Here is a 60,610-nt window from a genome sequence, read left to right on the forward strand (position 1 = left end):
CCGCAGCATCATGGACCTCTTCCTTCACATCGACCTGCAGCTGTCAGTCAGGTCACGATCTAGTGAAGCAGTGTGCACTGACGGTAAAGCCGGAGTACAGCGGCATGATGGCGCTGAGGTACGCGCGATATTCAGCGTTGCTCTTGGCAGCCCGGTTCATAGAGGCCGGTAGCACACGGTGCTTGCAATCGGGCGACCGATAGGCCATGATGTCGTCGATGTCCCAGGCATTGTAGGCTTCTATGACCGCCCAAGCTGTATCTTGCTGAGCCGCCAGACTGCAAGTGTTAGGAGTGTAGCAAGAATGTGCCAACGTCTTGGCGAGTACCAATTTCACGTTGTGGAGGGTGTGCTTGTGATATGGACGTACTTCGGCAGGGGGATGGTGCTGGCATTGGTGAGACATTGACTCAAGTTCAAGCCGACCCAGACATCGCTCGACCTCGATTTGGTGCTTGCAAGCGGCTGAGAAGCGGCACAGAGGGATAGAGTAGTAGCAACAAGGTTAACGAGCTTCATGATGGCTGGCGTGCGCGACTGAACGAACGATACAAAAGTGCACCCAGATTCTGTAGCAGACGGCCTGTTATATGAGCCGCATGAGCCGCACCAGTGACGGGGCGTATGATTGCCGCGACTCATCGCGTCGCTATGCCTTCTAGTTTGCTACTTCGCGTTCACCATCTTGCCGTGTCTCCGTCATCTTTCCGTCGCACGAGGAAGTCGGGCCACTATCTCACCCACGGCATGGTTGTGAAGACGCTGACGGTGCTACCATTCCTTGCCAGATGATGATTGTCCTAGTCGAGACCGGGTTGAGGGTAGACTGCTTAGGCGCGATGCCGTCCCTGACGATGGAGGTCTGCATCGCTGGTTGCGTTGACTGTAAGCAGGGTCAGCAGCCCCACCTACGACAGCCTCACGTACAGAATGCGCGGGTTCCAATGTATCATTCTGAGAGCTTTCTACTTCAAGCACTTCGATACTTGTGTTCTGACGGCTATCAGATAGGCTGTGCCATCGCTGGCAGCGCCGATGGTAGCGTTGGTGAGGCGATCGAATGGTGCCGGTACCACCCGTACGAAGAGGGTATCGATCCAGAGCTTGAAGGTGTTATGACTACTCTTGTGGACCAAGAGCGGCCGCTCGAGAGCAGTGTAAGAAGACTACACGCAAAGAAATGGAAGGATTATCTTCAAGCCGCCGAGGACGACCTTCCAAAGTCTATCTACGACATGCTCCCACCATGTGAGATCCCTTGGGTCACCAAAGTGACCACTGCAAATAGGCCTGACGGAGAGACTGATGGCGAAGAGATTGATGGCGGAGAGACTTATGACGGAGAGACTTATGACGGAGAGACTTATGACGGAGAGACTTATCACGAAGAGATTGATGGCGAAGACATTGATGAAGGATGAGGTAGGACACCCTCATGAATGCGGAGTAACTAATAGGCCCTCCGCACCGACGGGAGGCAGCTCTTCGTTTTCTCACGCAGAAGTGCAGATGCTTCCCCCCAGCCCTGCGTCTTTCTATATCCCTGTTGATAATAATCTTGGTTTTTGCAACGAGGGAGGTAAAGATTGTCATACCCCTACCTTCTTGCATTGCTTTGACCAGACGGTGCAAGACTCACCCGTAGCACAAACGCATATCGTTTCATATAGCGGTGTCGGCATCGGTCCGACAACCGCCGCAGGAAGTTTTCCGTGCTATGACCTTTCAGCGAGCAAATCTCGTTCTCTAGAGCTGGACATGGCTGGACAAGTTCGACAAGCCCAGCAAGTAGAGGACGTGAGGGAGTTGGAGGCGGAGTGCGACAGGCTGGATACCGATTGCGGCAAGCTGGAAGTAGAACTGCACAAGATGCGGACAACACTTGTCCAAGCGCAAGTTAGGTTCATGGAAGAGACAGTCAAGCGCGAGGATTTCTCGGTCCATCCGCGTTGCCCTGTCCTTGCACAGACACAGACTCATTCCACATTATCACCAATGCAGGTGCTCGATGCTGCTGTGTCTTACTTGCCTAGTCACTACGTTACAGCGGCAGCTGTAGTACGTAGTATTCCCAGAAAAAGGCGGCATCCTGAATCCGATGATGATGATGATGATGATGATAATGATGCTGCGCATGCGCCGAAAAGAAGGCGCTGCGGTTAGGACATATGATTGTAACAGGAACGAATTGGATGCCAACTTGCTCCACACTGACAACTGCATCCAGCTCGAGAAAGAAACAAGGCGTGCATCGCCTCAAGTGAGTCCGCGACAATGCAGCGTGTTCTTCGATGTTGCAGTATCAGCGTGAAAATGATTGAGCGAGAATAGCAGGGGCTCCAACTGGACGTGGGTGGTAGCAGATGAGCACTTGTATCCTGACACAGGTGATCTATCTTGATCCCGCTATAAAGAATGGACAAGTATAGCAGAAGATCACGATGGTCTCGTGTAGATGTCGCGTGATCCGTCTCTCCTCTGCGCCTCCGATATGCTTTTATCCCTGCACAAGCCCATAGTTATGGTTGACGTGACGTGTCGTACGTGGACTGTGTGATGCGCGCTATGGCATACCCAAGCGGCAGACAATGCGAGAGCGGCGTACAGCCATTATACAGATAGCCTAGCAGAAGCGTGGTCCCGAGTCTCTGCCAGAAGGCGTTCGACGGCACGTAATATGCATGCTGAGGTGTCAGCGGTACAACGACAAACTGCTTACGCTAGTTGCGAGTACTGCAACTTTCTGACGGCCGCTTCGATGCCATAACCCGCTGCAGGCTGCCCTTTCGTGTCGGCACTCACAATCGAGAGAGGATACTGCCCCGCGTTCATGAGGAGTCGAAGAGGATGCGAATGGCCTGTGTGGCTCAAGCCAACCCTCAAACTGCCAAGTCGAATACTGTTCTGGTTTCTTTGTCTCGTAGCGTTCGTGAGTTTTGCGACGTCTTCCATGCTGTATTGGATGTCCGCTGGCTCCGCTGTTCGATTCGTGTCGGCTCTTTGCGCTGTATTCGCGACAACAGCCGTGCAAAAGTTTGTCGTGCTGGAGTTCGTAGTAATCCTTCTCAAACGCAAGCGCGAAACCTCCGCTGTCGTCCTAGAGACGGTTCTTAGGTGAGTGGTTGCCCTTTGGCGCTTTGAAGTCGATGTTCATGCAGCCAGCAACTGGACGGAGAGTGCCCTGGCCGTGGTAGCAGCTTGGACTGGTCAGAACGTCCTAGGTCCGACTTTCCTGGTGGGTGCAACCACCATCAATCAGCTTGTCCTCCTCGGAGCATGTTTCATACATGGCGGCCATCACAGCGGAGCGACCAGCTACCCAAAGCTCATGGCATCGATACACGCACGGGCGCTGCCTGCAGGCTTGGCCTTGTTGGCATACGCTGCCGTTTCTAATGCAGGATCAGAAGGTAAAGAGTGCATCTCATCGGCCAGTCGTAGACGCTTACCCTGCTTCACAGTATCTAGCGAGAAAAGGCCGCGCGTCTACTGCATCACCGCCATATTGCTCTTGCTGTATTTCGCAGGCCACGTTTTCTTCGTGTGCCGGCTGCACTCCAACATCTCGTTGGCGGTGAGCGGTTTGCTATCGCCCAGCGATCCCAACATGAGCGTCAACTGCCGAAACAGCGACCTGTTGCCTAACAGCTTCTCCGGAAGGATCGGCGTCTCCCAGATTTGGCACCTTCGAGATGAGAAAGAGGCGTGGCTTCGTGGATGGCTGAGCCTAGATTCAGACTCTGAGAAAGGACAGCCCTCGGACAGCGCCATTGCGGTACTGACACTCTTGCTTTCTTGTATTGCAACCCTTTTCTTGGGCGCTCAGTTTGTCAACACGCTGGCGGCTGAGGACACGGGCAGTTGGCAATCTCCGCTGCATGCGGGTTACATCCTCCTTCCGCTCTCCACGAGTGCAGCTGGGCTGATCGCAGTTCAGCTCCACGGCTGTGGTTGCACGTCCGCCGTATTCCACGGCCAAGCATTGTTCGCATCCGTCCTGTCGACGTTCCACCTGCTTTGTTTCACCCTACCCGTCTTCGTTCTGACCAGGTGGGCCACTGCTCCTGGACCCAGCCTCGAGTTTTTTGATGTACACCAGCTGGGGCTTCTTGCTATCGCCTCGCTCCTTCCTCTGTACCCAATGCAGAGAGGCAGTGATGACTGGTATGTTTGTAGCCACCTACGTAAGCGCAAGCTAACCTTCGTCCCAGGCACATGGGCGTGGCCTTGCTATTCCTCTACGTACTTTATGTGAGTTGCTTCTGGTGATTGCGATGATCTGTGCGCTGCTGGGGCTTCGTCGCGTCAGTACAGCTGGAGCGATAGGGTGGACGTCGTATGGGAAGTAGCATGCGTGCTCATGAGCCTTGGGAGTTCAGAGGTAGGCGAGTTTGCAAAGTGGTTTTTGCAAGCGCTGGGAAGTTTCATGCTTGGATGCAATGACTCAATACTGCGCTTTGACGCAATAGAATGCGCGCATGCCAATGATTCATTACTGCCTACCTCTTGACTGATTTTGCAGCTGCCGGCACGCACAGACTTCTTGCTGCTTGTACCAGCTTCTGCACCGCCCTTACGTCCGTCCCTGTGAGGCGAAATCGCCGTGACCCGAAAACAGCTCATGGGGCACAGCACGGTACTGGGATACATTTGCACTTCTGCTCTCGCTTGCCATTATCGGATCACCTGGTTTTACGCTGCACAGCGATAGCCGTTACGTGAACACAAGTGACTGCCCCGGCACGCTCAAGATGTCAGGCAGTGTGGAACCAATTCTCGACCTGCGTATCCACTTACAGGTATAGCGTAACAGTCTCACTGATGCTTTGCGACAGTCACATCAAGAAGACGGATTACACACGATCAGCAATCAGACAAGTAGTTTCTACACAGACATGCGGCCTAGCTACAGACTATGAACGATGGAAAACAGCGCAAGTACGGCATACGCCTAATCTGGTTACGAAGGTGAGAAGCTGCGATAAGCGCCTGGGGAACACTACGGCTCAGAGCTGACCACGACAGGACCTGCCAGTGTAGCAGCTTTCAGATCAGCGATGCTGATGAGTTTTGGCTGCGTTGCTAGCACTGCAAAGGCCGTGCCCGATAGGCTAGGTGGTACCATCGTGCTTCCGGAATTCTCGTCGAACAGGGTCAGGGCAGTGAAGACGGGCTGGGCGACCTGATTCACCCAAGCCACGAACACCTGGCTGCCCAACTGCGCAACGGCATACTTAGCAGCAGCGTCCCATTCCACGCTGACATTGGTGCCCGGACGCACATGGCCAGAAGTCTTCTTGTTTATCGAGAGCTTCGGCAATATGGGAAGCGGCAGCTCTACGCTGCAAGAGCCTGGCTGGGCATACTCCAGCGCGAAGTTGTAGGCCCACGCCGGAGTCGCAGGCGTGTCGAAAGACTGTCCGCTCGCGTTGCGGTGCGAATGTTCGCCGAGAAGCGCAATATGCTTGGCGTCGACGCTGGCGATGCTGGACAACAAGATGGCGACCGGCCCGTCCGCTGCCTCCGCCATCGACATGAAGACGCCGAGGTTGATGGAGTTCAAAGTGACCATGAGAAAGCTGAGCTCGGTCACGTTGCTGGGCAGATCGTATTGACAGGAAGGCACGTCTGGATTTCCCGACCGGCGGAGCAGGCTCCGTAGGGTCCGCAACTGCGTCTGCTCTTGCTGTTCAGAACGCACACGTCAGCAGAGGTTCTCTTGCACAGCGAACGAGCAGCACTACTTACCACAGCGATCTCCGCCACCAGGCTGGCCAGACCCTCTGTATCGCCCCTCGCGCTCGGCGAACGCGGTTCCACTACCCTACTCTCGTTAAACACCCAGACACCCAGGTTTTTCAGCACGAGCGCCAACTGAAGGGCATCGACGGACGACGGAGACAGACTGACCGTGCTGTTCTCCTGGCTCGCGTCCGGTCCAAGCAACGCCCCTGTGGGTCTGTACAGTCCCGCAGAGGCAGAGGCCTGCCCGCCCGTCATAGATGTGGGCTTACTACCGAGATCTGTCTGTGCGAGTGTGGTACCACCTGGCGAGAACCCAGCGACGCTGCTCATCCCAGGGGCATTGCTAGTAGCGGTTGTGGCGATAGGAGCGCCAGATCCCCCAATACCAGTAGAAAGGCCGGTGGGTGGAGTGGAAGAGGCAGCATCGTTGACGAGTTGACCACTGTCACTTATGTCACCCGCACCGGGACCCGCGGTGGGTTGGCCGTTGTCACTTATATCACTCACACTGGGGCTTTCGGCGGGCTGACCATCGTCACTTATATCACTCGCACTGGGGTTTATGGTGGGTTGACCAGAGCTGACGAATGGGCCGGCACTGCCGTCTGCAGCCGAAGTAGGAACTGCGGTCACGGCGGAGCTGCTGGTCTCTAGCACGGAACCCATGGCCTGTGTCCCATCACTCGCAGCGGAGGCAAGAGAGCTGGGTACGGCTGCGCCTGGGGTAAGAGCAGGACTAAGGGACCCGGCGGCACTCTCTGCGCGAGTTTCTGTGGCATCGGGAAGAGGCGGTGCGTCCGTGAGCCTCGACACAGCTGTTGAGTTTGCAGGCCCACCAGGACTACCTGTCGACAGTCCTGTAGGACTTGCCCCGCTCACGTTCAAGGTCAAGGGGGCGGTAGTGAGCGTGATGCCGCTGTACATCATCGTGACCGACGGCTGTAGGCTATTCGTAGAAAAGGGAGCTCCTGATTTGGGAAAGCAATACTGCTCAACGACGGACGCCGCAGACGCATTTCCAGACTGGGCTTCGCTACGACTCCACAGAGCGCTGGAAGCGAGCAGAAGAAGCGGTATCATCATGATGGGGGATGAGCTTGCGTGCTCGGCCAGGGGCGGCGACAGTCTCATATAGCTGGCCCTGTGCTCATGACCATCTATACGCGTCAGCTGTTCGCTGCTGGACTGATGACACCTGCGCCTACGTCCCGCTCACTCTCTGCAATGCCGCTTACCGGTGATGCAGGCCACTCTCAGCCGAATAGCAGAATGTACTCACACAGCCTACGATGCGGTCTTGCGGCTGCGTAGCGGCGCCGCAGCAAACGAGAGGGAGCACGACTATCGAACGCTTCGCACGGCGTGTCGCTCACTAGACGCACTCGTACCTCCCACTCGGCAACCACCCGGATCGCGGCACGACGGACTTGGTATGCTGCTCGCGTGTGCTTCTCACGTGCTGTGTGCAGTGTATCCTCGCGAAGCAGACACACATTGGCAGCAGTATGTGGCCTGACAAGGCGACGGGTTCTAGCAGCTGAGAACCTCTACACGCAGGTTCATACGAACCTTCGAGAGGCTACAAGGATGGGCGCTCCGGTGATCGCCGTAACACTATGGATAGTAGGGGCGACTTTGAATTGTTCGATTCCAGCGCCGCTTGCATGCGTGTAGCATTCTGTGTTCGTCCTTCGACACTCGCTCGCACGAATCATGAGTGATGCATGAGCGCGACAACTACCCTGCGTCGCAGGCATTCCTGTTGTGCGGGTCGCAGGCTTTTCCACCTTCAGAAAGTAGCACTCGGCATTCATCGCGCCTGTCAGCGAAGGTTTGGCTATAACTCGGTTCGTTCAAGCCGAAGAGCACGTGCATCATGCTAGCAGCGCAGGCAGGCTTAAGCACAATCGTGCGGGGTGGTGTTCTCGTGTTCACAATTTTCGACCCGCAGCAATCGCGACTGATGGGTGCACAAATGCAAACCCAACGAAGGCTCGCACGTGACGTCACGAGGGTCTTTGCAGGCGTTCGTCAACCTCATTGTTCACGCCTGGAACGACTGACTGGCCTGAGCGACGGACCAATGCATGGAGCTCACACAATGCGCGCTGTTCGCACATCTCCAAAAGATCTGCCCATCCTTCACAAGCTGGCGATCCAATTACCCGCGGCAATGTGGCTGTGATCCTGATGTGCATGCCAGCGAGGCGTAAGCGTAATTAAAGCGGAAGAACCTGGCGTGGATCCGAACTTGGCGCAGACATTGCAACGATGCGGCGCAGCATCCTGATGACGCTGATGGCGATCAGGAGGATGAAGGTAATGATCGCTCACAGGGGTTATCTTGGCGTGCTGGCGCGTCTGTTCTCCCGTCGGTCACTGGCGTTTGTTCCAAGACAAGCAAGTGAGCCGCGCGCTACGACAGCCACTCGTATGCCGTGCGAGGGAAATGAGATATGGGTCGTGCACCACATCTTCCCCGGAACTGCCGAGGCGACGTGCCCCAGACCTCGAGGCAGAGTTGCCAAGAATATCTGCAAACAATTGTTCCGCGCCCTCGCAGTTTACTGTAGTAGACAACAGCGTGCACAGTCTGTATGCAACCCCGCCAAATCGGTTCCTATTCCCGAGTGCTGCACCAACGTCCATCCAGATCTGATTCATGTCCCGCCTCTCGGATCAGACGCCGTCATACGTGCGCTGCGATCGGCTCTTCATACTCGTCACTCGATGGTGCGAGACTGCTGCGCCGCAAAGGTGCAGAATATGACGCGACGGCGGCTCCAAGTGCTGCAATGAAGGCATCGCCCTGGCCTGTGCCCGCCTCTCACCGAGGCCTGAAAAGCAGGACCGACAGGCTCGCTGCAATTGCTGACGGGGGAGAGACATTGGGAGGGACATACTCGTTCAACGCTGACGCGCCCATCACTGGACTACTGTTCGTCGTGGCCGACGTCGAAGTGGCGTAAGCAGGGCGTTCGGCTGAGATGTGCGGATCGCCCGCCTTTGCGCGCGGCAAACGCCCGTGGGAGATGCGACATCCTTGGAAGAGATCATTCATGTGGCCGTTGATGCATGCGCGCGTGTGTAGGGTTGTGGGTCCACACTGTAAGAGCATCCACCCTGCAAGCGTAAGACATGTCACCTCGCCTCGTATCCGTCTGAACGCAAGAGAGAAATTTCACGCAGCCTACGCATGCAGGCATCATTTACAGCAGTCACGTCCGAAGTGGTAGCAATACAGTCCCGGAGGCTGGCGATGATTGTGGTCCGGCAAGCATCCGCGGAGCTTTGGCCCTGCTGCTCCCCAACGTACGCGCGAGCCTCGTCTCTCCTGCATCCCGTAGCGGGCGAACTGCTGCGCGGGTTAGAGAGGCTGATACTCCTGCACTGGAGTGTTCCCCAAGTCGTCAAAGGACCCTAGGTGTATGCTCTCGCAGTCTGCCGATGCGAAGCCATTATCGAAGCCACCTTTGCGTCAGCTCCTGGGTGCCTCGTGAACATGATGCTCACGCTTCGTCTATGGCCGGAAAGGCCAGGCATCCTCGTAGAGCATCTGGCGCTGCGCTCTCTTCCATGCGTAACCATCGACGGTCTTTGATTCTGATGACTGTCATGCACGTTACACGCTTGCCCTCTCTAGACCATTCCCCATGTCGCTTGGAAATCCGCTATCGAGTGTACAGACGTACCCACATCGTGCCCCAACATTCCCCGTTGTAGAAGAAGGTGCCTGATATGGTGCGACGGCACGGTCGACGCGACAAGGGTGGCAGCACAAATATCCAGCTCTTATGCTGTTCGGTCATCGCCTTCGTTGTTGTCAGATACCACCATGGATTCTTACCATCATGACTCCTTTCCCCCTCTGGATCCATCGTACTATCACGAGCCCGGATTTCTCAATAGCGGTACCACCAACCTCGATCAACAGAGGTCCCCTATCGGTAATCGTAATGTCATAGCACCACCGTCAGGGTCAGCAGCGAGTCCCTAGTCTATGTGGCATGTGTGAAGTCAAAGATAGTAGCTGACCTGTATACAGCGATTTGCCGGGGAATGACCCGCAAAACTCGAACGCAGACGAACCAATGCAACGAGTGGTAGAACTGTTGAAGCAAACAGTGCCGATGCACATCTCCGAAGAAAAGCTGTTGCGAGAGGTGAAGAAAGCACAGGAGGAGTTGGAGAGGAAACAGGAAGATCTGAAGAGAGGACAGGAAGAGCTGAAGAGAGGACAGGAAGAGCTGAAGAGAGGACAGGAAGCGTCGATGAGGGTACAGGGTCAGATGAGCGAGACGATGAGTGACATCCTGGCCATTGGAAAAAAGACAGCTCATCGCAGCGACTACGCATCGTTTCGCGGCTCGAGATCTCGCTTGGAATATGCACCTCACAGTGAGCCTGCACTGCCAGATCAGCGACGAACGATTCATCTGCGGTACGTCCACGTCTTTTGGGTATGTCAGCGGACCGCTTATCTTCAACCACCAGGCCCGACGAGCTGTTGGAGATAACGAACCAAGTGCGATCCCAATTAGCAAACCCATCACAGAGCTATTATCCGTAGCGGTCATAGGGTACTGCACGGCACTACGCCGTGTGGTGTGGTGTTTTCGCTGCGGGTTCCCGTGATGGAGGCAGCGCTCCAGAATAACGAAAATCCGGGCGAACAGAGTGCGCTTGGAGCTAGCAGTCGGGAATTCACTTCGTCGGCGTATCAGGGCGAAGAGGCAGATTTTTCACGCAGGGCAAAGAGGATGGTGCGCTCGTTAGATTGCTACTGAACCAGTATCTACACATGCATCTTCAGATTCATTACAGTGTCCATATCGCCTGTCTCCTCGCTCTATCCAGCTGCGCACTCAGGAACTTGATTTCCGTCAAAGGTGTACACTGGGCACGGTGTCTATGTATCTGTTCAGTGAGAGACCGAATCGTATCCGCCGTAATGTCGTGTGCTCTAGCCGAAGCTGCAGTCAGTTCATGCGGATGGTACTGGATGCTCGGGACAATGCGGGCATCTCGCTGCACAGGAGTCGCTTCGGTCTTGTGTACGCGGCCAACGAGATCTCTGAATTTGAGGTCGATGCGCGTAATCGGATCCTGCAAAGACTTCTGAACGTAGGGGTCTTTGACGCTGACCAGGAGTCCGTCAATGGCTTGTTCAATGCAAGCCATGCGTTCCAGCGGGGTGGGCGGTGCGTTAGGACGATCTGGCACCCTTCTTTCGTCTTGGACACTCTCCACTCCGCTCGAGGCTTCTTGCGCGCTTGCATCCGGAGGCCCGACTGCAGTCGGTGCTTCTTCGTCCATCTCGTTTCTCATCGTGATGTCTGACGGAGAAGCCTGTGAAGCCCGTTTCTGTTGCTTCAGTTTGCTGTCTGGAAGTCAGAAGGCGCTTGAGCTACGGTTGGCGGGCTAGCGCTAACTACTTACTCTCTATATTTTCTCTGTGCTTCTTTGTTGGACCTCCTACGCGCTTGCTTAGCATCCGCCGGGTCGTCGTACTTTCTGTTCGCCATGAGTAGACTGCAATACACTCAGCGTAATGCGACGTTACCGCGTATGATAACCACCATCTATCTACACAGCAGACCAAGTAACAGAGTAACATCCGTAGCCATCCTGAGCCGTACGCATAAGCAGTTTGTATCGTCATCACACTACCAGCCGGGTCGTGGAAATGTTCAAGGGTAGTGGGTCTCGAGCATTAGCATAGCGGGCCATCACATGGTCAGCATTTTGATGGACGAGAAGATGCTGAGCCGTAAGCATAAGCAGTTTGCATTACTGCTACAATTCCACCCCAGCTGCGATGTGTGGACCTCCAAGTAGAGTGGGTCTCAACGTCCCGAACATTTGGGAGACGCTAGCGAGGTAAGTACAGACAATCCCAGTAGTTCCTGCAGGCCCCGTTAGTCACAGGAAAGTACCAGAGACAGTGCCTGCCGCACGCAGATGCTCTCACTGCCGGTCAGGTAATATGCTGAAGTTCTGCGAGGCAAGCGTCTTCCGTGCCCACCGCCGCTTAGCCCGTGCAACCACGATAGACTCGTTTACTATGCATTAATGATTGTTAGAATAAGCTTTCGATTTTTTGTTTTGATGGGCCTTCAGCAGACACCTGTCCAATCTTCCCCCCGTAATGGCTCTGGGAGTTGTAGTCACTAACGCAACTTTCCACTGGATAGAGAGCCTTTTGTGACTGTCTCTCGCCTAGTTGGCTGCATAGTTCTAAGTCGTGGATACATTGCTGGTAGCACAGGCTTTGTGGAGGGGTGGTCGTCGAGATTGCCTGGAATCTCACGGGTCTATAGCGCGGACAGACAAGTATCTAGAGATGGTGCCAAAGCCGTATCCCACGGCATAGCGGCCACACACACAAAATGTGCCCTAGTGCGGCACATCTCGAGCACGTTCAGACATACGGATCGCAAAGGAGCACAACGTCGAGCGGATGTCAAGCAGCGCACCACATTCTACCCATCACCGTCCTCTCGGGTCCGCGAACCGCTGCGACGAGTGTGTGTTCGCCCTCTGTGTGGACGTATGATTCGCACTGTCTGAAAGAGACACACGCAGCCACTGGTGTGAACACGCGCGATGCAGAGGCATAGCATGGTGTTTCGCCAGAACGGACCTGTCGTGGGTATGGGGGGCATGCATGATCAACAGACTCTGCAGCAGGAAACTGCAATGCTAAAACACTGGGCTCACTCTCCATTACTTCGGTGTCCATTCCTATAACGCGTCAGCAGAACCGTGGGACGACAACTGGACGGTCCGCTACTCGCAAAGCTGTCAGCTCTGTAGAAGCACGCTGACCAAATGGACCCATGCAGTAGAGATCCATCCTGGGAATGTTTGTGACTGCACGATAAGCCTGTTATAAGACTTGTCTTCGGTGTGTGCCGCTCTCTGCACACCAGCTTTTCTTCTACTGCGTGGCACGTCCCAGCAATCCACGCTCCTCAAGTTCCTTGCTCATCCCACTGCAGGGCCCAAGCACGCAGTGCAACACGCAGCATGTCGAACCGACTACGATCCAAATCCCGATTCAAATCTCCTCCGCCTACTCCGCGGACGGTAGCAGATAGGCTGCTTCGCTCGCTCAAAGAGCTTGGATGGCCCGTAGTGTGGGCTTTGGAAGACATGCTTCACGACATGTCTACTCTCCACCGGATTCTCTTCTGCTATCTGGGGGTAGTGACCATGGTTGTTGAATGGCTGCGACTGGACCGTGCAGACACCCTTCTCTCTATCTCGCTGGGAGTGGTCAAGCTGGCCGTTGTAGTCGACTGCATCTTGGTCGTCACGCATCACCTGACGCGTCTGTCGGCATCGAACCGGATGCTGGCGATTGCGGTGTACCAAATACCTTTCGTTACCGGGCCGCTCTCGGAGTTTGAGCTTACCAGGCTGATACTCACAGACAATGCGACGTCGGCGGCGAACACCTTCCTGGTTGGATGTGTGTATGTGAAGCCTCTGGTAGCAGGCGCACTTTGCCTTGTCCTCCATGGCCTGCACACTGGAGGGTCCGGGGTGCAGCGACAAGCTACCGATTTGTTGGATGTATCCAAAGTCTTTCTACGGAGTGGGCCCTTGATGGTACTGTCCACATACAGACTGGGGCTTGAGTCGCTGCCGATGCTCACAGCTGCTGCGGGAGACAGCCCGTGGCTGTCCCGGGGGGTCCCTGTCCTCCTCCTCCTATCCATCGGCTTCACCTGCTACTTCTGGTACTGGCATACTGACAAGTATCGTACCATCGCAAGCAAGAAGTACAACACTTGCAACGACAGTGAATGGGTGGTGCTGCTAGTCTGCTTGGTGGCGCTCAAGGTAGGAGCCGCTCGTCTGGTGCACAGCGTCTGGAACCAGATGCAGGCCACTGCATGGACAGCGGGCCAAGACAGTACGTGGGAGGCTAGCGGCGCTGTGGTCCAGTTTGCTGTTCTTCCGCTTGCGGTAACGGCCGTGGACCACCTCGCAGACATCAGCGCTGCCTATCGAGGGGACATTGCTTGGCCGTGGGCGAGTCTCTGTCAGTCCACACTGCAGACGTTTTTTTTCATCAGGCCGCTGTTCACACTCGCGGGCCATAATCTGGACCCTCGGAGTGGTCGCGTCGGCATCGCACTGTGCTTTCTCGGCATTGCCTTGTGGCTGTCGCTGCCGGCTCTCTCACGTAGGTTCTCTCTACACGACACGCGCAATAGGGTAGCTGACACTCACAGGATTGCTCAAAGGCTCTGTCTTGCTTCTCGCCTACTCGGCAGTGTTGGCCGTCTGTGTAGTCCAGCCAGACTTTTTTGAGGCATATGTGTTGTAGTATGGGTTGGCGTGGGCACGAAGAGCCATCAGAGCGCGAAAAGAGCACTGGCGGAAGATAGTATGGGATCTAGGACGAAGCAGTAGGCTGCGCCTAACGCACACCTAGTCTTGCTCACTCCTTTCTGTCATTTCAGCTTTCACAATGGAAAAGCACAGCATGTCGCTAGTGCACGTTCTGCTATGATGCCCTAGTCTGTACCTGCACGTAGCTCCATGCTCACACGCCCGTTGCTGGCGTTCCCGAAGCATCGCCAGCTTCGTCGCACCGAGGGCAGGCGCTTTGTAGCTATCAATCCAACTCGCACATCCTCACCTCTCTGTGCCTCACGTACCCTCGTGTTTTCGTGTACTCGCCGTCTCCGTGCAGTCCCAAACAGGTCCTCCTTTCAGGAGAGCATAACCATCCTCGAACGGGCTTGTGCACTCTGCCATTGTCGGCGAGTTCCACGAGCGGCTCGCCGACGTGTTTGAAGACGGTTGCACGGCGAGGCCGCCATGGCTGCGCGTCGGCGCTCGGTAGTCACTTCCACCTGCGGGCGCTGTCTCGTCCTGGCCCTGTTGTTCGAGCGATGCGAGACGAGAGTCATGGCACGTCGTGCGCCGCTCCGTAGGAGCAGATTCTGGACCACGAGACTGCGCTTGCTCTCTGCGTTTTCCGTCACGTTCATCCACGGCAGCGTCAGCATTGCGACATTGCCACGGGTTTCGGTACCTACGGCGCTTGCGTGGGAGATGCGCTTCTGTTTCCTGCGGCGTTCCAACCGCTCCATCGTGGTCTCTGCAGATTGCTCGAGCGCCGCCCGGTCCGTCATGGTAGGCTACTGAGTTCGCAAGACGGTCAAAGGCGAGTGCGCTTACTCGACGCATTGCACCCTCTTTAGCTCCATGTCTGTCTTTCTACCATGGCTCTTGAGCGCGATCGTGCTGACGATCTGCTTTGCATCACAGTCAGCACGTGGAATTCCAGCGTACCGGTCTTCCAGCCCTAAGCTCATGGCATTCCTCAGCACTGGTATTCCAGCGCAGAGAATACCAGGTCGCTGGTATGCCATGGGCTATGCTTATGAGCATGACACTGTCAGTCCGTAAGACGCCATGACAGGTCTTGTCGGCGAATCGGCCACCCGAGCACGGTGCTTACAGCGTGAGCAGTCTGCATTCTGCCCAGTTTCAGCCTCTATGGAGGATACGCATTACGCTCTACGGAAGCTCTATCTGAGTGAAGGGGGTGCGTAGGCTGAAGTCGCCGCGCTATACTCGACTGCCCACAAACGCCGCCAGGATGGCAGCCAAGAACGTCGCCAGACTACGCTTACGTCCTTCGCTGGTCCGCGAGGGCTGGCTGGCGCTCCCGCCCACGACGAGCGCGGGCGATGCATCGGCTACGTAGGGTGTACTCCCTTGCCTACGCGGACGGCTGCCCTTGCGTTGGACGAGCTTGTGAGAGCGCCTCGCACCGTTTCCGGTCCGCCCACCTTGCCTGGAAGCTTCCCGCAGCCTAGTTTTGTGCCAGACGGGGTAGCGTCTGTCACTTCGGCAGCGATGGCGACGATAGACAGTCTCTTTAGGGTCCTTGCGCGCGCGAAGCACTGCGCCCAACGCAGCGCAGTGCGTCTCGACAACCTGATGTGTCGCCAGTGAGCCTGAGCAACCCGCAGTAACATCTAGCCATGCACGCACCTGTTTGCGAGACACCGCAGGCCGCGATGTCGATCGGGAGAACTGCTTCATAACTGCAATGGCACGCTACAGTAGGGTAAGAGTGAGAGCGCATCTCGCGTCGTCTAGAAGAGGCCTTTGCTTACCAGAACGTGCCGAACAAGAGCTCGTCGTCCCACCATGGCCGCGAGGTGCAAGGCGTTGTGACGGCGCCGCAGGTGATGGCTGTGGGAAGGACTAGGCTAGCGCGGACGACGGCGTGCAGGCCGAGATGGGAAGTGAGCTGGAGACAGAGGGAAACGATGGGCAATGTACCTTTGCACCGCTCGTCAGGACGTGCCCCTCTCCTTACGCTCACGCTCACGATCACGCGGCTATGCGACGTGTCATCGAATGCAAGAGCAAAGGGAGCTGCACCTGTCACTCATGGTCAGCAGCATCCTCGATACCGCTGCAGACATCAGGCCGAGTTCGACGACGCATAAGCTCGTTGCGTGTCGAGCGAGCGCGGCATGTACGGTGGAGCGGTCACCGAACACCAACTTTTCCAAGTCACCGAAAGGTCGATATCCATCAATTTTTCATCGAAATTCGACTCCAATGTCTTCTTGGATCCTTTTCCCAACGTCCTCTCTCCGCTGCCGGCGTTGTGGCAGGCGCGCTGCCTTCTTTTGCCTTTCAGCTCACAGGGAGCTGAAATCTTTTCAAAATGGTCCGTGCGCTACTTGGATTTTCACGTTCGGTCGAAGGCCACAACCACCACCACCACCACCACCACCAAGACAATGAGACAGTCTTGACATTCCTTGTTCTTGCCATACAAGGGTATTGCCAGGCTGGATGCAAGGCTCTCCATGCGAAGAGCTACGGCACGATCCGACAGAGCACCGGCTCTCCACATCCGTCGCTCTTTCCTGCTCCTTCTCTTATGGCAGCGAACTGCCTTCGAACACAAGGGATCCATCTTAGTGTGTACATATACTGCTCAGTCTCTCCAGCTGAAAGGGGAGCTGTAGCTTGAAATGGTAGCAATACCCGCGCAGGTAAGAAATGCTTTCTAAAGTAGTGTGTGAGCACTGTAATTCTATAGCTTAGTACGTCCTATATGCCCTTCGGGGGGCGAGATGGTGGACTTGCTCCCCATCAAACAGACGTAGAATGAATACCAACCAACCAACCAATCAACCCACCAACTACGGTGGAGCGGTGCGTGTGGGTCGAGTACTACCATCCTAGACGACTGTGAGCGATGTACGAACGGCGAATCGACTGCCGGATGGATATCCACCTGTAGTAGTGCCTTTACACGAGTTGCTTCCCACCGTGCTCTTGACCATTGCCGTCGCGCTTGGTCTGTCTCTTGTTATCGCGCCGCTTCGATGGCGACACAGGGCAGTATTCGAGCGCTCGTCCAAGCCATTGTGTTGCTGTTCCTCCTGACGCTGTTCACTCTCGCAGCTCATCTTCTCCAGCACTGGGGTGGCATCTCTCGGGAAAGGCCCCTCTCCCCTCTCTCTTTTAACACGCTGCAGTGCTCGTCTCTCTTGTTCTATCCTCTAGCTCGCAGCGCGTAACGGAGCCTGGCGATGTGTCTGCGGCCATCCCAACGGACCCAATCCCGACGACGCCTCGGGGCGGTTCCAACACCACGCTCCTCATCGAGACAGCTCTGCACCCGATCATGAGCCCGGGGGATCGCGCATACCCGCGTCTCATGTGCCCGCAACCGAACCTCGACCGCTATGCTTACCTGAAGCGTTCGTACTCGGCCTCGTCCTACGTCCTGAGCAGTACAACCCAAACAACACCGTGATGTTCTCCAACGACGGTGCTCTGTGCATGGAGGATCTTCTAGAGCTCATCCATCAGCGTACGCTACAGGGCGCCGATCAGACATGCGCCATGGACTGGACGTATGTCGGTGACCATCCGACGTTCTACGATGTGTGGATCGCGCGCGGCATGACGGGCGACTCGTTTCTCGAGATTCCTGCGAGCGGAAGCTGGGACCGTGCGTGGGATCTGTTTTAGAACGACCGGAATGCCAAAGCGCGGTGGGCCAGCTGAAAACCGTTTCAGGTGTTCGCGCGGGGTACAGCGACGACACGACGATGAGAATCAAGGCCCTCAAAGGTCATACCTCGTTGCATGCTGCGCGCGAAAGCGATGATACTCTGATTGACTGGGATACCCTACCGCCACAGAAGGTGAAGGGCATGCCGAGCTATCAGCAGCAGTCCTTTGTCGCTTGGCATGAGGGCATGGCGTACTGATACATGCGGCTGCGGGGGGTGGGGTGGTATACAGGATCTAGCGTATCGCTCATGGCATCAAACGTCCAAAAGACACGCGAATCACGATGGCGGTAAAGCTTTACAGGATGTAATTCGTGCGTAAAGCTACGTCCTAGAACCTTTTTCCTGCTCCACAGCCCTTGAACGCGCTCGAAACATTTCTCATACCACCCGTGTAGGGTATAAGTGCTGCTGCTTATTCAATACCTTTACATATTACTTTGCGGATTCGCTCGGATCGGGGCCGAAGCACAATCTCAAACGGAACAGGGCTCCGTCCACTCGCACCATCGTACTCGTTCAGATCGACAGGATGACCTGGCACTTCTGCCAGGTCGAACGCCCACAGCATCTTCGTTACGGCAAGCCAAATTTCGCGCTGTGCAACGAGTATACCGGGACAGATACGCCGACCGACGCCAAAGGTCCAGTGGTCGCGCAGGCGCGGATCAGCCAGTCTTGCAGATTTGGCAGAAGAAAGACTATCGTCGAGGTAACGGTCAGGCTGTCCCCAGTGGTTAGTGGTACGGTGAGATTCTTACAGGCACAGAAATGGCTTACGTTAAACTTGAGGGGATCAGGATATCGCACTGGATCGTGGTGCATGGTCCACGTATCCAACACCAAGACCGACCCCGCCGGAATGAACTTGTTGTCACATACGAGGTCTTTGCTGGCCGCATGTGGTGTGCCCAGCCAGAACGGATTGTGGCACCGCTCCACCTCTTTGATGATAGCTCGGCAATAGGGTAGATTGGCCTCGTCTTCCAGGGTAGGAAGACGGTTGCGGCCAACGACGCGGTCGAGTTCTTCGTGAACCTTGCGCTGGACGTGTTTGTGGGAGGGAATCAGCGCGCTAAACCACTGTATGATGGACGCCGTCGTCTCGACACCGCCCACCATGAACGCCGAGGCTAGCATGGCCATGTCAAGATCATCCAACTGCTCCCTGTCTCTCGTGGCGACCATGGTCTTGACGAAGCAATCCTCGACCTGCACACCGGTCTCCATGCGACGCTCGATGCGCTTGACTTGGCGACCATAGGTGTCCACCAGGGCAGCGTGCAGTTGCTTCCCGCGACGCTGCATTTCCCACGGCAGGCTTCTCTGTAGCCATCCGGGCACGAAGTCAACCAGATTAGACATGGGGCCGGTCGTGTTCATGAACTCGCGCGAGAGGGCCAGAACTCGTGAATCCGCGACACGAATCCTGGGAGAGCCGAATGTGATTGCGACCATGCAGTTCAGAGAGCAGCGTCCGATGTAGACCTGGGGATTCAGGCGCTTGCCATCCGCACAGTCCCTAAGGAGCGCTCTGATCATCTTCGTCGTTTCCAAATCGAGCACGCCAGTTTGCTGGCCGGCGTCTTTCGGGTCCAGCGAGGCCGTCGCTATCCGGCGGTGTCTGCGCCTGCAAATGGAACTCAGTACCTGTCGTTGTCGTAGACTTTCCTGGGAAGGGGAAGGGGGAGGGGGAGGGGTGGAGAATCACACGAGACGTACCACATGTCCCCGTATCGGGTGGAGGTGATACCCCTGCCCTTGAGGATCGTCCGACTCTTGACGAACATTTCTTTGCGATCGGAGCAGATGGCTCCGTTGCTGAGGAAGAGGGATTTCGCAATGCCCGGATCTGACACCACGACGAAGCGCTGGTTACCGATCGTGAAGGAGTAAAGCGGTCCGTATTCCTGGGCCCATCTGTGGAGGGTCTGTTCGGGATATGTTCTCAGCAAGCTGAAACAACCTACGGCTTTGGTCAGTGATTTCGACGCTGCCAGCTGGACGACAACAAGCGCATGCCTAGTATAGGGTAGCCCCGAGGGCCCTTCGGCAGGCCAATGGCGCCGCGGCGCGAACGACGCCGCCATGCGACAATGCCGAACATGAAGCCAGCCGCGACCACTAGATATACAACCCACATTCCTGAATACCGTCTGTACGTGCAAGGCGATGCACACGAGAGCGCAGCAACCGAACGATGCAACGGTGCACGGAGTAGGCTGCTTAAGATATGTCGCACGGTGGAGTGCAGGTACTATAGACAGAACAATGAGGAGAGAGCATGTGTTGTACTGATTGTAGTATCCTAGCTCAGCTCGTATGAAGGTCATCGCACGGCGTTGTTAGCAATAAGGTTCATGTTCGCGACACCACTTGGCCTGCGACAACATACAACGACGCTAGGGGCATTTCTCTGCGCAAAACACTATGTCTCTTAGTCTTGGCTTCCTGTCATCTGGATCAGTGGATGTCGAGGAGGGAGCTAGGGCTCAGCACTCTGGCTGTACGAGAGGGCCATCGCCATGGCGAAGCAGAGATGACCTGCCGGAGTCACGACGATCATAGACGCCGATCTACCCTGTGCATGCAGCTTCGCGATGGGCTTACGCTCGCGTACGCGTTGCGGGACGGCAGCCTTCCCTGATCCGCCCTTGTAGCCCCTGTAAGCTGCTTACGGGGCAGACGGGGGTTACGATAAGCGAGTATCGACCTTGGATATACTGACGCTGCAAACGAGCCGCATGGACGCTTGAACTGCTGACATCGGCTCTGCGTGGGAACCGAGAGCGACGTTCCAAGCTGATCACTGTCGTCGGCTGTTGCTGGGCACCATGCCCAACTTGCCGCATCGGACTTGCGCGTGCGTCTGAGAACTGTGCCGCAGATTTCAGTAGAGCAAGCACTCATGATGGGGATAACCTATTTGAGGATGCGACGACCTGCTGCCTGTCGGGCGATAACGACTTGTGACCGAGCGGGATGAGTTCGATACCGGTGAACTTCGACAATGTTCGCTATTCTCCAGTTGATCGCAGGCCCTACTTTTGGGATCCTGCCTACCCGCAGTGGATCCAATTCCTAGAGAATGGCGCGTGGGCATCAAGACACGTGTCAAGGGTAAAGGAGTACGTTTTTTTACAACGCGTTTCGCTCCGCGCACATTGGCCTAACGCTAGACAGGGAGACCAAGGACGAGAACATAAAGAAGATCGCGAAAAAAGCGGAAAGGTTGCTACCCCCAAACCTAAGCGCGACCGAGACACCTGGGCCCGCTCAGCGTCCAACTTTGCCATCCTTCCAATCCTACCATGCGAAGATTTCGTCAGAGCCCCCGTGTCACGGGCCTGCGGGCAAGCGCAGGACGCCGCAGAGACGACTGCTTCCCGCATCCAACTCAGGCTCATCGGTGTCCGCACGAAAGCATCCCTACTCTCAGGTTCCCAGGGGACAAACGCAGCCTAGCCAGGGCACGACAGGCGGTCCCTATCCGAGACTTGATTATTACTGCATGTAGAACGGCAACTTGTAATCGTACCGCTGGCTCAATGCAGCGGCCATCGGCACCAAGGAGGATGTCTACAACAGGTCTATGGTTGTGCTGCGCCAGTGTTCGCACTGCAGAAGCAATACATTTGTCTCAACAGGGTCGATGGTGAGAAGCGGGACGAGTATACCTGGGTTCGAGGTGGAATCAGTGATGGTAGTGAGAAGCGTATCAGTTCATGTCGTCGTTCTGTAGTACCGTGCTCCGGTTGCAGGCAACTTGCTACAGTGTAAATCATCCCGGAGGTATGTGGTGGAGGCAAACAATGGTGTCAATGTCGATATCGCCTTCCTCCGAACGTGCATGCGTCAGTGGACGGGGCGGTCTTTTTGTCTGGTATGTGGTACTTGCTGCTATTCCTATACGAGAGGATGGTCACATGGGTGTCTTTTGAGCTCGTACGTTTGGCGTGGCTCGTGTCGCTACGGATCATTGCAAGATTGAAGGATGGGAATGCTCTTGTGGCATAGTACGCTGATAGGTGCGTGATGTACGCCTTGAGCGAAGCGCTACTGACGTTGTTCCCAGCTCTAACCACCCAACTCCCCCTCGGAATGGCGAGGTAGAGCTGACTGCCTGGCTGCTAGTATCTATTCATCCTACATAATGATCGTCTTTTCCCTCGCAAGCAGCGATGCGTGGAACGCGGTAGGCATGCTTTGCATTCGTATGTCTTTGCAACACAATCGAGAAGCGGAATACGTACTCGAGGTGAGTGGCGGGTCACGAGTATCTCCATAATGGCAGAACCGGCAGGTTCTCTTTGTGAATTACATAATGAGTGCTTATTACGTACAGAACAGGCCAGCCCGCGATAGCGTCACAGGAAGAGATTTCTACCGTGCGCGCCGGCCAGCAGCCTCCTACTTGGCATACATCCCACGTTTCTATCATGGTGATAAGGACAGCTCAAACTTCTCGTTCGTCGGAAGATCTCGTGAGCTGAAACCCGACATTGCGTGAAGGGACTCTTCCGGCAAGGTCCATGTTTGTGCAGCTGTGCTTCAACAACTGAGGTCGCGCCGCTCCAAGACAAAGGCGACTTCTTTCGACTAGTCCTTATCTTGTTTTAGATGGAAGTACGGGATCAGGATGCGTACGACCATGTCTCTCGGCCGGTCACTCGAAAGCGATCCGTTGTTACTGAATAGGGTCAGTAAGGTACAGGGTGTTGCTAATTGGCGTCACTTACACGGCCGCGGTGATATTCTCACCAAAGTACGACGCCGATTTCCTGAGGAAATTCATGCTACCAGGCATGTTCATATTCTGTTCGCAATTAGATGGGTGGCGCCCGAAGCCCTGGGGACAACACGTACCAGACTGGCGTTGGCGGATGGCACGCCAGCACGCGCAGCGAACCAGTCGGACACAACATAGCCCTAAAAACCGAGTTCGTTTTCCAGCAGACCATCAAGCGCCTTGCCGTCCTGGCAGCCGTAGCTTCCGTTGATGCGTTGGTAGGAGCACATGACTGAGGCAGTGCCTGCTCGCACGGCATTGGCAAACGGCTAATGGTATGTCTCGTGCATAGCCTGGAGGACATGGTCAGTTGTCGTGGCCCGCAAGCAGTTTGGTAGGGCTTGCCTTGTCGTCTATGTTGGATCTGATCGCCTCGATGGTCATTCGATTGGCGCTAAAGGTGGGATTCCGCTGAATCTCCTCCTTGTTGATGATGTAGTGCTTCGTCGCTGCCTGAGCGCCCGCGCTCTGGATCGCCTAGATGGTCACTGCGACGAGTTCGCCTAAGAGGTAGGCTTCCAGACTGAAACCCTCCCAGTTACGTCCGCCAAAGGAAGATCGCCCAAGCGGGCCGGCGATTGGGCCCAGTACGACGTGGGCGCCTTTGGCACAAAACTCTGTGCCCATATAGAACGCATGCTGATGGGCGAGCAAAAGGTCCCAGGATGCTTCTACGGACAGCTGAGCCGGGAAAACAGACACAAAGGGGGCGTTGCGGATCGCCTGCGGTCCATCTTGCAGGCAGAGGCCAGTGAGATTGAGACGGCTGATAGGTGCTACATCGCCCAGGCAGGCGCCCGTGGTACCTGTAGACGAGTTCAGTTGCTTGTCAATCTGCAACAGAGTGCTCCCTACCTATTATCATGCCAGCCTTCTCCGCAAGTGTCAGGTGGTCGACGAAATCTCCAGCTGCCTCCAGCGCTTCTTCCCACCTCCGACTCCGGTAGTGTAGGCTGGACGGTAAGTCAGATAAAGAAGGAACCATTCCCAGGGTTGCTTTCGGGAAGGGTAAATGGGCGGGCTAGTTCCACATGGAGTATGCGTAAGGTCAAACTGCGCAGCGACTGCCGCGATGTGGCCGAGCCATACGACAAAGTATAGCATGGTGGAGGTACTGTGGCGAATACAGCAGGTCCAATGTTGTAATACCCAGCGATATCGCCTTTATACCGCCCGTGTCCGCCATTTGTACCTGCCCAGATGCGAGATCTTCCGTGACGTGCGAAGAAGGCACCATCCAACAGGCAAGATCGGATCCAGGCGACATACCTCTACGTAGCTAAGTCTGCACAGCAGCGCCAGGTTGCGGAAACCACTGTCAGCCACGTGTCGCGCGCTGCTTACGATACACGGAATGGACAGCTAAAGCAGATATGCGTGTGGCATTCCCACGCATCTCCGTGACGCGTGGGCGATTCCACCACTCGTCCTGTCTGCTTGCCGTAATCGTTATAGCGTCGTAAACACCATCGCTGTAACCGTCAGCGTCATACTCATCTTCGATGTAGACATTCCCCACCGCGTTGACCGAATGCTGCATCACAGTTGCCAGAAAGACGCTTGAGCTGCCGTCGCCTAACGGCGATCTGCTTACGTCCCCAACATCAGCAGCTTACTTACTCTACCGAGAAAGACACTTTTCGGATCAGCGAGCCTAGTCTCTTCGTCGCTGTCGCTACGGTACACAGCGTTCGAGCGTCGCCTGCGGCTCAGACGACGCACAGCCACGGCATTTTGTGTCGTCGTGACGAGGCTTGGATGCCTGTTCGTCGACATTGGGTTAACGTCAGAACCGCTGTCTCCTCCATTTTCGCCTCGCTGTCAGCCTTGGACCTGAAGCGCTAGGCATTGCTACCCTTTATAAACGAAAGCTAGTTCGCAGTCACAATAATACAGTTTCCAGCTCTGCGCAATTCCATCACTCAGTCTTTTCACACAACCACAACGACAGAACGGCTACGGACCCTTGAACTCCCATAAGAAAGATGGATCCTACCTCGAGCCCACCCACTGTGGCTGAACAAGGTCCCGGCATAACGAGTATTGACAAGGTGGTTGAAGACGTAAACCACCAACTTCCACCTCGGCCGTCACCAGAACCAACACCACACAAAGATTTTGTGGAATGCAATCCCCCGAAACCACCTACATACCGCAAGTTCACCGTCTTTACCGCTGGCAGTATAGAGATGGGCGATGCAGTCAACTGGCAGCCGCTGATGGCAACCCTGCTGAATCACTTGCCGATCACTGTGTGCAATCCCCGGAAAGGCAAATGGGATCAAAGCATTACGCAACAGGCCAAGAACGAATTGTTCAGACAACAGGTCGTATGGGAGTTGAAAGCACTGGAACAAGCAGACGTCATCTGTTTCTTTTTCGACACTAGGACCAAAAGCCCCGTATCTCTCCTCGAGCTGGGCCGCTGGATGGATTCCGATAAGGTTGTTGTTTGCTGCGGTCAAGACTACTGGAAGTCAGGGAACGTCCATATCACGTGTGAGGAGTACGGTGTCCAATGTGTCGAGACATTCGAGGAGTTGGTACCCGAGGTCGAGAAGATGCTCAAGAAGAAGGGCATGGCACTCGACGATAAGGGCGACTTGATCGGGGAGAACGTACACGTGCCGAAGGAGAAGCCAAAGAAGAAAACGCAGCTTGAGGAGAAGATCGCCGAGTTGCAGAAGCAAGTTGATGAATTGCTAGCAGAAAAGAAAAACGGCACAGCCGAGGACGTAATCAAGATACGACCTGAGTGAGCTCTGTTGCTTGTGGAGGGATGGTGGATCGCGGCACGTGTGTCTAGTACCGAGAGTTACCTGTATAGACGGTGGATAGCAAATCCTAACATTTATCACGACAACTTGTGTACCTTCCAATCGTATATTCTGATGCCTAGCCGTTCAGTAGGCGAGTCCGGACAACGTGAACGGCTGTGTACGTCTCCACGTGGATCGTCACAGTTTGTGCCGCTGGGCGCGGGTGCGATTGAGCAAGAGTCAGTGAGACAGAGTGCATGTTTTGTGGACTGTATCGCTCTAGCTCTATTGACTTCTAGGCCAGGTCATGGCACAGCTCGTGACAGCGTTCCTATTATGACAGGGCGACTATTGCGAAGGGTTCTAAGCCACCGATCCAGAGGCGACCGTATCGCTGATTCATCCCTGGCTGCATCTTGCTATTCTGTGGTTGTTATGAGCACCATTGTGAACGAGAAGAACAGCGGCAATCTGGCATGGCCATGTCTTACGTCCGTCTTCTTGTGTGTGCCTTGCAATCTCACTTCAGTGCAGCGATCCTCCATGGCGTGCCTACCGGAGATAGCAATGCACATGCGCAAGAGACGCAGCACATGTTCAGAGGCCCACCCAGTGTGTCGTGCCGTGTAAACAATGCACGTTCGATCATTCAAACGTCTGTTCGCTGCTGGTGATGGAGATTAGAAGGCGTTGGTCTTCGTGGCTCGATTGCACTTTTCTTGCGCGTGGTGACCGGCTGGTGCCAGGTGGTGGTGTAGTGCAACACAGACCTCGTTTTCGGTGGGAGAAGGTTGCAGCGCCTGGAATTGTTCTACCGCGAGTACTTTCTTCTGCATCTCCACTTCAGCATAGCTTGGTGTGAGGCAGGTCGTGCAGTGCGATAATCCCTGTGCTGGGCATGTCCACCAATCGATGCAGATGCAACACCCGCAGACCCAACCTTGCTCTGTCTGGGAGGGAGGAGGTGGATAGAAAGTTGTGATGTAAATCTCCCGGCTGAACAATTCGTACAGGTCGGCATCGATATGTACGTCCCAACCAAGCGCTGCCAAGAATTGGGCTTCCATCAGGTTCACCTCCACGTTCGAGAAGCCGGCGAAGCCGCATTCAGGAATGACACTGAGATCCGCCCAGCAAGCGTTGTTCACGCTGTCATCGTTGTGGACCTTATGTGCGAGCATCAAGGCCGCTAGGAAAACTCGATGAGGGGTAGACGGGCGACCGAGGTGAGCAGGATGCAGGCGACCCCGGAACCATGATAGATATATGAGGCTCATCATGAGTTCCGGGATGGTGGTGTAAGACCGTATGGTGACGTACAGGACGAAGTCGGCGATGGAAGGAAGACAGGCCTCGTCCACACCTGGCCTATAGACGGATAGGCGCGGTAAAACCTTGGCCACTTTCTCAGCGACATGATCGATGAGACTGGATAGTTGACCAAGCTGAGTGAGGTATTGAGGCATGCTGAGCTGGTGATAGAGAGGGCATGCATGCGCAGACTGCCGCGAGGAGGTAGGGTTATAAATTCATGCACCGTGCAGACTTCACACGGCTAGAAAGGGGATCCCGCTGCAATTGTGACACTGTAGTGCATTCTGCAAGTCACCGCCTCGTTCGTTGGTACAGCAGCTGTGTGAATCGACGGCAGACACTCCTAAGCAACGGCCTGTTCGCACCGGTACAAATCACTAGATTCGTGATCGCTCCGCCAAACGACTATAGCCATGTCTCAAACAGATCTTCCGCTGCCATCTGTAAGTCGACCTGGCTACTTGCTTATTAGCTCACTCCTCGTACTCTTGTTATCGCTCGCTGCGTGCCGTGTGACGTCTTGTGTCTGCCTCGTTCTTACACATCTCCGCCGTCGGGTGAGTCTTTTCAACACACCACCAGTTGGCGTCAGCACCAGGTTTTGTCGAGCACCGACGACATCTGCACACCAGTCAGGGCCTAGCACTTCTGGAGTCTAACGCCTGTACTGGGCGAGATGGCGGCTTACAGGTCCCTGTGGCGTGTGCCGATCCTGGGACATCAGCCTTGACGAACGGAAAGTGAATTCTAGGTGCCTTCTCATCGCTGTCTCTTCGGAAACAGCCGTTATGAGAGCTCATGAAACATGCTCACGAGTTCGCACAGACACGCACAGAGTTATGGACCGCCTGGGTCTATGAGGGCTTACATCGTATCTTAGCCAATCCTGCGTCAGCGATGAAATGATGTAGTTACCTCTTTCGCAAAGAGCCAACTTGCTAAGGCCCAGTGATCATGATCGATTGCTACATTGAGCGCGGTGTCATTCTGATGATCTCTAATATCGATGTCTGCCTTTTTGTTATGCAGCATCTTCACTATGTCGAAGCGGCCTTCGGCAGAAGCTGCGTGTATCAGAGTAAGATGATTTTTGTCTTCGTTTACAAGATTGACGTTTGCTCTACTAATTAAGCAGTCTTTCTAGTTCAATTCTGGAGTCTCTAGCGCATATCATGCAAAGTAGGATGTTCATCAGTTTTCTAGACTCCAAACCTTCCCTTTTTTCTTTATCGCTGTTGGCTTTGACCTTCTGTATGAGCACGGCAGATTTTATTAGGGACGAGAGGTCTCTTCCGATGTCTTTGGCTGCACGTTAGGGGTCAGCCGATGACGATGTTGTCAGCGTACGCGTAATGATCCATGCGAGATCGACAGTGTTATTGTTATGCCGCGCGATTACAGCCATCAGCGATTGTGGTCTCACCTTTGCAGGCAGCACCATGAAGATCCGGTCATCGTTGCAGTCAAGTGCCGGCCAACCAAATCGATCAGACGTCCAACGCTAAGTTACATATAGATGGTGGAGCTGGGAAGAATCAGCTTGCAACTGTGCGCAAGAGTGAAACAGCAATCGTTCGTCACTGTATCTTGTTGCACTGCGACAACCTTTCGCGAGTGAATGATACAACTAATATATGTTGTCCTAAGCACACTGTAGCAAAGCGACGTTCAGTCGAAACCGGGCCATACACTCCGAATTCTTCTATGCCGTAAATCACAGTTATATCTGTTTCTATCTCCGCTCGGCCAACCTCAGTGGTTTTCAAACACTCCAAACTCAGTCTCTTAGATCAACCGCATATCAGCTCATACTCTACCATGCGTCTTTACAGCCCTTTCACCCTCGCCGTCCTAGGTGTTACTATGGTCCAAGCTAAGTGTTATACAATGTCGGGCGATATGTATGGTCAGTCCGTGGACGGGGCTAATGAAGTAGTGGCAGAGTTCTGTGACCACAGCTTAGCTGGCTATTTCGTCGAAGGTCAGGCTAAGTACCGTTGCTTTCAACTGAACCAAGAGCTTGAAGCCGAATTTTGGGTCATATGGAAAGGTCGTGGAGGTATAACATTGAACAGCAAGGACTGCAAGATGCGCCTCAAGAACGAAATCGTAGGATGCACTCTTGGTGGTGAGAGTGTTGTAGCTGACTGGTACTTTCGGTAAGCATTTTTGAGTCTTGTTACACTTGGGAAAAGAATCAGGCTAACTGACTTTCACGTGAAAGCTTTGATCCGAACTGGGGGAAGTGTTAGTGTTGGGGGGAAAGTGAGGTACACGATGTCATCACAGTGGTGCGAGGCTAGGGGCTGCGCTTCCGGTCGAGAGGGGAATGGTGGTGAGCGACACGGTGTTGAGTTGTGAGAATAACGAAGCTTCCATTCGCAATACATACTTGCCATCTTGAACCACAAAGCAGGCTCCGTGTGCGCGTAACCGCGATGCTGAACTGTGGTTGCCGTCCACTCCAACAACTCCATCCCATGGTACTGCTACGACGCAGAATGAATAGCGAGCCGATCATACTTTCCAAAACACATACTACACGTACGCAAAGGTACACTCATCCATGAGGAATACCGCAAAAACAAGGAAATAGTGGTGTCAGTCCGATCAGTGATAGAATCCAAAGAATAAATTTCGCTCCCCATCTTTTCTCTGTTCCATAATTATGCTTCTCATCGCTAGTTCTTGCAAATTTCTTGCTTCGTCTTTGCTTGATGTCAGAACAATACTTCTCGCAGTCGCAGCGCATGGGGCAACGAAGCCCTCTAATCTCGAGGTTGTCAAGTCTGTTACCATACCGTTTCCGTGCATTCCATCCATAGACAATATCCGACAGTTGAAGTGTATGCGTGCTAGTTGTGGCGACATCATGAGGTTGAGTTACAGTTTGTGGAAGGAAGACGCTATTTGGTAGGTGCGCTGTATGACGAGTTCGTACACCTGGTTGCACAGGCGGGGTAGGTCAGAAGGTAGATTGGAACAATCATAGATTTGTATTGAGTCTCTCTGGAAACTGGTGCGTTGACAACGCTCACTGTACTCGGATCCGAACTGACATAAACTAAGAAAAGTCTCATATTTGCAAATTACGCTTAGGATACGCTTTATGGCAGAATCCTTATTATCTTATATTAACTACTTGAACAGCATTAAGTTGCACTTTTACACCCCGTTCCTGTTAACATTGGTACAGTAGTACTTACTATTGTGCTTTCTAGAAATGACGGATCGGATCCAGGGTTTCCCATCTCTTCCCACGACACGGTACTGTACCTTCACTTACAGTGTAACCTTTACATCATGAGGCGGACTTATTTAGTGAAGAGTCACCACCTTCTTATACTTTGCTACGTAGTAGATCTCTCTCTACATACGTGGCATGAGAGAGACCTTGCCAGTGTCGTTCAGTCGCTCAGGCTGTGCACCAAGCTCAACATATCCCATCCTACCTCCAAGCGACTGCCTGAGATTCCACTGGGAACAAGCGATTCTTGCTGAGGGCGATACGCTCCGATGAGAACCAGCCGGTGGGATCACAGAGATCGAGAAAGTGGGCCCAAGGTGGTTGGTGCTAGCCGTCTAGTGTGATATCAGACTTTTTAAATAATCTGTTTGATGCAGAGTCATCGTGCGAATCCAAAGCAAGGGGCGTTGAGCGTTCGACTACATCACGCTGGTGGCATCATCATTCTTCTTAAGGTGCGCGATATCTATTCCTTATGCCAGGAGCAACCTCTGCATCGGAAGACAAGCGAGGGATTTCGGCTTCGAGAGAATCTATCTAGCGCTAGAAGTCTTGACGTGAAGCAAGAAAGTTATACCAGCCTTGTGGCTGCCGTGGAGCGTAAGGTTATGCATCGTTGCCGCCCTGGTCGGTACTCCCGATCGAGGCCGACATCGCTTTCGGATAGCTTGAAACAGCCTCATACGTCTGGCAAAAACATACTTCGCAACTTACTTCTGTCTTTTGGTAAGTTCTGCTTTTTTTCCAATAGGCTTGTCTTGAGGTTGTGCTAAGTCCTGTCAACGAACGAAGAATCGACCGCTGTATATACAAGTCAAACCAACTTTTAATTAAAACGAGGACTTCGCATAGAGCTCATTGCTTATCACACGTTCAATCAAAACGTGCCGTGAGCCTGTTTGCACGCTTGACAAAGCTGCGCGGCCAGTGGACGCCAACCTGGCATGCACCGCGCGCAGCCAGCAGCTTGTCAGCCATATCGCGTACAGCTACGTATGTAGACGCAAATCCACGTTGGTCTAGGTTAAGTATATAGCTGATGATTACCTGCTCTCCTCTCTGGGTGAGTTTCTTCGAGTTGGGCTGGCAATCGCGTCGGGCAGGTACGCCAGCGCGTCGGCGACGGATCGATCGTTCAGACACGCTATGGATAGCAGCAGCATTGCGATTACTCTGTATTTGATGAGATACGATAGAGGAAATAGCAGGCTGAATACCTGCTTCATTCGAAGCTACTAGGGTAGCGCTATGTTGGGCCAGTGTACGTTAAGGTGAAAGAGATGATCAAAGTTGGTGGGGGTGCGGCGCTCGCTTGCCTGCGTCGCCCGCTTGCCACATACGCTACGCAATGTTTCGAAGTACATGTGGCAATGCGGATCGAAGGACATAGTGAAGCAGGAACAGAGGTTTCTACTAGGAGATATCGAGAGCACGTTCAGAGACCTGCATGTTGTGACATGAAACATCAAGCACTACAGAAATCCAAAGCCTAGCTGAATGTGTATATGCGTGGTCTTGATATACTTAGATACGATCCAAGCAATGGCTGTGTATGAATTTGGAGATACATCGCCCTTTAGTGACGGTCGCAGTACGTATCCCATAATCTCCCGAGGAAAGGGATTCCTCAACTCAAGCCAATGCTATCTCAGTTCCGCCCGTTACCAAGACCGTGCTTCTTTGTGCGCAGCTGGAGCGTGCCTGAGAAGCACGTCGCTGGCACTGGATCCATTCTCTTTAACAACTAACGGATACACGAAGGATAGTATAACTATAGTTTCCATTGAGGTAGCGTCAGGATTGCGCTCGGTAAGGCTTTGCCGGAGGGTTGTGGGTTTCACTGTGTCGGGGTTCTGGCAGCGGAGAGAGCTGGCTGCCGACTGTCCGCAGGCCTCTTTGGCTTCCGTAGGTGTGCAATTCACTATTTACTGTTCTATGACCTATCGTTGTCAGATTGGAGCCCTTTAGGTCCGCTTGTTGAGCAGAGATGGTGCGTAGACTCGGTTGATTCACTTGCAAAGAGTAAAGCTCCATCCCATCTACGCTAAAATATCCTGATCGCAGCTTATCAAGCACTTCTAGCAAGGTGCTGTGTTCCCATATTCTCGAACGGCTGAGTGAACGCTCCGATGTAGAAAGGGCCTCTACGTACTGAAAGCACCTCGTCGTTGTTTGGAAGCGATTCGGCATGGAGCTCGTAGCTGTAGGTATGCGTTCGATCCGGGTCAGCCTCGCTGGGGTGGCTAGAGTGGTGGTAGTGATGAACCTCGAAAGCCAGGATGCCAGCATTTCCGTTGCATTCTGAGACCTTTTGCAGTAGGCGACGTTTTTTTCTGGCACATTTCGATCTCCTGCAAATCTGTGCAGCCCAACCTCGTTCGTATGGAGCGTTGCCGGATCGAGGTTTCTCACAAAGCAAACAACTGTCAGACAGTATTCTACTAGCTGATACGGAGTGCACGAGATAGTGGAGCCATAGTATATTGTCTGGTGTGGATAGACGAATCGATACCTTCTAGTACTCGATTCGGCAGTTCTACTTATACTCGCACTAACAGAGGTCACGTGAGGCATTCAACCTCACATTGACCTACGTTCCTGACAACAACGGTCCTTTTCATCGGCGTGGTCCATACTGTTCGCCAGGACAGAACTATCGAGACAGTCGCACTGTAGAGGGTGGCTAGGAGTTAACAAGGCTGCTGTATATATGGGGTTAGGAGAACGTCACATAGTACCTCCTGCAACTGGCAGGGCATGACGTTTTTACACCTACCGTACTGTGACTGAAGAATGCAGCTTCGATTCTGCCATCAGCGACAACACATGCGCTTGGCTAGAGGGTAACAGATATGGTTCATACGATGCTGATGGCTGACGCTTAGCTGAAAGCGAGTAAGCAGATCTCCCTAGCAGACTGTCTGGAAACTGTGTGCAGAAGGGGAACAATGGATTTGCTATACACGAAACGCTAGATGCATGAGTACGCGAAACCAATAGCAGAAAGAATTGTCTCGAAAGCGGTTTACGTTGCTCAGATAATGGGGAATCAGTTACGAAATGAGCTTTTCGTTTGACTTTGAGCAAGCACTTGTTCCATACATGCGTTCAGCGTGTCGCAACAATGTTTAAATCCCATAATCGTGATGAATCTGTGTATGGTGTAGGCTGGCCATATTCTGGGTCCGTGGGATTTTCGATGTTGGTCTTGTAACCATTATGGGTTTTCCAGGCAGGGAAGGCCCTCCAAAAGTGTTGCCCTGGCTCGGTCGGGCCGTCTACAAAGATCACGATTTGCTTGCGTTATGCACACTAAGCACTTTTCACAACCCAAGATGGCTTCAAAATTGATCTGACCATAGGCAGATGTAGATGTTGTCGCATGTCAGGAGGTGGTTCTACGCCACCATCTGATAGTGCTCCAGCTCGACGTAGACTGTTGACTGCTAGTGCCCGGTCACTCTGAGCACACTACCTGCGTGGAACATCGATATTTCGATTTCGTCTACTGCGGCTAGTTACAAAAGTCATGCGAGTGCAACATAAGATCTCCTCAAAGACGACGTGAAGCTGTCGCGTGGTGGGGATTCCATGGCACGCCTGGAGGACTATAGCACTTTTACACAGCTGTAGGGAGAATGGACGCGGAAAAGATCACAACATCATACAGACAAAAACTTTCTTTGGTGTGTTTGTAGATAGGCTGGTCCTTCTTGTGTTCGCACCAAGTAAGACTGAGTCCTCAAATACTGACGGCTACTGCGCACCAACGTCCCCAAGCTTCTGTTCCAGTATTTTGACTAGGACCATGGCCTGCCTCGATTCGTTGTCATCTAAAATCTCTTCGTTCTCCAAGTTCTTCTTCTCAAGTTTAAGCTTCTCCTTTTCGAGTTTCAGGTTCGCCTTCCTGAGTTGAAGCTTTTCCTCTTCGACTTCAATGAGCCTTTCCTGCGTTTCGATGTTTTTCTTCCTGAGATCAATTACCTTCCGCGCGTTATGTTTGCGATCCTCTGTATAGTCTGGCAATCGATTTTTGAGAACATCGATAACTGTGCGGATGTAGTTTGACTCCTCTCTTCGGAGGATACCGTCATTGAGATCCTAGCACCTGGTCAGTGGGTTGCCTGAAGCGTCTGGCAAAAAACTAACAGGGTGATTCGAAGCTCTGTTTGTTGGCTGTATGCTATGTAATCCCAAGGCTTTCCTTTTTTTTCTCGCGTTTCTCATGTCGTTCTCGGTGATTGGATCCACTCTGGAAAACTCTAACGCTAAACCCTTGGGTTTACGCTTTCGCTTTTGATTGCGTTCGAAGGAGGTCGCATTGTGGTCGTTCTGCGAAGAATAAATCTTGTTCAAGGTCAGCTATACACAAAACGATGTGACTTCGCAAGTACCTGTTTGTCTAGAGTAGGTTTCCACGACGGTTTATACGACAGAGAGTTTTCGACTGTGATAGTCTCCGTTCTAAGACGTTGGTTCCCAACGTCAAATATTGTGGCATCGTCGTCATCCCACTCATCTTCGCTGTCTGAGACTACAGTGTATTCGTTGACGCCCGGTTGTGGTCGATCGTTTAGATCCTTCCTCTTCATCAGACGGTTAACCAATGGTTCGTATTCAACCATCGTGACTCCAATCGAACTTTAAAGAGGATTTCTCTTACCTGTCCAGGACTGCGGCCGTTGCGAGATTGATACCTCAATGGACATGACATTGCCTGTGACGATGAAGGTGACTAGGTGTCCATGTTGTGGAGGTGCAAGAAAGAGGTGAGATGGTTGAAGGATGCTTGCAGGAGAGACTGGCTCTTTATATACCCTCCTCTGCCCCTGGACAGAAGGCAGGCAGCATTGTCGCCAACTGAAACCTGCGGCCTCCATCCTGGCTCCAATGCCACACCTTGGTTTCCACTCCCCTCTCTGGTCCATGGCATTGGCTTCCAGCTAGTACGCTGTCCGAAAGCAGAGCAAGAAGCCGCTCATCCATGCAACGCGGCTGGAGGTGGTCTGACTACAGCGGATGGCTGATTTTCCACCATCACGACGTGTTCTCATCCTGCTCTTTCCCTGTCCCCAAGTAGTTTGAAGGGAGGAGGTGGGCTGAATCCTGTTTGTGATTCCAGACTTTCCTTCCGGCTCTTCATGTGACCTGAACGAGGTTGTCATCATGCCTTGCTAAAAACCTCTCACTGCGCAATTCGCATGTCTATATTGCACTGTCTTTGGAAATTGTCCGTGACGGGAGCCTGCCAGTCTGCAGACAGGAGAGACCATTTGTCCAGCCTATCGCACGGGATATTAGGCCATACTTCCAAGGAATGACCCACAGGGCGCAGTGTCGTCCAAGGAAACAAACGCTCACAAGCATACCGTCGGATGCAGAGAGGCGACAAGGCTGTGGGAGTGGCGATGTCGCTGGGTTATGCGTTGAAGGAACATAGGGGACCGACTGGGCGAAGTAGCGAGTCACCGCTAGGTCGAATACTGTTGTGGAAACTGGATTGATCTTGTCCACAGTAACTGTCTCAAGGGGACGGCAGTCTACAGTCTACTTGATACCCACTGTACTCGTGCTTTCCGGCACGGGTTGTCTTCGTCATTGTATGACCTCTCTAAACGTACGCACAGTATTTCGCGAGACCACTCGACGGCGCAGTGCCAGATTCGCATCTCTGAGGGTGTACTGCAAGGCACTGGTAGCCTTCCATTGCAAGAGTCTGACTATGGGGAGTACATTGCCTTCGTGGACCGTCCATACTTCGACGTCGTTTGCTATTGACTGCTAAACGTGCCATGCAAGTGACACATTCGATAATCGTCGACGGTAACACGAAGCCGTTACGTGAGGCGGCCATCATGACACGCTTGAATGACTCGCAGAAACCTCGGCTAGCTATTGAAAGCTTGAGCGTGGAAAACATCACAGAGTTCAAAGAATCTACTCCGAATGCTACATATTGTCCTGCTGCGATGTGGCAAGATTTTCTATGCTGTGATTATGTCCAAGTCAAACTTTCCGCACCATGACCAGGGAAAATTACGCCTCCTTTGCGGACGACTCTCCGTCGCCAGTTTGAAATGGCATACTGGTGCTACTCAGAGGTATAGCTTCTTCAGTCCTTTGATCATGCTCCACTACGAGTGCTTGTTTTCTTCCAACTTCAAGGACAATTTGCTTGAGCTCCGAATATTCGGTCTCCAGTTTGCAGAATCGATCGTCCCTTTCGATCAGACTTTTCTCGATGTTCCGGATGTGTTCGTCGTGACTAAGAATTTGGTTCTCTTGTTCTCTAAGTCTATCTCCGAAGATGATCCATTCGTGTTTTGCGATGATCAATGTGTCGGATCCGGATGCCTTTACTTAGGTTAGCGAGACAACAGCGATTTTGAATTGGAAACCCACGCGTATATCGCACTCTTTGACGGCATTGCTCTTCCTCCTGCTATCGAATCGATGGTTTTTCCACCCTCGCTTCTTCTCGGTACCTGAAGTCTCAGAGGGCTGCACACTGGCCTCGTCTTCAGTGCATTCGATTGGATCTGTCTTGTCGTTCTTCGTGAGCGGACACGTTCTCTTTGTTGTCTGTACGTCCAAAATCCATGGGGACATATTTGGCTTTCTTGTTCGAGTGTCGGGAGAAGCAGATAAGGCGACAGAGTCTTGGACACCATTGAAACTCTATCAGAAAGTCAGTAGGCGAGTAAAAATACTTTGAGTAAGACCAACTTCTATATGTGAGACTTTGAGTGCCCACATTTTGTTATGTGAGTGCCTTTTGCGTTTTTTTCTCCTGCTGCCTTCACCATCCTCACTATCTTCAATCACCCGGCCTCTATCGGCTTCGTGTGGGACATCTTTGATGATAGATCTTCGTTTAGAGCCATTCTCCAAGGAGACGTCGTTGGGGGCGTCCTGGGAGGAACGAGTCTAGTCTGAATGAGTCGAATGAGAAAAAAGGATATGACTCCGAAAGTACCTGCTTCATTCGAGAAGACCTTGACAGCGAGGGGCTCATATCAATATCAGTGTTCTCGGCTGTACTACTTCCCCTTCTGAGACATCTATATCGGACGCCAAGGGTGTTGACATCGTCCTCGCCAGCCCTATCAATCAAGTTTGATTGGACTGTCTTGCGTAGTTCATCGCCTAGGGGCGGTTTGTAATTTAGACATCCTGACTTGACAAGACAGTTAACAGATGATTTGTGCGCAAAGATCATGACTGCAAAAAAGTTCACAGGAAGCTTTTCTTACCTGTCCAGAAGCGGGTCGCTTGTGAGATGGGTATGTCGATGGGGATGACATCGCCTGTGTTGATAAGAATGGCTGGGTTTTCATGCTAGGGAAGTGAAAGAAAGAGATACGATGGTTGAAGGATACTTGCAGGAGAGACAGCCGTTTAAGTACTCTTCCCTGCCCCTGGACATATCGCAGGCAGCATCGCCGCCAGCTGACACATGCCACTTCCATCCTGGCTTCAGTGCCACCCCCTTGGTTTCTTCATCCTGGTCGCTGGTACAGCAAGAAGCCGCTCACCCATGTAACGCGGCTGAGAGTGGTCTGACTAAAGGGGATGGCTGATTTTCCACCACTACGACGTATTCTGATCCTGGCCTTTCCCCTGTCTCAGAGCACAGCGCCTTCCAGAAAAGAAAGGTCTGCCTAGCAATGCAGGCATGCCGTCCAATGCAAAGAGGCGACACGGCTGTGAGAGTAGCGACGACCCTGGTTCTTGCGTCGAAGGAAGATGGGAAGCCGACAGGGCGAAGCAGCGAGTTGCTGCCAAGTCCATGCCCGCTGTCTAAAACGATTGATCTTGCCTACAAGCGCTGTTTGAAGAGGACACCAGTCTCCAGTTCACTCAATACCTTTGATACCCTTTCTACTCGTGCTTTCAGCCACGGGGGTTCTCTTCGTCATTGAATGATCTCTCTGCACGTAAATGCAGCATCATAACAACTACTTGACGGCGCAGTGCCGGCTTTACGTCTCTGAGAGTCCCGCAACCTTCCATCGCCACAGCGCATATCGAGATCGCGTAAGAGAAGATCGACACTGCCGCAAGGCGCCCTCCACAGGATGCGGGGCCATGGAACGGAGAAGTTGCCCAAACAGAGACCACTACTTCCCTTCTTGCGCAAGAGGCGGATCTAGGATTGCACAGCCGACAGTTGTGCTTGGCAGTCTTCGCCAGGCAGCCATTCCAAGATCAGCAGAAACAGCTCCTATCTCGATCACGATCGCAAGGTTGATCACCTTGGTCACGGGCATGAAGCCCCAGCTGATAGAAGCACTCAAGAAGATTGAGGCAGTCTTTCATCGGAGGAGACCGCCGTTCTGTCACTGAATTCTTCCCCGCCACTGCAACTTGTAGAACCCATTGCACGACAGCTCAGCGACTGCGCTAGGGTCTGACGCACATGCGAGCAGTGGGAGACTTTCCAGACGATCAATAGATACACAGCAGGAAGCCTCCTGCGGCGAATCTGTTCCGTGTAATAGAGGCCAGCACCAGCGATGTTCACCAGGCTCAATGCTAGAGTTCACATAGGGAAAGATGGAAGGCACTGTGATTCGAGAGTGTCACAGGAAGTGAGGTAAGACAGATTACGATCCACTAGGCATCTTCAGGTGCTAGCATTCGAAAGTCGATTCGCTCTACATCACAATTACAAAGATTACAAGGTGCATCTCGCAGGACCAACAACTGTGGGATGAACATGCAGAATCTTGTTGAACATCGTTGACACATCTCGAGATTAGGGAACAACAAGTGCCCATCAGGCTGTATAGTTGGCCAGGCTGTATAGTTGACCAGGCCGCTCAATTGCTCTTTTTCTTACGTTCACATCCGGCCGCTTGGACATGCCACCGAACACCATCCAAAGTGGACTGTACGCCAAGTCTACGCCTACCAAATGTGCTATGCGACTCGACTCGAGCCATGCTGATGGGCGCAGTGGACTCGCACCAGTGGGATCTTACTACGTCCCTTATCTCAGAGTGGGTGAACAAAATGACGTCTTGCACGCCCCCAGTGCGGTCTTGGGTTACCAAGCTGTCTATGCAGCTGTCAGAGTGTCTTTTTCTGTGCGCCACAGGGCCGACATCGTAACGGAAAAGATAATCTATCAGTAAAACCGTCTCAACGTGGGTATCGCATGTGCCCTGCAGTTTGCTACCAATGGACTCAGCATGTTGCACGAATGTGTCGCTGTCCTTCAAGCCGCTGCGGATATGATCTACTGCGGACGTGATTCGCCCGGTGACGACAACACCCAAGGACCAGTCGAACATAATACTGTCCACGAAGTCTGTAGAGTCATCCACCGCCGATTTGTCGTGACTCGACGAGTTGGCCTCTTTAGGCGTTATCCGGAGCCACGCGTCCGACACCAACGAGACAGGCCAATAGGTCATCTCGACATACTTGCACGCTGGGATGAGCGCAATCTCTAGTAGTGTGATTAGGGCAAGGCTGTGCGGCGCGCCTGCGTCTTCGAACAGCGGGCCTATAGCATCACCATCACTGAGCTTTACCATGACGTTTTGTCCATCATGACGGACACCCTCGAGAGACAGAACTGCGCAGTCAAATGTCCCGAAGCGGAAAGACGAGGATCCGCAAGTCTCAGTGGCAAAAGCGTCCGCGACAGTTGTAGCCTCCGAGCTAGCAATAACGGTCGGAATCAGCCTCTGCATCATCGTCCTTCGAACGAGCGCGCCCATGGTGACATTCGGCTCGACCGAAGCGGTAGATTCGTCTAGACGGATTTGTACTACCTGATTGAGGCCCGAGAGCTCACTAGAAGCACTACAGGGTACTTTCCGAGCGTGACTCGGGCCCGCTTGATCCCGAGTAGCTTGCTTCATCTTCTTGCATATAGCGGCAACGGCGTGTCGATGCTTTTTCCACGGCTCTTCATCGTACTCTAACGTATCGCATAGCATCTGTGACGGCTAGGCTTGCACGAGCAAGGACGCGACGAACCTGAGTACATATGCAGAGAGTGCACGGCAAGAGCGAGATAAGAATAAAGTCACTGAGCGAGTACACAATCATCTGCGGATTCACTCGCTCGAGCTGTTAACACTGCGGTAAGCTTCATCGAGGCCCTAGCGGAGCTTCGGATCTTTCGTTTATGATGACCATCGGAGAAGAGCACGATATGCTCCCACAGCGAGCACTATCCCGTCGCACAGCTACATTTGTACTCTGACCGCACGGTAAATCAGCGTTGGCGAGATCTTTACCCAGCGCATCTACCGGGGATCCGCCATTTCTTCGTGATGACACTCTCGTCAGCAGACCCATGTGCGATGAGAGAGTCCAAGTCTGCTCACTACTGCAGGCGTCGCACACCGACGCACAAGAGTATGACTCTTTACGTATGATGCCTTTACCCAAACGTTAGGCCTCGGAAATGCTCTGGCTTGGAAGCAGCCACTTCATCACCCGTCCAGACGAGTTCACAGAAATCTCCAATCCACCGTCAGTCACCATGCAACCACCACCCTCTCCTGTCTGCTTCCTCAAGATGCCTCCATCGTGGCAACATCTGCATGCTTGTATATCCACCGACACTCGGCGGCAAGAAGAGGTTGCAGATGACGGCAGGGAGAAGAGTACTTTGTCTCTATGGTACCTGCTCTGGCTCCCGCCCACCCGGAGAACGATCCTGGACAATATTTCCGCTTTCGAAGCCGCAAAGCTCGTCCACTTGAAGCTGTGCGTCCTGACTCCGAAGGAAAGAGAGCGATATCTCAAGCCGCTTCGGGATTTGGTGTGGAATGTGCCTGCGGTCGAAAGGCTTTCACGAGAGGGCATGAAACTGACGCTACTGGGAGACGGCGCTTACGCGCTCGAGCAGCGATTGCACGCGACGGAACGTTATCTGGATTCTCACGGGAACGGTAGGCTCGCAATCTACCTATTGGGCACTTTTCCAACATCAGCGCCGACAGCGACGACGCTTGACCCGCTAATCAACTTCAGCACTACGGGGCATTCCAGCCCTGTGCGATCTTACGGTGACAAATACCAACTGGGGCGCATGCGCGCTCTCACAGACACAGATGTAGAGAGTGTCTTTGTCATGAGTTTCAGTGCGCCAATGGGGGCGACTGTGAGTCCTGTAAAGGGATCATGATACAGGATAGACGACGTTCCAGATCACACGGTAGATTTGTGGGTGTATGTGCCTTCTTTCCGCGACCGGCTCCGTAAGGAGGTTAGGCTAACACCACGGGACATGCTACGGATAGTGAGAGCAAGTCCGCTGCCACGTGTCACGCTAGGAAGAACGTCCACTGTGAAGTACGTGAAAAGAAAGCTTCGCAGTGTAATTTTCGACGCTTTCGTGCGGACATTATGTCCTATATCCACTCTGAGCCAGCTGTTCGCTGTATGCACGGGACGCTATCGTTTGACGAAATGGTCATTGACAGCTGCGGGTTTACATTCTGCGGAAGCAACTCCCCTGGCGCAGCTTTTAGGCGACGAAAGTTTTGCGCGCCGGCTGCTCCCACACTTTGAAGTGCCTGCGTTCGGCGTTGGTTCAGGTTCACGCCCAGCGGTTAGGCCCACGCAAGCCCCGAACATACGACTTTTTCTCGACATAGCCAACTATAGCACCCTGAGTTGGGGTATCACAATCACCTAGACTGTGCATAGCAGCGGGCCGATGCTCGCATGACCTGAGACATCTGTTCCCCATCGGGGCAATTTCCCTTTACAAAACCCAAGCGGGCAGCGCGAGGGCTTTCGCTACAACGGTTGGAGACATCAAACATGACAACAGTGTAGTTACAGTGGTTGATTGCACCTTCCTAGGCTTTGATGTCTCTTCCAGACGTTGGGTAGCAAATGGGGTATACCAGCTACAGTGTCTCCAGTGAGTGTTTGCTTCTGCATTCTGCCTTCACAATCTCGAAATAATGAGCATCTTGGGAATGTATTGTTCGTTCGTCTGAGGTTGAGACGAGAGCAGTTGCCCAACCTGACTACAGCCATGTTCTTCATGTAGTTGTATAAACAGATTGACGAAGTAATTTGGCTATTGAGAAGCCGCTAGTGCCGGCTGTGGCTGATACAAATTCATGTGCAAGTGCCATTTGTGAGCGAATTCGTGTCGCAGGCCAAGAGTCGTCGTCAATATGAACTGTTCAATTAACAGGGTTGTGCGGTGACTTTTACATAAGCTGGGGTAGGATGCTAGAACAATACAGCATGCATTCTCTCTTGACTGCTCTCTCCACAGTAGTCGCACCTAACCTTGTAACGATCAGTCCAATGCAAAGTTGAATCGCGTTGCCCAGGCGCCCTGACCTATCTTCGTCCAAAGAACTACTGGCACCTCAACCCCTCATTGTAGAGTATTCTATACACGTTCGACACTTCCGTCGTGATTCAGCCATCGTCGGCTGTGTCCACGCTTTCATCGTCTCCACGTTTCCCATGTACTAACAAGACCATCCTTTTCCTATGCTTCCCGAAACACTTGATGCCGTTGTCGTCAGCTACGATATCGCCACTCCATGCATGGCCCTCGCAGTTCTCGCTTTTGCACATTGTAGTGTTCATCTTTCCACCTTTCTCCAGTAAATAACAACCATGCCGACACCCCTTTACCCCTTCACCGGCTCCGTCGTTGCCTTCCATATGGTTACACCGCAATCCAAGTGGGAGTCGCCAACTCTTAACTTTTACAGTCGAAGTTTCTCTGGATAGAAGGTGTGTTTGCTTGTAGCGATCGGTCTGCCTTTCGGCAAGTGAATTTGCGGCCTCATCTCGTGAAGTATGCTTTCGATACGTAGAGTGGGCACCAAGCGATATTCTGTGTATCCAAGAAGATGAACGCAGCGGGCGTAAGGCGACCAGGGTATAGAGCGTGGTATTGGTCTCCGTTACGCCGAGAGGATCGAAGTGACCATCTACGGGCATGATATGGAAGCTCGCACAGGTGAACAAAGTGTTGTGACCAGCCTTGACTAACTAAATGTGATTGATATAAGTGCTCCGAGGATGTCGATCATCCAAAAGTGCTGACGAGAGCTGCCAGGGTAGGGGTGTGTAGATGCTTACGTAGCGGAAATGACTATCCGAGACCGCTGTTCCGACGAGGATTTCAGCGTGTATGAATCACTTGTTTCAAGACGCCTTCTCCGTTGGTCATTAGACTGCACTTGATGCGAAGAACAAGATGTGGTGCTCAGACAGACGCTCACCACATCTTAGCCAAGTAACGTTGGGGTACATCGCGCGTGGTGGTATACTTGGGAACATCTTAATCATTCGATGTCTACTCGAAAACCCCTGATCGCTCACTTGTGTGGGCAGTTCAATGCGTTCGAGTCATATAAAGTGGCTCGCACGCACAGTACATCCGTTCTAGATCAGGCACTAGGGAGCTCCAGGACTCCCCATTCCACGTCGACTGAACGGTCAACATACTACGTTATAGACGACGAACTCTTCACGACACATACAGTGGAGACATTAATGAACACACTGACCAGACAAGACTTGCAAACGCACAGGAAATCAACATCCTACACGACCATGACTCCGAGCAAACCTTCACCGCTCGTGCACGCAAAAGACCGCCCCAAAACCACCGACGTCTCGGCAATGCAGCGCATGTTGGCCCGCTATACAGCTTCTTTGCCACAGAAACCCGGGAAGGCAATGCCACCTTCCTCTTCCCCGAAAACGCTCGCTATTGTGGGCTCGACTGGCTTTCTTGGACCGTATGTTGTTGCATCTCTGCTACGAGAGCATCCCGAGTGCAAGATCATCTGCTTCAACCGCAGCGATGATGGGGAGCAGCGCACTATGTCAGCGTTGCAGGACATAATGGGCGACACGTCCTCCGCGCGCCAACGTTTGGAATTTCTCATCACCGACATCGCAAGACGCGTCAGAGACCCGAACCACGATCCCATCGTAGACACAATACCTCAAGTGGAGGAGCTAGTTTTCAACTCTTGGGATCCTCACTGGGGCAAGCCTCTTAGCTCGTTTGAGTCCTTGTTGGAAGCGCTGCACAAAGTCGTGGACCTTCTCGCCTCTGCTGCCGGCCATCCTCGGATCACCTTTGTTTCTTCAATCTGTGCTGTAGGCAACTGGCCGCTGCGGCATCCCGACCGGCCCATGATTCCAGAAGAAGTGATGTGGGACTGCGACAGCGCAATGCCAAACGGGTACGGTCAGTCTAAGTGTGTTGCAGAGCAGCTGCTCGCCAAAGCGCATGAGATTGCAAAACTTCGCGTCAACATAGTGCGCGCGGGCCAGATTGGCGGGTCGACGAACTCAAAGCATTGCACATGGCCGCGGCAGGGTTGGGTCTATTCCGTCATTCAATCATCGGCGAAGCTTGGTGTGTTCCCAAAGCACGTTCAACCTTTGGATTGGATCCCCGTGGACGCGCTTGCGCAAGGCATAGCCAACTGTATCAAGCGCCCACCCACGCCAGGCGGTTTGCAAGTCTTCAACATGGTACATACCCATCCCGCTGCCTGGAGTGTGTTACATGAAGCGTTACGAACTAGGTTTGGAATTCCGACTCAGGCTGTTGATCTGCCAGACTGGCTGGAGAGAATGGAGCAGGACGACTTGAGAATACATGGCTTTCTGAGTACACAGGGGAGCGGCAGAGAGGCGAATATGGCATTCGAGAACACTCGCGCACTGGAGGTATTGCCCCCAATGAGTTCAATCAACAAAGATTTGTTAGCGACGTGGCTGCGAGGATGGGAGCTTGGGTCGAGAGCGAAGATGTAAGGGTTGCTTAGGATACATAACTTGCTACATGCCGGCATTCTATGCAGTCCCCTATTGACAGCCTCTGCCTACGTCGAAATCACTGATGCTAGATTGCTAGCGGGATCGCAGGCTCTTACCCCCACGCATGCACGCTGTGAAAGGAGCCCGCGATTCGTTTTGCACCAGACACAACTCTGACGCCCGCATCGGTTCTGGATGTTCCAAATCCGCTCACCCACGGCGACCATCCACGCCTTCCATCCTAGGCACAAGCGTAGGCTACTCCGCAGCAAAGGCGCTTCCACTGCAGCTCGACCCGCTGCTACCGTTCGCACTGTTTCCGCTGTCAGTTCTCCAAGCCAGCATTGCACACCCTCGGAGAACCCTCCAACCCATTGCGTCCATTCGCCATGTACCACAACTTCCATGTGTGCAGGTTGCGATCGTAACCAGTTTGGTACTCTGTCGTTGGAAACTCTGCACGCCAGCCAGCAGTAGCACTCGTCCCGCGTACCTTTGCCCAGCGACCATTCTACAGCGCCCCCGTTGTACTGCACCGTGCAACGCACCGATACGGCATGCCTACGCAGCACTGATATCGTCAGCTGAACTGCCGTCGCAATAGAAAGTCGTGCACTCACTGTCTGCATGCTCCGCCACGAACGCGACCTCTTCCTCGTCCCCTGCAAAGTGCCAGAACCAGCTCTTCGACGGTTGCAAGGACAGCCACTCGGCAAAAAGTGTGTCAAACTTCACGCCCCAACCTCTGCTTTCCCGCTGAAACTGACACCACTCTCCAATGGTTGCGTTCCGGCCCATGCCCCGTGCCACCGCCAGCTGCAGCTCCGCTGGTAGCCTTACAGCTCTAATGTCTAGTGACATTGGCAGAGCTTTCTGGAATCTATAGCTGGTCGCAGAATGCGTGTTGAGAGCAGGCCTGAACGTAGGACTTTGTATCGAGAATAAATCATCGCCTACTGAGGTGCAGCTTGTGATCATCGACGCTCTCCGTCAAATCTAATCCGCACGTGGGAGATAGGAGCAAGAATCCGAGACTCGGATCGTTTTTCAGATGCTTATCTGGGTTCTCACTTAGGCCAGCTGACGGTATTTGCCGTTGAGATAGTCTTCGTAAGGCACCTCATTATGCGCGAGAGACATTCGTGACTTCTCACCATATTGCACTTCCTAGCTCCTTCCCGCAAAACGTGGAAAAGGGTGAATGTCGAAGTATGCATGGAGACGATCGTCGCGCACGGCCAAGCCTATTTTGTCTGTGCGTCTGAATTACGCTAAGCAGCTTATTGGAGTCATCGGCTTACGGAATCCAAAGCTGTTTAACCTCCCTCCCCACGTAATGGACAACCCAGTGGGCCGAGACCAGCCGAAGAGAGTGCACGGACAACCGATATTTCGACGGGGCGCAGTGTCTCATTGGCTGGTCTCGGCCCACCGGGTTGTTCGCTGTGTGGGGACGGAGGTTATCGCTTGTGTACTCACGGTAGGCATACAGCGCAACCCAATAAGGCCGACGAGCAACACATATTTCCTCTTCCAGTGCTCGATACTCAAGATGCACCACGAGGCTAGACCCAGAAGAAAAGACAAAAGAACTTCACATAAGCCAACCGGGTATATGTCACCAGCACATAGCGCGCGCCTCGGTGTATCCACCACAAGGCGACGCCAGAACACCAGCGTATGGACACAAGCCCCGGTCCCATAGACGATGCGTACGCCGAGGGAACTATGTGCGGATAGAGGAATGTCTCACGGTCATAGTAGGGCCGGGCGAAGGGTACAAACGATCGCTTCGACTCGGTGTAGCTCTGACTGGCTTGTGACCAGCTGCCATGTAGCTCCGCTTCGCTACCCATGTACCATACTTCCGGGAGCGACTGCAGCCCAGCATTGAACTGACAGCTGTCGAATAGCTCTTTCATGGTGCAAGCGGACACATAGTTGGACTTGTTAGCACCGCTGTTGTTTTGGGAACCACATGCGAGAATCAGGATGTCGGTATCGATCAAGATGAACTTCAATCTGGGGCAGTCGCCGAGACTCCACTCGATATCATAACATAGAGGCGGGATGCTCTTCACCGACTGAAAGGAAAGCTGTCTCACGAGAGCCTGGCCAAGAGCACCCTGAGAGCCGTTCACGGCCACACGCCGCCCTCAGAGTGTGCCTACAGTGCCAAAAAGCCAGTCCACTAGTTGAACGAGGTACCCGAAGTTGCTGTGAGGGTAGACGTAGTGCATGGCATGGTACTGAGGGCCGACGACGAGAAGATAAGGATCTTTCGATACTCGGCAGTACGGAAGATGGTTTGAATCGCGTCCCGAATCGCGTGCCACGAGGCCTACCCGGGCTATCTGCAGAGCCCATACGAGTGTTAGATGGTATGGTAATGGAACCGCGGTACGCCAAAAGGTCAGCTCCACAAACAGCCAGCTCAGAGTGCTTCCCACCAACTGGCACAGCCACTCGAGTGGAAGATGCCACAAAAGATTCTGCATGCGAGAGGCGTCGTTGAACCGTAGGTTCCGGTGGAAATACTGGTGATGGAAGGCATGAGCACGCGCTAGACATCGTAGGACACGGATACGCGATGCGTGTGATCTGTGAGCGAGCAGGTGTACAAGATCAAAGACAAGAGACCCAGAGATGAGGTGGAGCGCATAGAGGGAAATGCAGCCTGCACAGTCCCAGAGGAGCTCTGTCCCATGGATGGATACAGGTACGCTTGAGAACGCAGCTTGCTCTCGCACAGAGCAAAACAGACGGTGATGGCCAGACGGGCGTGTGGGTTGCAAACGAGAGCGTTAATCGGGCGAAGCTGGAAGTGGACGCTCGACCCTCAATATCGACACTCTCCGTCTTTTCCGTAGTGCTACGTGGGAAGTTTCATGCAGACTAGCTACCGCAGTGTTGCTTATTGGTGATGCTTCTGGTAAGTTGATGCTACGGAGTAATAAACACATACGTATGACAATGTAGGTTCTGCACATTCCCTTGTCGAGTTTCCAGATCCGCATGTATCCGTCGATATGCCCCTTCGAAGGCCTCGTGCGAAACAAGCGCGAGATGCACTACTTCGCACCCACATCTCCTACAGACTGTTCGTGTCCTGATGTCGTAGCATGGAGTGGCCTGACATGGTTATGATCGTACATCCGCGCTTCCGGTGCGCTCCATTGTTTCGGTGGCTGTGAAGCAATAGCTGGAGTCTGTGGCGTGCTGATCTCTAACGTCGACTCACGCACCCACTGCTGTGATATCTGTCCTGCACTTGTCTGTTCAGCTCTCAGTCTGCGAAGCTCTCGTTCGTAATAAGAGAGTACCTGTTTGCGATTCGTCAGCAGCCCATTGCTTAAGTCTGCATGACCTACCTTCTGTGGACACCTCATGTACAGCGTCTTCACTGGGTACGTGACGACTTCCAAGTCGCGCCAGGTCACTCTACCCTTCAATCCACTACCATCTTCGTAGATCTCGTCTATCCTGGGCTGGCCTTTTTCCCAGGTACTCATATGCGCCCTCTTCAACACTTCTTTCGGGCGACCTTCAGGCAGGCGCCCTCTGCGTCTCTGTACACCTCCCACGCGTTAGCGGACTCCAAAACCGACTGTAGGTGATCTTACTTTTCGGCATGTTCTCTGTAACTCGAGGCTTTTGGTACACTATGATGACAAGGGCTTGACCCCCAGGTACTTGTCACGCTCTGTGTATGCGTGTGTGTGGTTTGTGTGGTGGGTAGCGTGAAGCATCTACCTCTCAGATCAGAAGGGAAATGTAGCATTGCCTGTGGTTCATAAAAAAACGTACGAATGCTTTAGAACATGACGTGCTTGGCACGTGGTGTATGAATGATCCTAATGACGGTCGCATTTGTACATCTGCAATTCAGTGAGTTTCTCTTCAGTTTCTGACCGGAAATCACTCCGTGAGTTGAGACTTCTCTGCGACGAACAGTCTGACGCGGCCATCTACACAGCAAAACGAGGCGGTAAGCCTATTACCCAGACTGCCTACATGGTGACGACGAAACCTGGACAAGGTATGCAATTCCGAGCCGTGTCTCTTGCGAGATGAGACTGATACCTCGTCCCCTGACAAGGGCAATGGCGATGCCTCCGTAGTTGGGGCAAGTTCAAGTACGTTTGGTGGTCAGGCTTTCCCACCCAAAGACTGTCTGCTTACTGACTGTAACGACAAGCTTTGCCTAATGCAAAAGGAAGCCAGTCCGCACGGTCAGTTGGGAGACGGAATAACGCCCATTCGGAACACTCTCGCATTAGCTTGTGCGATGGATGGGCACAAGCATTATAATGGTATCGCTGGAGGCTTGGCTTCTGCGTCTACGGCCGGATCCCAGAAGTAGGCACCAAAGAGCCCAATGCCTGCGGACTGTCATCACCCCCGGCAGAGTGCGCGCTTAGGCTTCTTGTACAGACAATTACAATTGCTCCTTGCCCAGATCTGCAGGACTAATGTGCGCTGCCGTCGCAATGGATAGGTAAGTTGAACTCATGCGGGAAATATGGAGTCCAAGTCTCTGATGTGACAGCTAGACCAACCTCCACCTGGCTTCTGGTTCGCCTGGCAGTGGTCTGCTCCGAGGAAGCGTACAATGCTACAGTCGTGTCCAGCGCATGGCGACGCACTGCGCCCAGGAGAGCTCTTATTAGCCAACGACCGGTTCTTTCCCATGGCGAAGTCGTTGTGGTGGCTCTCTCTGGTACCAAGGGTTTCAGAGACTGGATGGTGAACCTTAACAACCGTGCTTGTAGTCCAAAGGATGTACTCGTCTGTGGCCGAGTCTTGCCGTAAGCTGTATGTACGCTGATAGTATCTAGGGACAGCAGAATCCATGCCACGCAGGATTTTTGGAAGCTTCAAAATCGCTCATCGACCCGCTAGCAGCTTCTCTGGCCGAGTTCGAGGACAGTTCAACGCTCATATTCACAGGCCACTCCGCGGGAGCCGCCACGGCGAGCCTCTTATATGCACATGTCCTTTCCAAAGCAACTTCTCAGCTGGCCACCGTCGCCAAAGGTTTTCCAAATGTACATTGCATTTTATTCGGATGCCCCCCGATATCCGTCCATCCGTTGCAGCACCATACGCGGGAAGACGAACGTTCTTCCAACTCCCTATTCCTGTCTTTCCTGAACGATGGCGATCCCATCATCAAGGCAGATGCAGGATACCTCGTGCGAAGGTTGGGGTGGCCCATATCTACTCCATCAGATGCATGCTCTTCTGGAGCAGACTGGCAGGGCAAGGGAACAGCACCAATTACGGGCCTCGCAGCGAAGCCGCCAAACCGGTTTTTTGTACACTCGGGCAGCACCTTCTTATTGGCACTGGACATTGATTCCCCTTTGGCAACAATTATCAAGGAAGTCAGTAACGACGAGCTGGATGAGGAAGCGGCAATGTCGTGGCGAGTACACGGTATCAGCGTCTACAGAGCAAGAATAGAGTCTTGCCAGGCTGGCCACGACTATGTCGGCAATAATGTCCGTTGTCCGGACACCAATGACAATCATAAAGACGATATCAGTACGAGGATGTGCGTGAAAGAATGGGTCCATTGGCTACCAATAATGTTTCTCTAGACGCCGGCTGCTGATGTTCGGTGACCCTCCAGCTACCGGACATATAGATCATTTTTACGATAAGAGCGACCGCGACATGGAGATGAGGCTCTATGCAGATAGAGACCGGGAATGTAGCAATCGTTGTCAAAGGTTTCGCCCAAGGGCTCGTCGTCAGATCAAGCATGAGATCCAAGGCAGCGACTTCAATGAGAGAGAGAGTTGTATCGATCAACACAGCTGTATACAGCGAATGCAAGGTTTTTGGGAAATACACTTGCATTGAGATCATCATACTGAGTTATTTGACCGCGTTGAGTTGCCCTGCCCGAGCATCAACACTACTCCTCCATATTGACAGACGTCGTAACACAAGCCTGCTTGCTTGCGGTAACTCTGAAACAGTTTCAGCACTGATTGAGCAGTTTGCCCTCTCAACGTGTGAAACTGACGTCATGTACCTTTATCAAATAGCAGGTGATGCATGAACAGTTACGTATAAAATGACGACATTCACGGGACAGGAAAGCGCTAGTCATCGTGCCTACATCTACGCGAGAGCAGAGGAAATTACCAAGTGCATCTTTCCACGTTCTCTGAGATACTAACGGTGAGGTAAGTCAGATGGAAGTGTATTATTTCGAAGCGATCGACGACTCACCGCAGCGAAACGGCCAGCAGCCTTCTAGCGTACACCGTGGATTGATATCACTCATCCAGCTATCTCGCTTACCTGCAGACACACGGAGAAAATTCCTCGAGGCCTATGCAAGACATTGCAGGCAGGGCGGCCTTCGATGAGTCCGATTTACGCCATGCTTCTGCCGATAGACAACGACCTGGCCAGGCTTACGGACAAAAGGCTGCCCTATCGCCATGAGCACTTTGCAAAAGCCCTTGTTCTTCGCCGGAGTGGTCGTATTTCACAAAATCATCATGATGACTAGAGAGCACGATGAGGGATTATTTCGGGTCGTGCAGTACGTGGTGCTCCAAGAAGGTCCTCTGCATGCAGAACCTGGAAAACGTCAGCAGCAATCGACGCGCGTGTTCGACTGCTGGTGAACTGTGGCCAGCCGCAGAGGAGAGAGCGTAATGACATAACGTCGATGGTCAACGAAGCGTCGACGAGAACGGGTGATGTAATCTAGTAATATCAGTAAGCCTCGTACAGCCTCTCAGCATCGCAAAGCAGGATATCCAAGACTGAGCGTGACAGCCACTATTAAGTAGCGCTACGGCTGTCCTTGGAGAGGCGAAGCCATACGCAGGTGGCTGGGCGTCTAGCGACTCGTCTTCGAACATGACGGATCCATCATCTTCGGCACTAGAGTCCAACAAAACCACAACCAAGGACAGTACAGTACTCGAACGTGACACGATGATGCCCTTGCTAGCCACGTGGCTAAAGGATGCTCCATCGAACAATCAGTAATGCCCATACCATCCCTACTGATATAAGCTAAGAAATCACAGTAATCTTAGAGTTCCTGTAGCGCAACTGTTCGCCAAGTTGCAGAAGACCTACGCGACCGTGGGTAGCACAGCAGCCCAAGCGACAGAGTACACGCACGCAGAACGCGCTCGAGACAAAGGCCATCCACGTCCGCGCCAGCACGACCAGGGTTCCGGTAGCCCTGCCTCGGGCCGGGTAAATCACTCGCCCGTGCTATCGCCAACCTCTGGAGAGTTTCGAAACTGGCTTACTGCAGCGCATCGCGAACGCGCTTCTCCACCAAACATCGTCGGTGTGACGAGCGAAGAGCCAGAAACACCTGCCTCAGATGAGACATACGAGCCATCGGATGAGTTACCGGATTACGCGACGCCAGTTGGAACGATCATACCTAGGATTGAAGTGGATTCACTTGATTCCTCTACAACCCCCAGCTCTCTCAACTCGGAGACGCCCGAGGGGCCTGTTCGGGGGTGCCAGATAGACGCACCGCACTGGGTTAGACACGCAAGCGCACGATCATCGTCATCGCTGTAGACAGGCGCCGTAGATGGAGCTGGGTGCAGAGAGCTGTGGAAGTCTACACGGCGCAGTCATATGGTTCCGAGATCTGTCTACAAGGGACGCAACTGATAGAGAGGATACAGCTTGTTCGCATGAATCGCTTAGACTATCTAGCTCTATATACTGTAGCTTTTAGCTTCTCGCTACGCCGTAATGCTCAAGATGTAACGCAGCAGCTACTTTTGTATACTCTGTGCTTGGTTGAACCGACCTTTGGCGCTGCATGGACATGTCAGCAATGCGAAGGTAACTGCTTCTTCGGCGACAATTAGATATAACGCGTTGACAATAATCAAGAGCTGAGCTTCACGAGTGAATTCCACAACCTTTGTTGAACGTCGGCAAGTCCATCAGGCAAAAGCAGCACCTGCATACACCCATTGGCACTATCGAACCAAGAACGATTCTTTATGCTATGGGTCTGCTGTGCTACGCCATTGTTCGACCACCGTTTTCGTTATGGGAGAAAGACGAGTCGAGACTCTGTTCTGAGCTTTTGGCAGGAGGCGAGCATCACTGTACATCAGGAAGTAGAGGTAGAGGTGTTGCATGTTTTGCTCCAAACAATCGCGTAGCACGAGCAGTATTTATGCGTCTTGCTACATCCTTTTGAGTAGAATCTTCATGTAACCTTCCTTCTTCGCACACTCCCGTGGAAAACTTCCCGTTTTGCCTACGTCGTGGACGAGCCCCTTGAACGAGTCGAAGCACCTCACCGCGACGTCCGGATTTCGGTGGTGATCCACAAGGCTATAGAGGTTCACGAATCGGGGCTTGAGGGCCTGAAATCGGTCAGGGCTTTAACTACGATAACATCACCCTACATGGCGTCTGCCATGTCAGGGTGATTAAGCAAGGTTCTGGGGCTTACCTTTTTGCATTTTGTTATGGACTTTAGCTCGTTGGACTCGGGCTCGCTGCCAATTCCAAGCTCCTGGCACAAGCGTTGCCAGCGAACTAATCCGATTGACTCGTCTCCATAAAAGTCGATCTCAGCGTTCAACGCCTTCACAAGATACTCGCGCTTCTTCTTTTTGCTCCATTTCATATGGTTGGCCAAGCGCCTGAACTCGTCTAAGAAGAGCGCTGCTGGATCAGGAGAAAAGAGTAAAAACTCATTCCAGAAAGGGCAAAGCTTGATGCTTCCATCTGTCGACGCACGCTCAGATGTGTCGCCAACATCTGCAGACATGTCGAAATTGCGGTATACTGCGACGGTCAGCTTCCTGTAGATGGGTTCTGTTCAAAACCATGGAAATTCTCCATTTTGACTTACCTTGGGTGAGGTCCGTGTTCGGTATGGAGAAAGGGTATGTGTACTGACAGGTGGAGTGGGACTTCACACCTCATGTAAATGTACTGATTCCCGAGAGGAATTGGAACACAACATGAGCTGGTGTTCATGCGCTGTCGAAGATTGAGATATGAAGAACGTGGAAGCTCCTTGGTCAGTGAGACAATCCAATCTGGTCTTCCCCTTATGTCGTGCCATATGCCAAACTTACGACGGCCGACGCTGCATCTTGCGCACATCGTATCCCATGCCTGTAGACTACCGCAAGCTGCTTACAAAGCCGGGAGCGACCGAGGGTACCGTACGGTCAGGAAGCTGAGTTGCCTTGTGGGTCGTGAAAGCGTGTCAACCGGGGTATGTGGCTGCAGAGATGCAGACGAACATTTCTCTCCTTGATCATACCAGCGCAGAACGTTGTGCTAGCCAGCATAAGCGGTTTCAGCGTGTACGCAATGCTGAATTGAGAACCGAGGTGGGCGATGCTTTTTGATCAACCAGCCTTACACTTCCCATTCGGTCTCGTCTTGTGTTGCAGTCACAGGCAATACGAGCGCGATACAGTAGATTCAATCACGGAAGAATGGATCGACAGTTCATTGCGCAAGGGACTTGGTTGGAAAAGATTTTGTCGACGGCTATGATGCATCCCCACCTTCCCTCTCGTCCACCATCTCTGTTCGTACAATGCTGCTCGAATATCCAGTATTGATGCCCGAACGGACACAAATGCTAGCTGTGCAGGGCTCAGCCTTCCCTCTGCGTAGCAGACTTCTGTTGTTCCCCTCAAATCCCGATGCGTAGATCACCAATCTGTTTCTCGATCTCAATTCATTGCCTGTGGAAAAACTGTCGTGTCACCGACGAATAGCTCGCGACGGCCTGCTGAACCACACCGAGGGAATTTCTGCCTCTCTTTCGACTATCGAGAACAATGGGTGCTACGGCTCCGAGAACGATGGACGGCCAGCACGAGTTGAAGCGCTCTAGATAGTGTTGGCCTATCCGCGCGCGTTCTTGGTCGCTCGGTCGTCGCAGGGCTGGCAGCAAACGGATTTTGTCCAGCCTTCGCCAGAAAGGTGCTAGCAAAGTGGGAACCAGGAGTAGAGGATTTGACATGGATATCAACGTTGCGGATGAGCTCGCCTGCATGTACGCCAATACCCGGTACTTCCTCGGCCAAAGAAGCCTCGATTTCGGCTGCACTGCTATCAAGTGGTTTCATGCCCAATGTGTAGTTTGCGTAAAACGTCTGCAACAGTTCATGGACGAAGCCCTCTTCCACTTGATCGCTTGGATATTCTCGTATAATGTTATGGTGATCATGGTCCCGGCTCAGTTCCCAGTATCTTTTGTCTCTCAGTTCACGCGGGAAGAGTTCGTGTAAGCGAGCGCATAGCCTCTCGCAGCAGGACTTGCATGCCACAGACGCCTATCGAGGCAGCGATACAAGCAAGAACGTTGGGCCGAGGGCTCGAATCCACGTCAATGTATGTTGGAGGCAAGCGAAAGATGTGCCTTGAGTCGCGAAGTCTCCTCTGGGCGGTAAGCCGCTCCAGCAAGTGTCTGACAGGCGCAGCTGAAATGATCGAGACCGTGCAGCCGGACGTCGGTTCGTTCGCCGAAATCTGACCATGATCGGGCGACACCCTTCTGAGATACTCCTATGAGCCTCGCGAGAGGTGAGCAATCTTTGACCTAGGCATATCGCTTACGACGTTGGCGAGCAACATGACTCCGGGGACTCTCTGCTAGAAAATCTTTGATCTTGGCCCATGCTTCTCAGCGATACACAATGTTGGCACTGCACTTGGAGCTGACTGTAATGGTCGCCACGATTTTTCTTTCACGTAGGGGCAGGGCTGGACCTATGTCAGATGAAAGGCTCGGATGGAATGCGTGCCTACGCCCTTCCACCGCTTCTACAACCAGCTGTTATTTAAAGCCTTTCGGCCATGGTGTCAGGTAATCAGCAGCCCTACCTTCTCGCGAAAGATACTCACTCGACGCCCAATCCACGCCGATGACGTCGACCACCCACCCGTTTAAAATGATTGTATTCGTTGACATACCCGATCCCGACAACATTCTCACGATCCTCTACGTTCTTGCGGTTTCCAAAAGGACAAGTCGCAATCGTACTCTCGCCTCGGATTGTGGATCTGAGCGTCGTGGGCTACGATGAGAAGTTCTTTGAGATGAGAAAGAAGTTGGGCTTTAAAATCATGCCTGACCAAATCAGGCGAGATAACCCGCCGCAAGTCCCCGAGGAATGGGAAAAGTTCTTTAAACCCGATGCTACTCTTTCGGATTCGAAAGTCACGATGGACACTCGCCTATGCGTGCATGTCTCGAAGCTGCGTATCAAAGAGTGCATAGAAGAACAATTTCCGGACCGCAAGGACTACGAGATCTTCTGGGATCCGAACTCTCTGTCCAAGATCAAGGAATCAGACATGCGTCACACACTTGATGCAGCTGACTACGCGTTCAACTTTGATGATAACGAGCGGAAGGTATATGAAGGCATCGCAATCATACCCAGAGCGGGTTTCAACAGCGAAAGGCCCTCCGCGCTCTGATTAAGCAATACATCGCTCGAAAAATGGGGGAGATGGGTCTCAATTCATCCAAACCCGAGCCGACTGACATCAATGATCTTTTCGAAGCCAATGACAAGGTCAAAAACGCGAGACCAATCATTGGGCGACCACTCACTGAGGTTCTGCAATACATCGCGAATACAGAAGGCCCACCAAGAATTGTGTACGCAATGCTTGGTACTCGCACCAACGATCGCAACATGCCGGGCAGGCCTCACTTCAACGTGGCAAAGGACGCGGAGTCCGCGAACGCTTTCTTGAAGAAGATCTTCGACGAACGGACACAGATGTTAGTCGTACCCACAGAATGTTGCAAAGGAAAAGATGAGAAAGACCCATGTCCATACGTACCTGAGCGCTGTCGATACAAAGAACTATCGGAGAAAAGCCCCTCGATGTCTAGAATAGTCCCGTGGTGGAGCGAAGAGACGGGACAAGAGACCCACTATCACGCATTCGACTGGATAACCGCAACTGTAGTGACAAGGCAGGACATTTTCAAGTGGGTTCCGGTCAAGCATAAAGCATGTCTATCGGGAAAAAGCGTAACGAATATCAAACTCGCCAAAAGCACACAGCCCTCGACTATTTTCATGGCCAAACCCGACTACAGGTACGTGGACAGAAAAAGCCTGTTCTATGGGTGGAGCTGGAGAGAACTTTCCCAAGAGATGGAGGCCTACGCATTGGAAAGCGAAGACAGCTAACGGGGGCCTCCTGTGTTGTCGACGGACATGCTTGGAAAGGTGTGACTCATCGAACATGGTACCTCTCAAGTCGGGTTATCTCAGTGTTTCCGGGAATGATTGTCAACAGGGCAGGAGAGAACAAAAGGGGATGCCGAGTGCTGCTATCTGGGCGCCTACTCGACAAAATCAGTGAATACCCAACCTTGCTCGCGAGTTTGTACGAAACTCTCGCGATCGGCATGAGGGGTGACTCCTGCACGTTTAGAGGCATGTGTACGCGTAGACAAACCAAAAACCTGTTGAGAATTACAATAGCCAGCTCCCATGATAATTCTACAAGCATGAGATCAGCTCCGCAGTGCGACCATGCTGACACCTGTGCGCGCCGGCTGCGTGAGACGAGCCAGCGTTAGCAAACTGATATCTGTTCACCAGAGACATCCAACCCTGTCGAACACTGGGCTTTTCCTCTGCGTCTTCGGCGGAGCAGAAGCAAGGCGATGCACATTGGGTGCCAAGTTAGCTTATGTATCACTCTCGCTGTATGTGTGCCGTACGTCCAACGTGATGAGCACGATACTGCCAAGTGCACTGTGTGGCGGAAGGCCAGGGCAGATGCACACGAAGGCAGCCTCAAGTGAGCGCCTGCTGATGTAGGAAGTCGTTGGCGAACTTAGAGAAACTCGTCGACTGGTTGCTATGTGTCCTTCGAATATGAAAACATTGCACGTCTACTTCTGGGTGCGGTTTACCGTGTCTAGACACAACCTGAGATGACAGAACAGCACACGACCCCGCCTTTTCTCCCTCACTCCAGTGCTGCCGAGTCCGAGGCTCATGTATTTATCGACCCAGAAGCCATGGTCGGCGTGAACGATGCCTGGCAGTTTGCTGACGTAGACTGGGAGCGTAGCTTGCAAGGCCGACCTGAAGATGTGGTCCACTATGGCTTAGCCATCCTGCCGTACGAAGAGCTGTGCTCTTTGGCGATCGAGAAAGCGTCCCCGAGAGCGTGGCCCATGCGCGAGCTGCAGAGACATCTGAGCGTTTCACTAAGGCGCGACCTATACTCGAGATACGCAGATGGCGCTTCACTGGAGAGCCTCGACCTGTACTTGGGATACGCAGATGGATTCTCGATTCACTTTTGTCTCGCACTGGAGAATTGCTGCGCCAATCTTCGACAGCGAATTCGTCGCGATGAAGACGACAGAAGAGAGGAGGTGTTATGGGTGTATGCACCACGGCAGATGGAGCTGCCCTGCATTAGGCGACTTCCTCGCAGCATCACCGACCCCATAAAGGCTATCCTTGGAATGCTGCGCGAGTATCCTAGCCCGAGAAGACGTGATACCTTTGAAGAGGACACAAGACTGTGGGTCGCGAATCGAGTCGATCTTCGCCAGCCAGAGCAGACTAGAAAAGGCGTGGCGAATGCAGGACAAACACTTAGCCTCGGTGCACTGACTGAGGCCTGGAGAAGAGAAGGGTACCACGAACACCTGCTGCGAAGATACGTCTGGTACAGGATGATCAAGCAAGCCCCATCCCGGCAGGACGAGGTCGATCTCTTTGTCAGTCAGCTGTTCGACAAGCCGTGGGAAACACGGCACTGGATCCCAACAACCGACAAGAACGATGAGTCTGACCTCCGCATCCATCGCGCGAAAAAGCTCAACGGGGGAAAGACATAGTCGATGTTGGCTACGGGCTGCAATAGAGGCGTTCCGTGCGCCATGCGCCACCCCAACGCACACTGGAGATTGCATAGGCGTACCGGTAACCCCATAGAGGCGCATTTCGGCCTTTGTCAGGAACAACATGGATGGATTCGATCCAGAGCTATAGCAGTCCAGGTTGGGCCGCGAGGGCAATGGTTTAGTGAGAAGATTGCGAGGATTCAAGTCCCCATCTCTGCTAGCGTGCTAAGCGCATGAGGGCGTTCCTGTAACAGCACCTCCACCTGCTTGATTCATGTTCATCGTCGCACAAAGACATGTCCTGCAGATGATTGCAAGCTATTTGGCCGGTAGTGGTGCAAAGTTTAGATAGTCGATATATCCAGGATGTAATCTTGGCAAGAGCACGCGCGGGCGATGACCTGCCAGGGCAATCTTGACGTGTGAGGTTCCACTTAGGTCCTGACTCGGTAGAGCCCCGCATGTAGCCATTCTCAGTTAGCGCCGGACACAAGACGCCGACACTTGCACCGGCACTGTTGGCCGGCACCCGGCAATCAGGGTTAGCCCACCGCCTTTGTCGTGCAGAGAGAATCCTGGATGCAGCAGCGTCTACGATAGAAGCGAAGTAGTGCTCTAGGGTGCACGACTTAGCTGTCATCGTAATGCCCAAAGCTTGTCATGGGGGCCGGAGGCAACACGGTGTGGGCCAGGATATTGCGATCCGAGGATGACCGTAAACATTTTGGAGGATCATGCGGCACAGCGCAGGGCTACGCCGCAGCAACCACGCCGCAGTCTGGCAGACGCTCGACGGTAAGCAGCTTACAATCGAGTGAGCAGGGGGCGTTTGGCCCGAGCGAAAGAGAGTTTATCGGTCCATGCAGCAAAGACACCGAGCAGCCTTTCATGGCTACAGTGTCGTCCTTGACCGTATCGTGCCGTGTTGATCCGCATATATGCTTGTCGATGCATTCGCATTACGTCGCATCTCTGGAGAACAACTTCAGAATAGGCTACGAAGGCAGCGTCCCGTCAGCGTTCTGAGGGTGGGACTGGGGAGAAGCTTGCCTGAACCTGCTTCTACGCTTCCATGGGAATGGGCTGTACACAACTGCTCATGCGCGTGGGGATTCGAGAGAACGCGAGACTTTCACCCATGAACGCAATCACCGTGCGACCCAAGATGGTCAGCACACGGGCCGTTGCACGTAGGATCAGCGGCCATGTCGCCTGCTGTAAACATGATGCCGAGTGCCCGACACTTTGTTGGGGGCCGCACAGGCTACTGGCCACAATTCTCGTTAGGTGGCGGGCCCAGGGCTAAGGCGCTTCCAGATTGTGTCCGGGTTTTCTCCGAGCGTCTCGGAGAAATGGACGTACAGTGGTGGCCGCCATTTTATGTAACGTGCATCGCCCGTAGGCGAGAAATGCCCCTCAGCGAGATGAATCCAGCTTCAATCCAAACCAATCCTCACCACATTCGCTTGTCGGCTTGCAGCGTATGCGCTCTTGTTCTTCAGGCATTTCTCTATCGCCCTACATCTTGTGATAGTCGAAACGCAGTGGTCGTGATCGCAACGACAGCCATGTCGCACGCGCTGCGCTAAGAGCCACTTTGGTTTTCACCGCCGCTCGATCACTGCCAACCCCATGTTCCGCAATCTGCAACTGCTATGGCGATGGATGTGACCGGGATGCACATTGTCCCTGATCTTCAAGATGCTTGAGCTCAGAGAACATGTACTCCGAGCTTATCTCTGTGTCAAACGGACCTCCGCGTGGCGTTACAGCTTGACTCCAACCATCCTCTTTTCTCTGCTGCAATGTGGCAGTAGAGACAAAAGTGTCTAAAATGTAGATGCACTGTCATTTCAGATCTCTACAAGTGTATGGGGAGGGGATCAGGTGCCTGTCGAGTTGGCTCATCTCGCTGGGCGGCGTTTCTCGCTTACGGGCGATGCACGTTAGGCTGCGTGTAGTTTCTCTCTTGCGTTCAGACGGATGTGAGGCGAGGCGACATGTCCTACGCTT

General features: G+C 53.2%; 14 protein-coding genes across 14 annotated transcripts; 5 read left to right on the top strand and 9 right to left on the bottom strand.

Annotated features, from left to right (window-relative positions):
- Window positions 1–82: 82 nt before the first annotated feature.
- Window positions 83–519, bottom strand: J4E82_010667 (uncharacterized protein; the record flags this gene model as incomplete). The annotated part of the gene is made up of 2 exons (XM_051736878.1): window positions 83–278; window positions 371–519. Coding segments are annotated over 2 exons (345 nt in total), but the record flags the coding sequence as incomplete, so codon positions are not given.
- A 335-nt stretch (window positions 520–854) lies between these two features.
- On the top strand, window positions 855–1,421 carry J4E82_010668 (uncharacterized protein; the record flags this gene model as incomplete). Its single annotated transcript, XM_051736879.1, has 2 exons — window positions 855–860; window positions 1,008–1,421. 2 exons carry the CDS (start codon window positions 855–857, stop codon window positions 1,419–1,421), a joined length of 420 nt encoding a protein of 139 aa, XP_051583351.1.
- Window positions 1,422–4,999: 3,578 nt separating this feature from the next.
- On the bottom strand, window positions 5,000–6,828 carry J4E82_010669 (uncharacterized protein; the record flags this gene model as incomplete). Its single annotated transcript, XM_051736880.1, has 2 exons — window positions 5,000–5,686; window positions 5,749–6,828. The coding sequence occupies 2 exons, from the start codon at window positions 6,826–6,828 to the stop codon at window positions 5,000–5,002; spliced, it is 1,767 nt and encodes a 588-aa protein (XP_051583352.1).
- Window positions 6,829–10,563: 3,735 nt separating this feature from the next.
- J4E82_010670 (uncharacterized protein) lies at window positions 10,564–11,270 on the bottom strand (the record flags this gene model as incomplete). Its single annotated transcript, XM_051736881.1, has 2 exons — window positions 10,564–11,125; window positions 11,185–11,270. The coding sequence occupies 2 exons, from the start codon at window positions 11,268–11,270 to the stop codon at window positions 10,564–10,566; spliced, it is 648 nt and encodes a 215-aa protein (XP_051583353.1).
- A 6,286-nt stretch (window positions 11,271–17,556) lies between these two features.
- J4E82_010671 (uncharacterized protein) lies at window positions 17,557–18,017 on the top strand (the record flags this gene model as incomplete). Its single annotated transcript, XM_051736882.1, has 2 exons — window positions 17,557–17,755; window positions 17,824–18,017. The coding sequence occupies 2 exons, from the start codon at window positions 17,557–17,559 to the stop codon at window positions 18,015–18,017; spliced, it is 393 nt and encodes a 130-aa protein (XP_051583354.1).
- Window positions 18,018–18,234: 217 nt separating this feature from the next.
- J4E82_010672 (uncharacterized protein) lies at window positions 18,235–20,152 on the bottom strand (the record flags this gene model as incomplete). The annotated part of the gene is made up of 4 exons (XM_051736883.1): window positions 18,235–18,543; window positions 18,600–19,429; window positions 19,573–19,739; window positions 20,115–20,152. 4 exons carry the CDS (start codon window positions 20,150–20,152, stop codon window positions 18,235–18,237), a joined length of 1,344 nt encoding a protein of 447 aa, XP_051583355.1.
- Window positions 20,153–23,085: 2,933 nt separating this feature from the next.
- On the bottom strand, window positions 23,086–23,712 carry J4E82_010673 (uncharacterized protein; the record flags this gene model as incomplete). Its single annotated transcript, XM_051736884.1, has 3 exons — window positions 23,086–23,414; window positions 23,464–23,540; window positions 23,663–23,712. The coding sequence occupies 3 exons, from the start codon at window positions 23,710–23,712 to the stop codon at window positions 23,086–23,088; spliced, it is 456 nt and encodes a 151-aa protein (XP_051583356.1).
- A 2,335-nt stretch (window positions 23,713–26,047) lies between these two features.
- Window positions 26,048–26,833, bottom strand: J4E82_010674 (uncharacterized protein; the record flags this gene model as incomplete). Its single annotated transcript, XM_051736885.1, has 1 exon — window positions 26,048–26,833. One exon carries the CDS (start codon window positions 26,831–26,833, stop codon window positions 26,048–26,050), a length of 786 nt encoding a protein of 261 aa, XP_051583357.1.
- A 6,851-nt stretch (window positions 26,834–33,684) lies between these two features.
- On the bottom strand, window positions 33,685–34,520 carry J4E82_010675 (uncharacterized protein; the record flags this gene model as incomplete). The annotated part of the gene is made up of 3 exons (XM_051736886.1): window positions 33,685–34,029; window positions 34,078–34,275; window positions 34,323–34,520. The coding sequence occupies 3 exons, from the start codon at window positions 34,518–34,520 to the stop codon at window positions 33,685–33,687; spliced, it is 741 nt and encodes a 246-aa protein (XP_051583358.1).
- Window positions 34,521–35,964: 1,444 nt separating this feature from the next.
- On the bottom strand, window positions 35,965–36,537 carry J4E82_010676 (uncharacterized protein; the record flags this gene model as incomplete). The annotated part of the gene is made up of 2 exons (XM_051736887.1): window positions 35,965–36,282; window positions 36,331–36,537. 2 exons carry the CDS (start codon window positions 36,535–36,537, stop codon window positions 35,965–35,967), a joined length of 525 nt encoding a protein of 174 aa, XP_051583359.1.
- A 6,951-nt stretch (window positions 36,538–43,488) lies between these two features.
- J4E82_010677 (uncharacterized protein) lies at window positions 43,489–44,709 on the top strand (the record flags this gene model as incomplete). Its single annotated transcript, XM_051736888.1, has 1 exon — window positions 43,489–44,709. The coding sequence occupies one exon, from the start codon at window positions 43,489–43,491 to the stop codon at window positions 44,707–44,709; it is 1,221 nt and encodes a 406-aa protein (XP_051583360.1).
- Window positions 44,710–53,134: 8,425 nt separating this feature from the next.
- Window positions 53,135–53,506, bottom strand: J4E82_010678 (uncharacterized protein; the record flags this gene model as incomplete). The annotated part of the gene is made up of 2 exons (XM_051736889.1): window positions 53,135–53,403; window positions 53,476–53,506. The coding sequence occupies 2 exons, from the start codon at window positions 53,504–53,506 to the stop codon at window positions 53,135–53,137; spliced, it is 300 nt and encodes a 99-aa protein (XP_051583361.1).
- Window positions 53,507–55,655: 2,149 nt separating this feature from the next.
- On the top strand, window positions 55,656–56,915 carry J4E82_010679 (uncharacterized protein; the record flags this gene model as incomplete). Its single annotated transcript, XM_051736890.1, has 3 exons — window positions 55,656–55,661; window positions 55,795–56,121; window positions 56,166–56,915. 3 exons carry the CDS (start codon window positions 55,656–55,658, stop codon window positions 56,913–56,915), a joined length of 1,083 nt encoding a protein of 360 aa, XP_051583362.1.
- An 842-nt stretch (window positions 56,916–57,757) lies between these two features.
- On the top strand, window positions 57,758–58,591 carry J4E82_010680 (uncharacterized protein; the record flags this gene model as incomplete). Its single annotated transcript, XM_051736891.1, has 1 exon — window positions 57,758–58,591. One exon carries the CDS (start codon window positions 57,758–57,760, stop codon window positions 58,589–58,591), a length of 834 nt encoding a protein of 277 aa, XP_051583363.1.
- Between the last annotated feature and the right edge of the window lie 2,019 nt (window positions 58,592–60,610).

This window comes from Alternaria postmessia (genome assembly GCF_024291825.1).
Source record: "Alternaria postmessia strain BMP 2775 chromosome Unknown scaffold_137, whole genome shotgun sequence".
NCBI lineage: Eukaryota > Fungi > Ascomycota > Dothideomycetes > Pleosporales > Pleosporaceae > Alternaria > Alternaria postmessia.